The 72,089-nt window shown below is 35.1% G+C and overlaps 5 protein-coding genes and 3 pseudogenes across 6 annotated transcripts; 5 read left to right on the top strand and 3 right to left on the bottom strand.

Annotated features, from left to right (window-relative positions):
- Window positions 1–23,919: 23,919 nt before the first annotated feature.
- LOC120124593 (probable NAD(P)H dehydrogenase (quinone) FQR1-like 3) lies at window positions 23,920–25,811 on the bottom strand. Of its 2 annotated transcripts, none has more exons than XM_039143224.1 (5): window positions 25,609–25,683; window positions 25,219–25,343; window positions 25,051–25,144; window positions 24,696–24,961; window positions 23,920–24,566 (listed from the first exon to the last, which is right to left on the bottom strand). In XM_039143224.1, the coding sequence occupies exons 1-5, from the start codon at window positions 25,666–25,668 to the stop codon at window positions 24,332–24,334; spliced, it is 780 nt and encodes a 259-aa protein (XP_038999155.1). In that variant the 5' UTR covers window positions 25,669–25,683; the 3' UTR covers window positions 23,920–24,331. The 2 variants fall into 2 exon arrangements, with proteins under 2 accessions (XP_038999155.1, XP_038999156.1); XM_039143225.1 differs by lacking the exon at window positions 25,609–25,683 and adding an exon at window positions 25,721–25,811 and having other exon boundaries at window positions 23,922–24,566.
- Window positions 25,812–33,141: 7,330 nt separating this feature from the next.
- Window positions 33,142–37,536, top strand: LOC120124591 (60S acidic ribosomal protein P0-3-like). Its single transcript, XM_039143223.1, has 5 exons — window positions 33,142–33,449; window positions 33,534–33,602; window positions 33,907–34,001; window positions 34,124–34,223; window positions 37,020–37,536. The coding sequence occupies exons 1-5, from the start codon at window positions 33,312–33,314 to the stop codon at window positions 37,449–37,451; spliced, it is 834 nt and encodes a 277-aa protein (XP_038999154.1). The 5' UTR covers window positions 33,142–33,311; the 3' UTR covers window positions 37,452–37,536.
- Window positions 37,537–38,691: 1,155 nt separating this feature from the next.
- Window positions 38,692–42,587, bottom strand: LOC120124589 (annotated as a pseudogene).
- Window positions 42,588–46,176: 3,589 nt separating this feature from the next.
- Window positions 46,177–48,704, top strand: LOC120124590. Its single transcript, XM_039143222.1, has 2 exons — window positions 46,177–46,329; window positions 46,840–48,704. Exons 1-2 carry the CDS (start codon window positions 46,225–46,227, stop codon window positions 47,689–47,691), a joined length of 957 nt encoding a protein of 318 aa, XP_038999153.1. The 5' UTR covers window positions 46,177–46,224; the 3' UTR covers window positions 47,692–48,704.
- Window positions 47,695–49,768, top strand: LOC120124542. Its single transcript, XM_039143195.1, has 3 exons — window positions 47,695–49,374; window positions 49,483–49,608; window positions 49,686–49,768. Exons 1-3 carry the CDS (start codon window positions 47,695–47,697, stop codon window positions 49,701–49,703), a joined length of 1,824 nt encoding a protein of 607 aa, XP_038999126.1. The 3' UTR covers window positions 49,704–49,768.
- Window positions 49,732–51,579, top strand: LOC120124541 (increased DNA methylation 1-like). The gene is made up of 6 exons (XM_039143194.1): window positions 49,732–49,764; window positions 49,918–50,159; window positions 50,624–50,710; window positions 50,828–50,927; window positions 51,079–51,286; window positions 51,368–51,579. The coding sequence occupies exons 1-6, from the start codon at window positions 49,732–49,734 to the stop codon at window positions 51,484–51,486; spliced, it is 789 nt and encodes a 262-aa protein (XP_038999125.1). The 3' UTR covers window positions 51,487–51,579.
- A 3,538-nt stretch (window positions 51,580–55,117) lies between these two features.
- On the top strand, window positions 55,118–57,361 carry LOC120124540 (annotated as a pseudogene).
- Window positions 57,362–57,725: 364 nt separating this feature from the next.
- Window positions 57,726–60,805, bottom strand: LOC120124588 (annotated as a pseudogene).
- Window positions 60,806–72,089: the final 11,284 nt, after the last annotated feature.

Raw genomic sequence — 72,089 nt, 5'->3', positions numbered from 1 at the left:
TTTCAACTTCACGACGAAGGATTTCACGCTCAAAATTTTCCAGTTTCGACTTAACCTCACGAATAGAGTCATTCATACTTCAATTCAGATTGACAAATCTGTCTTAATATCGGATTTCAAATTTACAACAGAGGATATTCAATATGGCCAAAATTCGTGTCTTATAATCTTTGCTCTATTTTGTTACACGATAATGAGCATAGAGGGGCAGCTGAAGACACTAAATTTTGTCCTGAATTATTTACATATTTGCTTTATTTTATTACATAATATATACATATTTTACACTTCATGTTACATATTACAGGCCCATAACTATTACAAAGAATATGGCCCAATACAAATAAAAAACATGCCAACACACGTACCCAAATCAACAGAACACCTGAACTGGAAACCCTAGCTTTTGTGTCTTATCCAGCGCCGCAGGAGACTCCCAGCCGCTCGGTCCCCATGTCTCACACTCCATGAAACCAATTATCTCGGTTCAACAAACAAATCATGCGTCAATGGGACTTCTCATCTCCAACAACCCCGCATTCCCCGACACAAGATAACCACCAACAAGCAAGGAGTTAGAGTTCTACTAGGACTCAAAGTAGTCTAAAAATAGTGTGGTTTACTTATAAATAAATGTAAAATCAACTTGTAATGGACAAGATGGAGATCCAAAATAAAGAACAGAATTTTACGTGCAAACTATACGCATATTCGGGGCAAACCAAAGCATTCTCTTTGCAAATTTTTGAATGAAATAAAAGGTAAACGACTTACCATTGTTGATTCTCGGCTTGCATGCAGGGGTTGGGCTCATCTCCCCGTTGTTTTGATTCGAAGAGAAACACAAAAAATGTTTTTTAGCCGATGAACATTGGGGGATTTTTCGAACCTTCGTTCGTAGATCTACTCTCCCTAAGGCTTGATCTTAAGAAACAATTTTGATTTTTAGTTTGTGGTGAAAATAGCTTCAAAAAATGTATTTTTTTTGTGGGCCACCGCCGATGATCGTCGGCCGGTGAGGCAGTGGCCATCGATTTTCTAGGTTCGTACGACGACTGTTCTTCATCTTGAAGAACAAACATGAACAAGTGAGAGGATTTAAAGGTTTTGGTTGATCCATTCAGTTGGGGGATAAAATGGTTTGTGTTTATAACTATTGGCTTTTATAATACCCATTTAACCGACCTGTGGAGCTAACTGACCCGACCTATACAACCTTAGATCCACGCGTTTACTTTAAAAGAGGGAAAACTTTGACTTTGGTCTAGCTAGTTTAAAAACTTTTAATTTGATCCCAATTCCGATTATGAACCCAAATTTCTTTTAAATTGGCCCCCTAATTTCATTTTTCTTTCAATTTTAAACTATTATTATTATTATATTTTATTATTTATTAATGTTATATTATATTATATTTATTACTATTTTATTATATATATATTACTCATATTTTATTTTTTTTATTTATATATTTTTCTTACGCATTTTTTATTATACGTATATTTTTTATTATTATTTTTTTAATTTTACTTTCATCATTTTTATTACTCTTATCACCTAATGCATTTCTGATTTTTTAAGGGGATTTCTAAATCAATCTAAGGTAAGTGATCAGGATCAATTGTTACCCTTTTAATTCAAAATTGCAATTTTCTTACTAAAAGACAACTGGAAATTATAGTACCGAAAGGCAGTTCAAATGTGCTAACCCTTCCTTGACTGTAATCGACTCCCGAATCTGACACATCTTTGGTAAGACGCATATCAGGTAAGATATAAGGTATCCGATCAACCTATTTACTTTTAAATAAATGATCAGTGATGACTCCTAATCCATTTTCTTAAGTCGAAGCCCAATTTCGGGCCCACTAGAAAGACGGTTCCGACAGTAGCTTTTAAGGGTAGAGAGGAGAAAGCCAAATCGAGATCGGATAAGAGTAGAATTAGAAAATGTAGTTGTTGGATAATTAATTGGGGACGAGGCCATTTTTTATTGTACACATAGAATTCGTCGTCATGCCCATATGATAAATTTCGTAAGTTATATTAAAAAATTAAAACTTGTCGTGTATGGTAGACGAAAAATTGTATGAAACTCATTATATCTATGTGACGAATATCAATTATTATTACATTTTATGAAACTCATCATATCACACGAAAATTCCACATAAACTGTAGCAACTCCAACTTTCAAGTACAATGTAACAATTCTAAATACACTATAACAAATGACCTAAATCTCAAATTAATTTTTCAATGGTAAATTATGCATTTAGTACCTAAACTATCAGTTTGGTTCTTTTTAGTACCTAAACTTTCAATTTTTTTCAAATCATATTTAACTTTTACTTTTTTTCATTTTAGTACATTGTTGTTAAAAACTTAACGCGTTTAGTACCTAAATTATCAGTTTTACTTTATTTTAGTATCTAAACTTTTAATTTTTTATAAATCATACATAACGTTTAGTTTTCATTTCATTTTAGTACCCGTCATTAAAAACGTAACGAGTTTAGTACCTAAACTATTAGTTTTCTTCGTTTTAGTACCTAATTTTTTTTTCAAAACTTAATGTTAAATTTTGAACAAGGTACTAAAATGAAACAAGAAACAAAGTTTTAAATGACATGGTAATAAAATGAAAATAAATTGGTACTAAAATAAACTGGAACCAATAGTTTTGGTACTAAACACATTTTATCCATTTTTCAAAAAATAATGTAATGTCCCAAAACTCGGGTCAGTAGTTTTGATCAGCCCGAAACCCGTCAGTAGAGCCCATTAGACCTCATAGATAGTTTGGACCATTAGAGAGGGTATTGGACTTAAGGTTGGCCCAAAAGTCAAGGAAAGTGATGTTTTTAATCTAAGTTAAATGGAAAATGACTAAAAGTGTAGTTTACCCTAGCTGTTTTAAAGGTTAAAAAGCCTCTTATCTCCCTTATTTTTCACGTGAGTCATTCTTTCAAAAATATCTTCCCATTTTCTCCTTCTCCCAAACTCTTCTTCTTCCTTTATTCTACTTAGCCAAGATCAAGCTCTAAGGAAACCTAAGTCTAGATTGAAGCAATCAAGGTAAGAATCTATTCTTCATATTCTAAGCTTCTATTAAAGCCATAAATTTCAAGATTTGGCTTAGGTTTTCAAAAATGAGTTTTTATGGGTTTTTAGAAACCAAGTGTTTAAGTTATTTTTAGGACAATGTTTGAGTTTTAGGGAGTGTATCTAAGCTTTATCCCACACTAGTTAAGTAAGTAATCCATTTTAGGACAGTGTTTGAGTTGTAGGGAGTGTATCTAAGCTTTATCCAACACTTAGTTGTAAAGGGATTTTGGTTCCAGTTTAGCCAATTGAAAAACTAGGGAGTTTGTAAAGGTTACTCTTGATCCTTGAAGAAGAGTTTGGCTCTAGTTTACATCTTTTTCCTTGTAAAGGGTTTTGGTTCTAGTTTAGCCAATTGAAAAACTAGGGAGTTTGTAAAGGTTACTCTTGATCCTTGAAAAAAATAAAAAAATTAGTGAATTTGTTGGAGTGAGGAGCTAAGGTAGTGGAGGTAGACTTAGTTGAGAAGTCGAACCACTATAAATTGATGTTTCAATTTTTCTATCTTTATTCTTCTTACTCCCTAAACAAATTTTGAAAATTCACTCCCTTGTGCAATTTTCGGTTGATCAAATTGAGCTTCGAAAATGTCAACAATTGGTATCAAAGCTTGACTCATTAGAATGTTTTACCACCTTGATACGATCCTAGAAGAGCTCTATCAATTCCAACGCAACCGACAAGAAGATGGCTTCGACTTCAGGCTCTTACTACATTGAAGATTCACAACTGGTTAACAAGCCACCTTACTTCAGTGGAGCTAATTATGTCTATTGGAAGAATAAGATGATTCTCTTCATTCAAGCCAATGATCTAGGAGCTTGGAACTCAATCATGAAGGGATACTCCAATCCATACAGTGAGATGGATGATTGGTGTGATGGAGAGAAAAAGAAGTTTCAACTCAATGCTAAGGCTATGCAAATCCAATTTTGTGTATTAGGCCCGGATAAATATGGAATAGTCTCCTCTTGTTCCAATGCCAAGGAGATATGGGATAAACTCCAAGTTACTCATGAAGGAAACAATGAAGTAAGGGAAACCAAGATAAGTCTTCTCAACCATAGCTATGAGAATTTAAGATGGAACCAGATGAAGATATCAAAGCTATGATAGATTTTCCATGATTGTTAACGGTCTAAAGGGATTTGGAGAAGTGATCCCTAATGAGAAGCTTGTGAGGTAGATGTTATACTCTGTTGAGATTTTCGGAAGCTCGAATCGATAATTAGAATAATTTACAAAGAGGAATCGGAACGATTTTTGTGTTTAGGGAGTAAGGAGTTGAAAAATAGAGAATTGCACATCGATTTAGAGTGGTTTGACTTCTCAACCAAGTCTACATCCACTACCTTAGCTCCTCACCAAGGATTTCCAACAAATTCATTAATTTGTTCTTTCTTTTTAAGGACAAAAATAACCTTTACAACTCCCTAATTTTTCACAGGATAAACTAAAACCTTTCCCTAGCTTTTACACGAGCTTAGCTAAAACATTTCCCCTTTACAAAATGATAAAAGAAGTAAAAAAATAAACCTCTCAAAGGTAGGTGTTTACAAGAATTAAGCTCACTAGAACAATATTTACAAGAGAGATGGAAATAAAAAAAAAAAACTTCTTCTCTTGTGTTTGAATGCTTGGATAGTTGTTCTCTTACTTCTTAAAGTGTCCTCAGCTTGTATTTATAGCTTGAAATGAGTTTGAAGTCGTATCTAGCCATTGGGATGTTTTGGAGTTATTTGGGGATAATTTTTCTACAAAATAAGGCTGTCCATAACAGGGGGTATTGACAGGGGTATCAATACCCTTCATTAAATTCAAATCAAATAGTCGTTAGAGCCTTGGGTATCGTTACCTCTATAGGGGTATCGGTACCCATTTTGCATTATGTAATTTGAGCCTTCATGGGGTATTGATACCCATTCATAGGGGTATCGGTACCCGTTCATAAGAGGTATTGATATGGGTCTTGATACCTATTCATAGGGGTATCGGTACCTCTTAATATTTTTGGTCAAATCCGAATTTAATGGACTTTGAATTATTCTTGAAACCTTTTGAAAACTTTGAATAAATTTAATTCAAGTCTAAAAACATTTTGCCTTAAATTTGTTATATCGAAACATAATTCAACAATCTCCCCCTTTTGATATAACAAAACATTTAAAAATTTGTTTTTGGCAAAACTTCCCTTTAATAAAATGTTTAATGAAAAAGATACCAATTGATTACAAAAGGATACCAATTGTTAAAAAGATACCAACCGTTACCAATTGTTGGCAAATATATGAAAATGTTATGCTCCCCCTTTTTCATTAAGAAATTGAATTTTTCAAACCATACTTCTCCCCCTTTTTGTTATATCAAAAATAATTCAATCTTTGAAGTTCTAAAATAACATTGGAGGTAAGTAATAAATTTGACATTTAAAATTTATTTGAAAAATCAAAAGCTCCCCCTCAATAAATGTATTTCAAACAAAATTCAATCTTTATGTAATATCAATTTTTGAAATTAAGTGCATATGCATAAAGCTTTTCAAAAATGTTATGCATTTAAAAAAAAATTGATATCAATTGTTAGAGAGATATCTTATACAATTTTAAGTACATGCATAAACATTCAAATTTAGGTCAAAAATTTAAAATTTATAAAATCAAAGTATTTGAAAAGCTGATATCAATTTGTTAGAGAGATATCATTTGCTTTTAAAATCAATTTTGACCAAAATTCATTATGATGAACTAAAACATTACGAAAAATCATTAAAGATTTAAAATTGTTCATCATACCAATTGTTTTCAACATAAATGAGATTAAAACAAAATATAATCATTCAATATCAAAACTCATGCATGCTTAAAATCAAATGAACAACCAAATAACCAAAATTAAAACATTAAGCTTAGAGGTTACCCATTCCTTTTTCATGTGGCTAGAGCATTTTGAATATCATCATTTTCATCACCATTGCTCCCACACACCTACAAGAGACATTTAAGTGGATTTTGGTATCCAAATTGCTTTGGATCCTTGAACGTTAGTTTCAATGCCGCTTATTCCTTTCGGAACCCATACTTGTCTAATTTTAAAAGATTTTCTTTTCTTTATAGGACAAGAATGTTCCAAATGACCATGAAAATGGTAGTGTGAGCATTTTTTCCATTTTTAAACATAATAGGTTGTTTTTATAAATTAATTCTTTTTCTTTTTTTTAAGCATTCAAGCTTAACTTCTAACTCAAAATTTTTCTTTTCTAAATTATTTATTTTGATTTTGAAAGCTCTAAATCATTTTTCAAATTTCATTTTGATTTTCAAAATCAACTTTTGCTTTCAAAATCAAATTATCTTTAATTTTGAGTTTTGAAATTAATTTCGTATATTTGGAATTCATGGTCTCATATCCCAAATACAACCTATTATAAGAATCTTGTAACTCATCAAAAGTAAATGAATTAAATTCATTTGAGTTAGAAGATACCTCGAATTCTTCTTGAGTGGCAGTGAGGCATATGTTGACTACTTCATCTTCATCATTGGAATCATCTTCATCACTCCAAGATGCAACAAATGCCTTCTTATTACTTGACCCCTTTTTTTAGAAGAGGACATTCATACTTGACATACCATTTTCTTGACAATTAAAGCACATCGGGGACTCTTTTTCTTGGTTGATTCATGTTTACTTCCTTAGAAATCATGAATCTCTTGAGTTCCTTCAAGATCTTGACCATCTCTTCTTCTTGTTCATCGTCTTCTTCATCTACCTCATCACTTGATTCTTGATAGTTTTCATTGGTGGATTTGAAGGCAATGCCTACCTCATTCTTCTTCTTCTTATTTTTCTTCTCTTCATTTTCTTCCCCTTTCTTCACCATCATCATGAGTGAGAAGAGAACCAATCAATTCATCAAGAGTGAGAGACTTTAGGTCTCTAGCTTCGATAATAGCCATCTTTTTCGATCGCCATGAACTTGGAAGAGAGTAGATCATCTTCCTTACAAGTTTCTCATTAGGGATTACTTCTCTAAATCCCCTGAGACTGTTGACAATCACAAAAAATATATCCGTCATAGCTTTGATGTCTTCATCGAGTTTTCATCTTGAAGTTCTTGTAGCTATGGTTGAGAAGACTTTTCTTTGATTCCCTCACTTCGTCGGTTCCTTCATGAGTGACTTGAAGCTTATCCCAAATCTCTTTGGCAATAAAACAAGATGAGATTTTTCCATATTCATTTGGGCCTAAGGCACACAAAAGAATATGTATAGCCTTATAATTAAGCTGAAACTTTTTGCTCTTTTTACTCCAATCGTCATACTTGCCAGGTGGAGAGGAGTAACCGTTGCTCCTAGATCATAGGCTCGAATAAAGTACATCATCTTATTCTTCCAATGAGCATAATTTGCTCCATTGAAGAATGGTGGTTTTTTGACTGGTTATAAATCCATAATAAGAGAATCTTCAATGTAGTAAGTACCGGAGGTGGAAACCATTTCTTTGTCGGTTGCATCGCGAATCGATAGAGCTTCTTCTAGGATCGTCTCAAGGTGGTTAAACCTTCTAACGAGTTAAGCTCTGATTCCAATTGTTGAGATTTTCGGAAGCTCGAATCGACAACCGGGACGGTTTGTAAAGAGGGGTCGGAACGGTTTTTGTGTTTAGGGAGTAAGGAGATTGAAAGATAGAGAAATGCACAGCGATTTAGAGTGGTTTGAATTCTCAACAAAGTATACATCCACTACCTTAGCTCCTCACCAAGGATTTTCTAAAAAATTCACTAATTTGTTCTTTCTTTTTAAGGACAAAGAGATAACCTTTACAACTCCCTAGTTTTTCACGGGATAAACTAGAACCTTTCCCTAGCTTTTACATGGGTTTAGCTAGAACATTTCCCCTTTACAAAAAGATAAAAGAAGTAAACAAATAAGCCTCTCAAAGGTAGGTGTTTACAAAAATTAAGCTCACTAGAACAATATTTACAAGAGAGAATGAAAATAAGAATGAAAAAACTTCTTCTCTTGTGTTTGAATGCTTGGATAGTTGTTCTCTTACTTTTTCAAGTGTCCTCAGCTTGTATTTATAGCTTGAAATGATTTTGAAGTTGTATCTTGCCGTTGGGGATGTTTTAGAGCCGTTTGGGGATAATTTTTTTGTAAAACAAGGTTGTCCATAATAGGGGGTATTGATAGGGGTATCAATACCCCTTTATTAAATTCAATCAACTAGTCATTTACTAGCCGTTGGAGCCTTGGGGTATCGGTACCTCTATAGGGGTATCGGTACCCATTTTGCATTCTGTAATTTGAGCCTTCATAGGATATTGATACCCATTCATAGGGGTATCGGTACCCGTTCATAAGAGGTATTGATAGGGTATTGATACTCATTCATAGGGGTTATCGGTACAACTTAATATTTTTACTCAAATCCGAATTTAATGGACTTTGAATTATTTTTGAAACCTTTTGAAAACTTTGAATAAATTCAATTCAAGTCCAAAACATTTTGCCTTAAATTTGTTATATCGAAACATATTCAACATACTCTCTTCCAAAGTCTTGGCAATCGAAGAAGACGATGATCATTGAGGCTAAAAATCTAAAGTCTCTCACTTTCGATGAGTTGATTGTTTCTCTTCTCACTCATTAGTTGATGATGAAAGAAGAGGAAGAAGATGAAGAAAGCAAAACAAGAAAAAGAATGAGGTAGACATTGCCTTCAAATCCGCTAATGAGAGCAATCAAGATTCAAGTGAAGAGGTGGATTAAGACGATGATAAAGAAGAAGAGATGGCCAAGCTCTTCAAAAATTCAAGAGATTCATGACTTTTAAGGAAGTGAAACATGAATCGAGCAAGAAGAGTCCCCCAGTGTGCTTCAATTGTCAAAGAACAGGGCATTCAAGTATGATGTCCCCTCCTAAAAGAAGGGATCAAGTAAGGAAAAGGCATTTGTGGCAGCTTGGAGTGATGAACATGACTCCAATTATGAAGATGAAGTAGCCAACCTATGCCTAATGGTCATTGGAGAAGATTCAATGGTAACTTTAACTCAAATGAATTAGATTCTTATCTTTTGATGATTACAAGTTGCTTATAATTAGTTGTATTTGGAATTTGAGACCATGAATTCCAAATATAAGAAATTAATTTCAAAACTTAAAGTTGAAAATGATTTGGTTTTGAAAGCAAAAGTTGATTTTGAAAAACAAAATGAATCTTTGAAAAATGATTTAGAGCTTTCAAAAGTTAAAATCAATGATTTAAAAAAGAAAATTTTGATTTGAAAATTAAGCTTGAAAACTTAACAAAATAAAAAAGAATTAATTTCTAAAAACATCCCATTGTTTTAAAAATGGAAAAGTGCTCACATTGTCATTTTCATGGTCATTTGGAACATACTTGCCCTTTGAAGAAAGGAAAACGTTTTAAAATTAGACAAGTATAGGATCCTAAGGGAACAAAGGGAATTGAAACTAACGTCCAAGGATCCAAAGTAATTTGGATACCAAAATCCACTTAAATGTCTCTTGTAGGTGTGGAGCAATGGTGATGAAAATGAAGATATTCAAATGCTCTAGCCACACTTGAAAAGGGATAGGTAACCTCTAAGCTTAATGCTTTTGTTTTTTATTATTTGGTTGCTCATTTAGGTTTAAGCATGCATGAGTTTTGACTTTAAATGATTTTATGTTTTTCTATCTCATGTATGTTAAAAAGGTGTTATGAACATTTTAAAGTTTTAATGATTTTTTCATAATCTTTAGTTCATCATAATGAATTTTGGTCAAAATTGGTTTTAAATGCAAATGATATCTCTCTAACAATTGATATCAAATTTTCAAATGCTTTGATTTTACAAATTTTAATTTTTGACCTAAATTTAAATGTTTATGCGTGTAACTTATTTCAAATGATGTCTCTCTAACAATTGATATCAAATTTTCAAATGCATAACATTTTTGGATAACTTTATGCGCATGCAATTAATTTCAACAATTAGTATTGCATAAAGTATTTTAGACTTAGATATATTGAATTTCATGTACTACTAACATGTTTATTATTATATGTTGAAATTCAATTTTGTTTAAGTCAAGCTTGTAAAGTAAAATTATTTGTTTGGAATACTATTTTTGAGGTGGAGCTTTTGATTTTTCAAATGATTTTATGTCAAATTTAATACTTACTCTCCAAATTTATTTTTTAACTTTAAAGTTGAATTATTTTTTATATAACAAAAGGGGGGAGAAGTATGGGTTTAAAAAAAATCAATTTCTCAATGAAAAAGGAAGAGCTGAACATTTTCCAACAATTGACAACTTTTTCATTAAATATTTATTAAGTGGGAGTTTTGCCAAAAACAATTTTTCAAATGTTTTATTATATCAAAAAGGGGAGATTATTGAACATATTTTGATATAACAAATTAAGGAAAAATGTTTTTGGACTTGAATTTATTCAATGTTTTCAAACATAATTCAAAGTCCATTTAACTTGGATTGAGCACAAAATTCTTTTCTGGACAATAAGTACTGATATTGTTCTTACATTATCGATAACTCATGAATAATATCAATATTGTTCATATGGTACCGATGCCAAAGGTAAGGGAAGTATCGATACTAACAACATTGCTCAAATTCCAGAATGCAAAAATGATACCGATACCCATAAGGGGTACCAATACTACTTTACATAGTATCGATAACATAGACTTATTATCGATACCGTCAGGCCCAACGACTAGTAACGACTACTTTTATTTTAAAAATAACAAATGTAGTACCGATACTCCCTATAGAGTACTGATACCCTATGTACTGGGCATTTTTATTTTGCAGAGAAAACATCCCCAACGGCTCCAAATCACTCCCAACGGCTAGAAACTACCACAAACTCATTCCAACATATAAATACAAGATCAAGACACTTGAAGAAGAGTTAGAACACATATTCAAGCAATCAAACACAAGAGAAGAGCTTTTCACTCTTTATTCTTATTCTCTTATAATATTTTGTTCTTGTGAGCTTTAAATTTGTAAACACCTTCCTTTTTAAAGGTTTTCTTTGTTACATCATTTTCCTTGTAAAGGGGTTTTGGTTCTAGTTTAGCCAATTGAAAAACTAGGGAGTTTGTAAATGTTTACTCATGATCCTTGAAAAAGAAAGACAAATTAGTGAATTTGTTGGAAAATCCTTAGTGAGGAGCTAAGGTAGTGGAGGTATACTTAGTTGAGAAGTCGAACCACTATAAATTGCTGTGCCAATTTTTCTAGCTTTTATTCTCCTTATTCCCTAAACAAATTTTTGCCAATTCACTCCCTTGTGCAATTTTCGATTGATCAAATTGAGCTTCGAAAATCCCAACACAAACCAAGCAAATCCTTTTATATAGCATGCATCCAAATCGAAATGAAAGAAGAAGAGAGAGCATCAAGGAGACCCGAAAAAGAAGAAGAATAAGAAGAAGAAGAAGAAGAGAGAGAGAGAGAAGAAAAAGAATGCTCACCGGAGAAGATCAAGCACTGTCGGAGTAAAAGAAAACCCGAAGGGTTTTTCATAGATCTACGTCACTCCAGTTATTTTAGAGGCAATCATACACCAGATCCGGGGTAGGGGCGTTAAGAAAAGTCGAAAGGTGGTCCCATCTCATTTCATTGGCACCGACGAACGGCAGCCGACGAGGACTCTCTTGTCGAATTCTAGAATTAAGAAGAGAATGGAGAGAGTTTCTGGAGAGAGAGAGGAAAGAAAAAAAGAGTGAAAAAATGAAAAAAAAAGAAAGAAGAAAAGGGCATATATAAGCGGTATGAAACGATGCCATTTTGGTCTTCTTAGGCATGCGAGGATATCTACGTAAGGGGTCCTCGCAAGTTTGTAAGTTTTATCTTCACTAAATGAAATACTAATTTCTTTTATTACGAACCTTTAATTTATTTGCATTTTATTTTTGTCCCTATTTGTTAGTAGAATATTTTGCTTGTATTTGTGATATAGCCATTTCATTTTGTTTCATTTTGTTTCATTTATGCTTAGGTAGTAGGGGTCTTTATTTTAGTTTGTTTTAGTCCTTTACTTGATAACCACCATTTATATTTATTTTGTATTTAGCATCATGTTTTAAGTTCTTTTTATTTGGTTATATGGTGATGATTGGTTTTGATTTCTTCTACTTTGCATTTAGGATCTTCATGATTGAATGGGTGCATTTTAGTCCCTATAAATTGTGTGCTTGTATATTTTGCTATATTATAAATATATACATTATGGTTAAACCATATACACGTTAAGTGTATTTTCATATTCTTTTACCTTATGTAGGTATAGTGTGGGTGAATTCACGACGATAATGTGTTCTCGATTTTTTTTTCACGATATGGTGCACACGAGATTAATTGCTGGAATGGGGTGAATTATACAGTGATCATAGGACGCCATGCAATCCAGGCGATCTTGTAGGACGCCATGCAATCCAGGCGACATACATACGAGCCATACGAGCCAATGGTTCTCCCCATGCATACGAGCCATACGAGCGTTCTCCCCATGCGAGGTGGCCATACGGGGTGACATACGGGTTGACATACGGGGTGACATACGAGCCATACGAGCCAATAGTTCTCCCCATGCATACGAGCCATACGAGCCAATGGTTCTCCCCATGCATACGAGCTATACGAGCGTTCTCCCCATGCGAGCCATACGAGCGTTCTCCCCATGCGAGGTGGCCATGCAGTGGAATAGAGAGGTCGCCATGCAGCCTAGGCGACCTTGTAGGTCGCCATGTGGTCCCGGCGACCTTGTAGGTCGCCATGTAGTCCCGGCGACCTTGTAGGTCGCCATGTAGTCCCGGCGCCATTCCCATCATCCATTCCCATCATCCATTCACATGCAGCCATATAGATTCCTTCCTTCACGTGCTCCCCGCTGCATGCTGCATGCCTACAGCTCCCAATGAAACCATGTGAACCATTTGAGCCAATGCATGCATGTGAAATAATTGGTACAATAATTGAACCATTGCTGCGTGAAATATCATAGCTGCAATTGTACAATTATTGGTGAAATAATTGAGGCAGCCGGTTGGTGAAATAATTGAGGCAGCCGGTTATAAAAGAAAGAAAGAAAGGGAGAAGAGATTGCAGAAGAAAGGGAGAAGAGATTGCAGCCGAGAAAGAAAGAAAGAAAGAAAGAAAGGGAGAAAGGAAATAAAGAAAGGGAGAAAGGAAAGTAAGAAGAAGAAAGGGAGATAAGGTAAATTTTTTTATATTTAAATTAGTTTATTATATAAATGTTAATTTGTTAGTTTAGGGTTTAGGGTAAAACAAAAGCAGCTAATTAGTTTGTTAGTTTAGGGTTATATGATTGTTAGTTTAAGTATAGTATACATAAATTAAAAATTATTTAATTAGTATATGTTGATAGTTATATAGTTAAAAAATAATTAATTAGTTTGTTTGTTAATAGTTAGTTATATAAAAAATTATTTAATTAGTTTGTGTTAGTTAAATAGTTAAGTTATATTTGTTTGTTGAATTTATATATAAAAAATTAGTTAGTAAGTTTATTAGTAGTATATTATATGAAAAAATAGTTTATTAGTTAGTTTTAGTTATATAGAAGAATATTTTATTAGTTGTTTAAGGGTTTAGCGTTTACGTTTAACTTATTTTAAAAAGTTAGTTTGTTAGTTTATTATTTTATTATTTATAAGTTATTATATTAAAGTTTAGTGTTGTAAATTTAGTTAGTTTATATTAGATTATATTAAATGATTTTTTAAATATTGTTGTTTAATTTTTTTTACAGATTCATTACAATGGCTGACCAAATTCCACTGTTGAGGCTTGACAATGAACATATTTCAAGTCATTTGGGAATAATGGTGAATAAAATATTTGTTTAATGAATTATAATTAATAAATATTTGAATATTTTTATGATTGTGATAATTTTTTGAAATATTTAATTGTAGGAGGACGAGCAGCGAGTCCTTCGTCTTCGACTACATAAAGTGCCCAAGCCACACCCACTAATAGAAGAAAATTTGCAAGAGGCTGGATTTTGGTATATCACATTTGTGCGAGATTACAAGTTGGTCCCAGGTTTGATCAGTGCGTTGATTGAACGTTGGAGACCAGAAACGCACACGTTTCATTTGTCGTGTGGCGAATGCACGATAACTTTGGAGGATGTGGCATGCAACTCGGGTCCAAACTAATGGGATGCCGGTGGTAATGTCACATGAGTTTAATAAGGTGGAACAACTTTGCAACTTGTTTCTTGGGAAAGCGCCCGTACCACCAGAGTGTAAAGGGTGGCGGGTGAGGTTGTCATGGTTGAAGAATGAATTTCAACTTCAATCAAATAGTACGGAGCACGAAATTATATATGCAACACGAGCATATATTACAATTGATTGGGGGAATTTTGATGCCTGATAAATCCGGTAGTTATGTTCACACTCAGTATCTTCTTTTTTAACAAATTTTGAGAATTGTAGGCAATATAGCTGGGGTTCGGCGATATTGGCGTTCTTGTATCGTGAGATGTGCAAGGCGTCATTAGTCGTGAATGATAATAATACAGTAGAAATCGGTGGATGTCTATTGCTGCTACAATCATGGGCTTGGCATAGACTTCCGTTTTGACACCGATTAGTCGGACTGCGGTTGACTTTCCACTTGCCGGAAGGTAATATGAATCCTCTATTTTAATATAAAATATTAATTAAAAAATATTTATTTTGATTAAAATTATTGAACAAAATGTCTCTATTTTTGTTTTGATTGATATACAGATGGAGGCATAAAATTGAAGGCACAGGGTTGGTGCACAACAACATTAAAGAGTTCAGGTTGAAGATCGACATTAAGGCCAAAAAGGAGGTATGCATAATTTGTATTTTTTAATTATTATTTAAATTAACTATATTATCTGATTTAAATAAATTTTATTGTTTTTGTAATTTTACAGTTTAATTGGAGACCATACATGAATGAAGAATTATTTGCGTTGATACCGCACGATATTTTAGATGGGTTTCAATATTGGTGTGCTGTTACACCATTGATCAATTTTGCTTTTGTTGAGATCCAATTTGGGGATAGAGTGCTGAGGCAATTCCACTTCCACCAACCTATTCCGCGGAGTCCATGGGATCATGACCTCCTCCAAAACTTAGATGGTCGTCGTCCAGTGAATTGGGTTGAGACGCATGACGACCTGCACAGATTTGATGGTCGTCGTAAAGAAAGCGTTAATTGGGTTGAGAAGCATGCAACCTACATTAATGCTTGGAACAATAGGGCTTCATTCATGCCAACTCTTGATGCCATTCAAGACGACGACTTTAATTTTGAGACTTCGGCTTACCTTGCTTATTTTTTGGATAATGGAAAGCCGTTCCTCACAACAATAGTAGAGAGGCGACAATTTTTGAGGTTTAAGAAAAGATTTGGTAAAGCTGAATACTCTCTACCGAGTGGGAGTGGGAGTTCATCTCTACAAACTGAAGCGGAAATGACCGATGTGGATAATAGCGCACCACAATCGTTGCATCACGCAGTTGATGATTCTACTGGCCCGGCATACATACCAGAGTTTGTGCAGCCTGAGGCACCCATCTATTCTCCTACGTTTTCGTCGACGTATGACTTTGAACACATGACAGTTCAAATACCCCCAATGAATGAGGGGGATGGGTACAATACTCCTGAGCCACAACGGCCACAACGTATCAGACGTCCGCCCCGACATTATCATTCAACAACACCCCGACATCGACAACAATTGTAAACTCGTTTGCTATTTATTACAAATTATTTATTGAAATTAGACTACTTGTTTTAACCTTAACAATGATTTTTAGTATCAAATCATTACTAGTATCAAATAATTAAATATTTAGTAAATCAACTATTTTAAATCATTAGTATCAAATAATTAAATATTAACAATAAATCCTTATTAATAATAATTAGTAAATCATTAGTATCAAATCATTAAATATTTAAAAATCATACATAAATTCGACTATGTATAAATTTAAACTCAGTAATCCACACTTGTACACTCATTTGTTAGTATTCTAAATAATAACTAAATAATTATTATAAAATCATTATTATAATGATTGTTATCAAATCATTACTAAATCATCAAATCATTAAATATTAAATCATTATTAAATCATTTTTATAATGATTATTACTAAATCATTATTATAATGATTATTATCAAATCATTACTATAATGATTATTATCAAATCATTACTAAATCATCAAATCATTAAAAATTTAAATCATTATTAAATCATTTTTATAATGATTATTACTAAATCATTATTATAATGATTATTATCAAATCATTACTATAATGATTATTATCAAATCATTACTAAATCATCAAATCATTAAAATTTTAAATCATTATTAAATCATTTTATAATGATTACTAAATCATTATTAATGATTATTATCAAATCATTACTATAATGATTATTATCAAATCATTACTAAATCATCAAATCATTAAATATTTAAATCATTATTAAATCATTTTTATAATGATAATAAATACATAGAAATACATATATGATTACTAATGATGAGGCCTATATCTTGGTAAATTAGGACAATTGTTTTTTGAATGGCCTTCACCCCTACATAATCCGCATCTCTTTGCTTGACCTCTCTATAGCATGAAAATCCATACTGGTATGAATTCGAGTGGACTCAGGTTGACCCTTTGGACTTCTGCGAAGCATTGGATTTGGTAGCCATTCATCATGATCCTTTTGGGCCAATATGATTCATTCGGATCTGTCTGAACACATAGCTGTAGACATTTAATATCCTACGTAGGTGGAAGCATTCATCAACATAAGTGTATGCGCTTACACCAGCATACATACATGCAGCGACTGCATGAGCACATGGATATTTCCATGCCTGAAAACGACCACAATCACACCATTTGTGTCGTAAATCAACTCTAAATGTTTGGTCTTCTCCTCCGACGTTACGACGTATGCACGACACGACAAAAGTATGACCAACTCGGTCGAAATTATGAACAACCATTGATGTTGCCAATCGCTCATTTGCTTCCATTGATTCCACCACTGTAGGAGCCCAAGTTTACCTCTATTTATGAGACTCTCAATTTCCTTGCCTTTGTCCGACCAAACTTTACCCAGTCTAAAGTACGTCTCTTTCACCACACTCGCTATTGGGAGATGGCGTGTACCTTTTAGTACCGAATTAATGGCCTCAACAAGGTTTGTGGTCATATGTTCGTATCTCCGACCTTCATCGTATGCTTGCGACCATTTTTCCCGCGGTATTTTTGAAGCCCACTTCCAAACACGCTGATCATCGTAAAATACCTTCAAATTCTCCAATCTCTTGTCAAAATTTGGTCGACGTAGTTCGTATCCTGTTCCATAATATATTGTGTTAAACCGCAATTAAAAAAACCACGTAAAAAATACACAAATATTGAAAATAAAACTTACCCATGCTGACTATCTCGCTACGAATATGTGCGTTATGAAACTGGTCGATACTATTCTTGCCAATATGACGGATACAAAATGTTGGATATGCATACGGAGGTATCCAACGACTTCCTGGTCGTTCAATTGCCGCCAAAATACCCGTTCCTCTATCGGATATCAAGCAAACTCCATCTTCACGAACGACATATTGACGTAGATTGGTCAGAAAGAAATCCCAAGCCTCTGTTGTCTCTCCCTCAACAATGGCGAATGCAATTGGGAAGATATTTCGCTCACCATCTTGAGCAACTGCCATTAAAAGTACATGCCTATATTGACCATACAACCACGTACCATCTACTTGGATCATACGTTTGCAAAATGGAAATCCTTCAATACATGCCTTGAATGCCCAAAATAGTCTATGAAATATTTTCTTCCCTGGCAGAAGTTGACCTTCTTCGTCATATGCGGGCATGGTTTGAGACTTCACTATAGTTCCTGGGATAAATCGCTTCATTGCTTGTAGCAAATGTGGTAGCTCATTGTACGATGTATCCCAATCTCCATACGTCAACTTCATTGCCTTCATTTTCGCATTCCACACCTTGCCATATTTTACTTGATATCCAAATTGGCTTCGAATAGATGCAGCTAACACTGAACAAGATATCCTTGGATCCTTTTCAACCATCGCCTTCACGTATTCACATATTACATCAGAGTCCAATAGTCGGTGGTCTTGTTCGATGGAGTTTCGCAAACATGTGTGCGAACCATTGTACCTCGTGATGACCCAAACATCGTGCCTTTGATTTTTCGACACTCTGATCTTCCACTTGCACTCTGGGCCATATTTTACACACTTTGCGTATAGGGTTTTCTGGTTGGACTCTGCAACATGGACATCAACATGGCATTTGATGCAGTACTCTTTAATAGCCAGCGTAGCTTCATTTTTTCCTCTGAATTGCACCCCAACTGAAAATTCACCAGAATTATCGAATGATTCAGTCATTTGGTACGGAGGTAAATGTGGCATGTCTGAGAATTCAGGTGCCCTCATTGCATCATAATCTATCTCGTACATGTGAGGAGTAGCTTCATACGGTGTCGGAACTTCATCAATTGCACCTCCACCAAAAATATTTTCGTCGCCGCCCAAAACGGGTTCTTCAGTTTCTTCATCTTCGCTTGAATCATCATGAATTTCTCCCCATCGATTTCCAGCGTCAATATCAACAACCAATTCCGGTATGTTTCTCGTCTCATACTCTGCTGCTGTAGATGTCCCCCCGACTTCATTTACACTTTCCAATAGTGCCATAAAACTGTTCGGGAACCTGTATGTCGGCTCCTCAAACTGACTATATAAAGCCATTTCAGATGGATTTTGAGCCACACCTCTTGATGACCCAGGAACATCACATATGTTACGCACATCAACAAATAATTCAATAAAGGCTATATTGGTTGACTCATGTAATCCAACCATGGTTCCAATATCATCATCTTCTTCAAGTGGAACTGCAGCATATCTGACTGGGTTAGAGCATATCATAAACCTATACCTCAAACCATCAACTGCAGCTCGAATTTTTCTTTCTATCTTATGCTTCATTTCTATAAATGTGATGTCTTTTTCGAACATCATATTTATTGGTTTTTCAGACTGAAAAACTACTCTGACCTCATTTTCCATAATCTGTCCATTATAATGGACAATCGTGAAAAAGTTGTTGCTCATTTTCTCTACAAATAAAAAAATAAATTAATTTAGATTAAAAAATTAGATAAGATAATTTCATAAATTATTAAATATAATATAATATACTATTATATTAATGATCAAATAAAAGTTATTATTTAACTTGATTGATTGCTTACTAATAAACCTAATAATGATTTGATAATTACTATTAATCTAATGATTTGATATTTAATGATTTAATAATAACATGATTTAGTCATAATCACTAATAATTATTTATTATAAATATTTAATGATTTAGATTTGATACTAATCATTTAGTAATTATTACTAATAATAATGATTAGTTTGATAATATTTTTTATTTTTTAAAATATCAAATAAATTTGTTAGGCAAAACTGTCGAGATAATGTTCTCGAAATAATTATTTCGCGAGATAATGCGTTGTCCGGATTATTTCATTCAATTAATTTTTACTTCTTACTAATATACACATACAATGTAAATTAAACAAAATATTTTTAAAACAACACTAAATATTTTTAAACACAATATTTTTTAAAACGGAAATTATCTCGCACAAATTAGTTATATAATCTAATATAAACTTACTAACTAACTAATTTACACATACACAACAACAAAAAATGGACAACAAAAAATAATAAATTACTCACGTCTTTATGCCTTCTTCCTTTACTTTCTTTTCCTGCCTTGTTTCTTTCTTCGAATCAATCTGTACGTGGGCAAATATTGTAAAATAATGTCATGTATGTGTAAACAAAATATTTATTTAAACAACAATAGCTCCCACAAATTAATTTTATATAATCTAATATATTATAATATACCTTAAACTAATAAACTATTTCTTTATTATAATATAACTTAGTTAAAATAACAAACTAATTAAGCACTAATTAATTTTTTTATAATATAACTTCAACTTCAACGAACAACCTAATATACGTTTAAAGACACTAACAAATTAATTAATATTTTTTATATTTAATAACTTAAACTAAGAAACTAATTAACTAATTTTTTATATAATATAATATATAACTTAAACTAATAAACTAATATAATATAACTTAAACTAACAAACTAATAATTTATACTAACAAACTAATTAACTAGATTTTAGTTTTACCCTAAACCCGAAACTAACAAACTAATAATTTCATATAATAAACTAAATTAAACAATAAAAAAATTACCTCAACTATGTTTGAGCCTTTATCTTCTTTTCTTCTTCTTCCTTTTATTTCTCTCGACAAAGTTTATATGTGCTGGTTCTGCTTGTGCTTCTACCCTATACCCCATATCCTTTATATAAAGCAACTGAGCGTTAACTATTGAGCATTGAAAGGCTCACAGCTAAATTAACGCTGCAATAACGTAACTATAGATGCAACACATACAACTACGGGTGCAGGAATCTCTGAGCTATGAGCTATGATGCAACGCATGCATGCAGCTACAGCTACAGGACCTTGGTCGCCGAGACTCCATGGCGACCTACCTAATATTTGATGGAAGAACGGGGAACCCTTTTGAGCAACCTGTTATAATAGGAAAACCTTATATCTTGAAATTAATTCATCAAGTTGATGATAAAATACATGGGCGTTCCAGTGGACATTATGCACTTGTTACACAACAACCACTTAGAGGAAGGTTTTCCCACGTCCAATGCACCATCCCCTCCCCCATGCATTCCCACCCCATGCATTCCCACCCCATGCATTCCCACGTCCCATGCATCCCCTCCCCATGCATTCCCACGTCCCATGTTGATTGCATGGCGACCTATTCCTTTGTAAAATACACACAGGTCGCCCGGATGCCATGGTGACCTCCAAGGTCGCCCGGATGCCATGGCGACCTCCAAGGTCGCCCGGATGCCATGGCGACCTCCAAGGTCGCCCGGATGCCATGGCGACCTCCAAGACCACTGTATAATTCACCCCATTCCAGCAATTAATCTGGGATGTGCACCATATCGTGAAAAAAAAAATCGAGAACATTATCTCGTGAATTCACCCGGTATAGTGTACATATTTATAATTTATTTTTAAACACCTTTAATCCTTATATCAACGTTTTTAGTGCACATTTTAGCTTTTGATATATTCTACGTATTATTTATATGTACATACCCACATACCCTTTTTTATGTTTGTAGTAAATACTTATTTATACGGTATAAAAGTGTTTAATATCAATATATATTATAGTATCATATAGTTAAAATATTTTTATGTATTTTAACCTTTTTAATAATTATAGAGGTTTTTTTATGTTCGATTAACTTATGGAATACCTACAAAAAATGGAGGTGCCCTTATGAGGGTTATTCGAATAGAAAACAAAAAACTAATATTATTTAATATTTATTTATACTTTATGATATATTAAGTTGATTATATATCTCTTATTCGCTTTAAATAAATGTGTCTTTTTTAAACATTTACGTGTTCTTACATGTCTGTTTTAACAAATAAATATTTCTTGTGTGTTTTATTATTTATTTATTGCATCATGCGAACATTTCACTCATATTTTGTATATATCTTTTATTGTTGTTGCATTTATAAATCGTGTATTTATTTTTTTGTTTTTAATTATTTAAAGGCAATGTTGTCTTGTATCATGGGTTAACGAAATTACGTCTAACGTAACTGGATTTCAATTTATGTTAATTCACATAGTAGAGGGAACATCATTCTTAAATAAATTCGAGTGATTTAAATCATTTTCCTTGAGTCAATTATTTTAAAAAGAGATTCACTCATTTTTAATTCGTTGAAATAAAATGATCGTAATTTAAATTTAGAATTCAAATTTATAAAATTCCACCATCTTAGACAACATATAATCGAATGTACCAATTTTTGGCGTTGTGGGGGTGATTATCCTTCCCCACGCGTAACCGACTCTCGAACCCTTAAAACGAATTTCTAGTAATACGCAGACCATTTTATATCTTTAAAATAATTTTTCTTAAAATTGTTTAAATGACATTTTAGGTATTCGACCTACCTTACCCAAAGGTTGATGACGACTCAAAATTTCAAATTTATCGAAAATACAAATTTTCCCAAAATAAAGTCATAATTATTTTTAATTTGATTTTTCGTTAAAAATGGTTATGACAGTTTGGTGACTCCACTAGGGATATTTTTTAGAGTCAGGCCTTACACGATTATATGTTTTCCTAGTGGTTAGAATTTTATAAAATTGAACATTTACTTGAATTACGATCCTTTTATTTTCAATTTTCAATTTTTCATAATTCATGCATAATTTTTTTACTCTTGTAAATAGTTGTACTGCTATTTTATTTCATTGTTTTCAGGCTTGTTCAGATTTTTGAAAATGAATCATTGTTTTTCTTTTGTCAAAAAGTGCATTTACATGTCATAAGCTCTACCCGAGTTCTATCCCATTAAGTGGGAGTGAATCGCTAGTGCCCTTCGTGAGCAGCCCTCCGTGTTAGACATAAAGAATGTACTCCCTCGAATTGAACTCGATCCGATTAAGTCTATAATGGATGAGAATTTGATGGTTTGGCAGCCCAATGGAGCACCAACAACAAAGACAATTCAAATACATCTTCACCGTATAGCCGAAACTATGCATATAGTGAATCATAGCATGTTTACCCTAGACAGAGCCATGTTGAGTCTCTGTCCGTCAACAAGTATCGAAATAGGTATACACAAAGAAGGAATGACTCTAAACCTTTACCTTTGCTTTAAATTCATAGAATAAATTTATTTTCGATTAGTGAAGAAATAAATTGGGAGAGAAAATAGAGATTTGTGATGGATGATTCTATACGTACAAGTAAATATATTTCTCTTTTATTATTGATTCAATTTTTTTTTCATTTTTAGTACATTTTAGTATTTGAATAGTAATAATAATCTGACCTAGCAAGAATTTTGAGTACTATGCATCATAGATTGCTTCTCAATTTGGGTTCGTATGGAAAACCTACGTGTGTGTATAAAAATGCTATTCCAAGTAACATGTGTTCAAAATTTCAAGTAATTTTTCAATTGTAAATGGTTTTAGTTAAAAACTCGATTGGGAAGAAAAACAATGGAGTAAGAGAAAGAAGATTGTTTTGGTGGAGAAGAAAAGGGAATTAATGAAGATTCTAACAATGAATCCTAAATTTAAGTTTAATTTGATTTTAATATGCATTAATGAATAAGTTGATATGGAAAATAAATTCATATGTATAAATGACATGGAGAAATATATTGACGTGGCTATTTTCAATTATTTGAGACTATTGATGACGTGATGGAAAGGGTCTATGAAATAATTTCTTTAGTTTAATGTTATGATAAAATCGATAAGAAATAATCACATTAATCATTAATCAGTACATATGAATCAGTCTACTAGTTTATTTGTCACTATCATTTTATATATAACTACTTGTGAGAAAATTTTAATGGATTGTATGATCGTTCTAGTGATTAAAAATAATACTTTAGCCTCATCTATATAACAGGTCGAGTTTAGGACGTTACAAGCATAACAATTATAACATGGTCTATGTATGTCGAACAACAGCTTAATGCATTCATTATGGCTTGTAAAGATTATAACATGGTCTACGTATGTCGAACAACAGCTTAATGCATTCATGACGGCGAACGAACAAGGGCTAGTGATCCCGATGAGAATGGACAATAGGAATGATAGTGATGAACTTGTGATGGCCGATGGCATCAAGAAAACTGTTGGAAAGGTAGTGGATGGTGAAAGTGAAGTGAGAGTGAGACTTGAGGAAATGACAGACGAAAAGGAAGAGTATAAATGGAAGGTGGATCTTCATTCAATTCACTTGCTTGTTTTTCGTTCCTTTTTATTTCATTTTCTTTTCAATCCAAGCATACGGTAAGAATAGAATAGTGCAGGGATACGTGAGCATCAGAGTTAATGTTGTCCTTTTGTTGGTCTCTGGACTCTGTCGAAATTGATATCCATCAGGTTGTCTTGTTCTTGAGTTTCTTGGTGATTTCAGCAACATATTTACCTTGGTGAAAGGCCTGTTGGAGCTCTAGCTCTGTGGGTTCACGGGATCCATCGGCTGCGTAAGTGCCGGCACCATAAGCGGATCCACCCTTTACCTCGCTCATCTCGAACATGCCACTCCCAAAAGTGTATCCAAGAGGCACATATATCATACCATGATGTGCTAACTGTGTTATAGCAGTTAATCTGCATATCAGTAGAAGAAAGATGCAATATTAAACACAAACATTGAGTATGGTAAAAAAAAACATAATCAACCCATTTGCCAAATTTTAGGTCGGAGGAACTACAAGTCCGAATCCGGAAGGAACTTACGCAGTGAGTTCTTGACCTCCTCCGTGGAAACCAGTACTCCAGAAGATACCAGCAGGCTTGCCGGCAAGTGCTTGGCGTTTCCACAGCTCACTAGTAGCATCAAAGAAAGCCTTGGACTGAGCTGCCATCACACCAAAACGAGAAGGGAACCCAAAGAGAAAACCATCAGCATCCAGAAGCTGTTCTGGCCTAATCTCCGGTACATCAGCCGCTTTAGCCGGCACCTTCATCTTTTGCAGTATTACATCGGATAGTGTCTCAGGTACCTGTCGAATCAGACCAATTGTCTAACTTAATAAGATCAGAATGACATATTTATCCCAGGCATCCTACTTCTCTTCTGGTTATAATTTACCTGCCAAATTGTAGCCTCAACACCTTGAACCGAATTAGCCCCCCTTTGCACTTCCCTCGCCATGATCTCGACATGACGGTATAACGAGTAATACCTATCCGGCAAAACATAGGAGAGAATTATAGCAAATATGAAGAAATCCACCTGGGTCGAGGGATCAACACTTACACTACATACACCTTGGTTGTTGCCATAGCTGCAATTGTGATGAATGTTGGGGTGAATCCAATATTGCAATCAATCGAGAGGATCTGATGAAAACTAAACGATTCCCCTTTGAAAGCTGTGAAAATCTGTCAAACGTTATGAAATTGAAAATTATCATCAAGACTTGTGATTATTACAAATTACTTGAGAATTTATAAAACATTTTTCCCCACAATTAACACACTAATTAAAAGTTCAAACCCAGAATTTGAATCCATAAACAAACCCAGAAAACAAAGCATCTTTATGATTATCAGGCAAAACACACAAGCATACTACCAAGATGAAACTACCCATCTCCAGAAATATATATATATATATATACAATATGTATGTATGTATGAAAGGTACATCATCAGCATCATTATCTTCATAATAAATTCCCCAAGATATTCCAAAGTCATTAAGCATTAAAACAGAGAACCAAGAATTAGAAAAGAAGAACAAGTTGAGAACACTTCACCTTTGTTTTGTTGAAGAAAGAAACAACAGTGTCGTGAGCCTTCACGGTACCATAGGAGAGAGAAATATGATTTTTGGCGTAGACGACAATAAATGAATGGTTTGGATTCCTAACTCACGTGGCAATGACGGTGTTAGCGGTTGAACAAACAAAAACGTTTTTGATTAAAAAAATTGTGGTAATGAATTTATGATTTAAAAGTGTGGAATTCATATCAGGGTGGAAAAACACAAGAGATAAGTGCATGTATGTATAGGTCAATGAGTTGGTGTTAATTGCGAAAGGGAAGTACATATTTTTATACTTAAATTTATTTTTATTGTTGAATTTAATTTAATATATATTTTTTATAACCATTTCAATTTATTGATTAAGTAATTAAGATCGAGCATTGTATAAATCTATTATCTTGTTTCATAATATCAGGATTTGAATCTCTAATTCTATTTAAAAAATTTAATACAACATAATTAACTTTTATTAGGTAACAATTGCCGGATGTCAATAGTTACCTAATATACTCCCTTCACTGTCCCTCGTGATATTAAACCACATTCACATTTCTTCTGCTATCTTTAGTTTTCAAGTGTCTTGACTTTATGTGTTGATAATGCTCTTAATCTCTGTCCTGATAAATGACAGGTACATAATTAACCTAAACAGAGCCATCCATTCATGGCCTTTCTCCCAACAAAACACAAGTCCAGTTCAACATGTTCCATTTTTGCGTGGTGAACTGGATTAGCTGCAACTTCTACGAGTCGATCTCCGGTCAACGACATTTGACTCCCAGTCTAAATCTGAATACCCAACTAAGATGGGTGAGTCAACCGAGACTTTGAAGAACAAACCATGATTCAAAGTTCCCTAATGATATCTTAAATTCCAAAGCTATATGCTTGAACTGGCTCACCTTGCTAACAGATCCTGAAACAGTAGGGCTTGCATTGTTGAACCCGAGTCCAAAAGGAGCAGTAGAGCTTTGCTGACATATTGGTTACAACTCTGCCCACCCGATCAAGTTTATGTGGCTGCTATAACTGCCACAACAGGTTCATAATCTGCAGGTCGAGTTTATATGCAAGGGCACCGTCTTGCTGCTTGTAACATTTTTTTTTCATTAAGAATCCTTACTCCCCCCCCCCCCTCTATATCAAAGAGAACCTGCTGTCTCCATAGTAGATAGATAGAATCATCTAACCGTATTGTGATAATCTTGTCGGTAAATGGCTTTGCTAAAGCTGTTGGCAACCTAATACTCTGGTTTCTAGTGCATGATTCTTGAACAAACGTGTATTTCTTGAAATCTACTTGGCTTTAGTCTTCTCGGATGCTATTGGAGATAATTTCCGACCGATCGTGCCGACTCTGATACCATGACAGATTCCGTTGATATGTGTAAACAAACTTTAGAAGTGAACCACGAAAAAATATTTTGTCTAAGGATGAAATATCGATGTATATCGACAACGGTACAAAAACAAATCTGCTTCTAAATGCCAATCCCTTCACCCTTTATACAGAATGATTTAAATTCGATGAGCTCAGATTTCTTTCATCAAAAAATGAATAGGAAATTAAGATGGCATGAACCAAGTGAAATTAGATGGAAGATAGCACCAGCTGTGGATGCCAACAAACAAATAGAAATAGTAGTTGTCCACTTGAAGTGTTATAAATAATACTATAATCATAATAAGATCTGGACCGACCAGGTTGGTTTGCTGAGGTTTCCAGGTCCTTGTCTTGGTGAGTTAATTAGCAGCATATGATGTGATAACGCAATTTCTAGGAAGGGTCCTATACTTTCTCTGAATTGGTTTCCAAATGCTTCCATGGATGCACACATCGAATCTCTTGCAGCTTCGCAACCTGATTAGATCCTACGAAATCGGCTTTCGTTTTCAATGAAATCGAGCTCGGATGAAACCCGAGTTGCAGGAATAGTTCTTGATATTACAACTGATTTTGATCTTCCTTATATAATATGTGTGTGTTTAGTTATGTTGCTCAAAACCTTAAAACAGCATCCTTAAAGTGATTCAAGGTAGAGTGTGTTAGATTGTGTAACAAACTCTGAAAAGTTTAAGAATGCTTATCTATTCTTTATTGATAAGGATATGACTTATATACATGATAACCAGTCACCTTAGCTGGAAAACTGATGAAACAGAACGTCTAACAGAATGATAACAAACTAACTGCCTTATACTTCTACACACACATACATCAGATTGCATCAGCATTTTAGATTCATTCTAGAACATCATTCTAGAATACTTACTCCAACGTTTACTCAATATTCCCCCTACTCTTTCTCTTCTCGACTTCTGCAAACGAATGCACACCAAGCCTCTGTCTAAACTGAACAAAGCTATCTTTCGTTAGCGCCTTAGTAAGTCCGTCTGCCACTTGATGTTCAGAAGGAACAAAATTCACTTGAAGCTTTCCTGCAGCAACTCGTTCCCTCACAAAGTGAACATCTAGCTCCACGTGCTTTGTTCTAGAATGGTAAACTGGATTTGCACTCATTGCAATTGCACTGGTGTTGTCATTCCACACTACTGATGCAGCCTGAATTTGAACCTCCATATCACACAACAAAGCTTCAAGCCAAATGATATCAGAAGTGGCATCGGCTAGACTCCTGTACTCAGCCTCTGTAGTGGATCTTGAAACAATCTTCTGTTTCTTTGAACTCCATTGAACCATGCTACCACCAAGGAAGACACAAGTACCTGATATGGACCTTCTATCATCGACACTGCTTCCCCAATCAGCATCAGCAAAGGCCACTAGCTGGAACGGATCTGTCCTTGGAAGAAAAACCAAACCATAATCAAGTGTCCCCTTAAGGTATCTCAGCACACGTTTGACTGCCACAAGGTGTTGTTCGCACGGTGCGTGCATGAATTGTGCTAGCTTATTCACACAATAAGCTATGTCTGGCCTTGTATGACAGGCATATAACAAGGACCCAACCAAACTGCGATATTCCTTTGCGTTTTCTAATAAACCGCCTGCACCGTTGCTCGACAGTTTAATCGATGCAACCATAGGAGTTGAAGTTGCTGTGGCCTTGCTCATTCCTAACTTATCTAATAATTCCATTATATACTTCTTTTGGCTGAGAAAGATTGCACCATCTATGCTCTTAACTTCAACTCCAAGAAAGAAATTAAGTATGCCCAAGTCTTTGAGTGAGAACTTTTCTCCTAGCAACTTCACAACCCGTTCAACGTCTTCATTGTTTTTTCCTGTAATAATGATATCATCAACATAGGCTAAGACATACGTGCTAACACTATTGTTATGTTTGATGAACAAGGAATTGTCTGCACGAGAACTTTGAAAACCCAAATCAACCAGAAAATTTTTCAGCTTGGAGAACCAACTTCTTGGTGCTTGTCTTAACCCATACAACGCTTTCTGTAATTTGCAGACCAGCCTCGTTCCATCAACAGCCTGTTGTTCAAAGCCTTGAGGTTGTTCCATGAACACCTCTTCATGTAGCTCACCATTTAAAAAGGCGTTATTAACATCTACTTGCCTCAAAACCCAGCCATTACGAGCAGCAATTGTCAACACAACATTTACGGTTGTCATCTTTACAACCGGGCTAAATGTTTCTTGGAAATCCTGGCCAGGTACCTGCGAGAACCCTTTGGCCACGAGTCTAGCTTTATACTTTTGTACTGAACCATCAGCATTGTGCTTGACTCGAAACAGCCACCTGCAGCCTACAACAGACTTCCCTTCTGGATGAGGTACAAGCAACCATGTATCGTTCTTCTGAAGTGCTTCATATTCAGCAAGAACAGCAGCCTTCCACAACGGATTCTTGAAGGCTTCATGAACATTTCGAGGTTCAACCTCATCCAGGCCATTGCTATTCTGAAAATCAGATTCACCATTGAGGGTTGAGGAGTACAACTTAGGTTTGTACACTCCACTTTTGCTGCGAGTTATCATGTGATGGCCTGTCACTGGTGGTGGCGTATCATGCTGATCGCTATTGCTTGGATCACTGTTGCTTGACCCTTCATCAAACCTATTCGAGGAGGAACCAACTGCCACCCTTGGACTTTGCTGTATAGTCACATTTTCATCTTGGTGCTCGACTTCATTCACAGCACCATCTCCTGAGCCCATAGACTACTCAGCATCTTCAGGTTGGCTCATATTATCTGATGAATTTGACCCTGACTTATCAGAACTGACAACAGGGTTAACATCGTGTGGTTCTCTTCCCATGCGAGCACGTTGAGTACCACCTACTATAGGAAGTTTTGTACTACTCCTACGCAATGCACACTTGCATCCAGCCTTGGTGCCTGTCACAGCAAAAGGGAAAAACTCTTCATCAAAAACAACATGACGTGAAACAAATAGTCGACCATTTGAGTCCATGCATTGATAGCCTTTGTGTTGAGTGATGTATCCTAAGAACACGCACTGTGAGGATCGATAGCTGAGTTTGTGAGCATTGTATGGTCGTAAATGAGGAAAGCAACGACACCCAAAGACTCTAAGATAACTATAATCTGGTTTCTTAGAATACAACACCTCGTATGGAGATTTTTCTTGAAGGACACTTGTAGGCAGCCGATTGATAAGATGCACAGCAGCACATACAGCATAAGACCAGAACTTAAACGGTAAGGATGCTTGAGCCATGAGAACTAAGGCTGACTCGATTATGTGTCTGTGTCTTCGTTCAACTAAACCGTTCTGTTCGGACGTATGTGGACATGCTAGGCGATGTACTACACCTAACATCTTGAGCCAATTCGAGACTGACCTGTACTCGCCTCCCCAATCACTTTGGACTTCTTTTACTGTTGTGTTGAACTGATTTTGTATCAGACTGAAGAACAATTGAAAGGTTGGCAGAACTTGGTCCTTGGTTTTGAGCAGGTAAACCCAATTGTGTCTCGTACACGCATCAACGAATGAGACATAATACCTATATCCATTGGAGGCTATGTGTGCTGGACCCCATACATCACTGAAAACTAGTTGAAACGGCGTAGCATACACAGTTTGGGATCGATTGAATGGTAGTTTATGACTCTTACCCAACCGACATGCCACACATAATGAATTGCCAACCATATTATTTCTAGAAGGAAGCCTTACACCAATTTGTTTACAAGCTTGCACAAGAACGCAATGAGCAGGATGCCCAAGCCTCTTGTGCCACAAACTATATTTTTTATTACTACTATTGGAGTCGTCTACCATCGTGACTTGACAAGCTTCAAAGCATTCTTTACTTGTTGCAAACTGATAGAGGCCTGCACGTTCTTGTCCCTCTAGCAACACTGCTTTGGTCACCTCATCCTTAACCAAACACGTCCGCGCATGAAATTCAAAGAACACCTTGTTATCTCTAGCAAACTTTGACACAGAAAGAAGATTTTTAGTAACTGAGGGAACATGCAATAAGTCAGTAAGAACCAGAACACGAGAATCGGTGGCCATAGCCGAGGAACCAGTCCGAGCTATATTCAAACTATGCCCATTACCAACAACTACCTTACCTGGTCCAGTGTAATCTGAGCTAGTAGTGAGGTTTGAGGCGTCAGGAGTAATGTGGTGAGTAGCCCCTGAGTCCACAATCCATCGACCAGAATTCGTGGAAGCAGTATGTGCTTGAGCATGTACACCACTGCTGCATGACTTGCACTCATCTAGAACAACATGATTCACCTCAGTATCTTCAATTTTGTCAGCCAATACACCTGGAAACGTCTGATCGAAGCGATGCCAGCAGCGATCAACCGAGTGTCCATTCTTCCCACACAACTGACACTGCAACCGAGGGCGACCACGACCACGTCCTGCAGGTCTGTTATTCCTATTGTAATTGCCAGCTCCATTGCCACTGTAGGCTGAAGCTATAGGCTTTCCACTTTCATGAGTATTTGTTCTTATAGTAGCCACATTTGCACTCATAGGCATGGATTGTTGTAATTGAAAACCACTTAATTGCGATTCAGCATCCATCAGGACTGTTTTCACACTATCAACTGAGAACACATCTTTGCTTGCAGTGATTACAGCAACAAATGGTTGATATTCAACCGAGAGACCATTGAGAATGGTAGCAATCTGTTCAAGTTCCGAGATCGCACTCCCACACGTTGCAAGTGCGTCGCATACTTCTTTAATCTTTGTAAGATAGCATCTCATGCTATCATCACCCTTCTTTATGGATCTGAGTTTACAGTGCAGACTCATCACACTCGTAGTCGAACGATTGGCGAAAAATTTCTGAACCGTTCGCCACACATCGGCTGCTGTTTCAGCACCTACAAATTGAGGCAGCAAGGGATCACTGATCGTTGACAGTAACCAGGACGCAAGAGCACTGTCCTGAGCAACAAAACTTTCATAATCTTCATTCACAATGCGAGCACCTGATTCATTAACAATATGAGCTGGTGGTGGTAGGACTTCTCCGTTAAGCAGCCTCTCCAACCTGTGACTGCGAACGGTGAGCAATACTTGTTGTTTCCACAGTAAGAAGTTCACTTCATCAAGCAGAATGTTAATCTTCTTGTGTGTGAAGATCTTGCTGCTACGAGCAGCTTCCCTGAAGTCGAACGCAACACTGCTACAATCACCCATGAGGAGAGCAATATCCAGGATCAAAAGGCGAATGATACCATGTTAGATTGTGTAACAAACTCTGAAAAGTTTAAGAATGCTTCTCTATTCTTTATTGATAAGGATATGACTTATATACATGATAACCAGTCACCTTAGCTGGAAAACTGATGAAACAGAACGTCTAACAGAATGATAACAAACTAACTGCCTTATACTTCTACACACACATACATCAGATTGCATCAGCATTTTAGATTCATTCTAGAACATCATTCTAGAATACTTACTCCAACGTTTACTCAATAGAGTGTTATCCAGTTATATATTAAAGTTGCATCATCAGCATTACAATCTTCATAATAATTTGCCCAAGAAATTTGGGGTCATTCAATAATCAAAGCAGAAAACCAAGAAGATGGAAACCAATCATTGAGAAAAGTTAACCTTTGGTTATGTTTAAGACTAAACAAAATGGCTTTTCGAGGCTTCTCTGTGACACCAGAAAATAGATAAAGGAGTTATAGATAAGGGTAGTACAATTACGAATCGGTGAGTTTGCAATGTTTTAAGAACCGGATTCTTTGTTGAACTAGTTAGATTATTGATTTTTACTTAATTAATAATAGTTAGGGTAAATTACACATTTGGCATCTCAACTATTACTTATGTTCCATTTTGGTCACCAAGCTATTTTTTAAAAAAAAATCATATCAATCGTTTTAGTTTTATTTTGGTGACCAAGCTATTTTTTTAAGAAAAGGAAAAAGAAATCATATCTATCATGCATGCTCCTCCTGCTACAAGGGTTTTCATTTTCTGTTTTGGTTGATTTTGTTGTTGTTGAAAGCAAGCGAAAATGGTGTTGAATCCAATGTAGAGGGAAAAGAAAGCGTAATACGATCAGAAACTCTGTCGTCTCCTCGATGAGTACTCCCAGGTACTGGTGGTGGCCGCCGATAACGTGGGATCCAAACAAATGCAGAACATCAGGAAAGGATTTAGGGGTGATTCCGTTATTCTCATGGGCAAGAATACTATGATGAAAAGGTCCATTAGGATTCACGCTGAGAACACCTGCAACGATGCTATCAAGAACCTCATTCCTTTGCTCGCTGTAATCCTTTCTTTTTTCCTTTTTTAGAAACTTTTTTGATCCCTGGCCTTTTTTTTGTGCTTTGCTGAAGTTGGTTTCGATCAGGGTAATGTGGGGTTCATCTTTACCAAGGGTGATTTGAATGAAGTTCGTGAAGAACTTGGGAAATACAAGGTATATGCATACATAGAGTTGTTTTAATTAATTAATTAATTAATCTCATGATTATAAGTTGTTTTAATTTGGTAACCGATCATTGATTACCATGTTGTTATCACTTTTAGATTAGGGTTTGTTCGGTTTCCCCCTCCATGATGCATGATTATGTTCTTTCTATTTTTGTTTTTTAAAAATTTTATGCTTATTTATAATCAGAATCATAGTATTAAATTACGATCATAATATGTACGATAAATATGGATAGTTTACATTAGCCCCTGTTTTTGCTTACATGATGTGCTTTTAAATTGATCTTCAGGTTGGAGCTCCAGTACGTGTGGGTCTCGTTGCTCCAATTGATGTTGTTGTTCCCCCTGGCAACACTGGTCTTGATCCTTCTCAAACATCATTCTTTCGTATATATATATATATATATATATATATATATATATATATATATAAGCACTTGATTTATGTTTTGTTTTTCACAAGTTCTCATGTATGCTATAATCTCACATATATGTGACATCCTCTCATCAGGTGCTCAACATTCCGACCAAGATCAACAAGGGTACGGTCGAAATCGTGAAGGCAGTGGAGCTGGTTAAGAAGGTTGAGAAGGTTGGTTCATCCGAGGTGTTGGGAAATAAACCGAGTACGAGTAATTTCCCTATAACCAGATTAGTGAGAATGCGAAATAAAAGCGGAAAAATAATACCCGAAATTGATAACGCAGTTCAACCAATTTTGCTTACGTCTCCGGACTGCTGCAGATCTTTTACTAAGAGATAAAATTTACAGGTGTTTACAAAACACTCACTACTCACTAGAAAACTCTCTAGTATTGGGAGAAAGAAATGATTTGGGATTTTGGGATGATTTTGAAGCTAAATGAGCTAGTGTATTTATAGTTGAAGCTTAGGGACTAATTCTATAATTACCCTAAAATACAATTGCAGAATTTTGTAATTATCCCTTGCCAATTTCAACTAAAACATCAACCCTATTTTGAATTCAAAGCAGCCCCTTAATTTGAAAATCAACCATCCCCTTAGTTTGAAAATCAACCGGCCTTCTAGAATTTCAATAATCTCCCACTTGAAGATTGATTTTAATATGTCTTCACACCTTGATCAATGCAACAGTATTTTTGGTCTTGTTACTCTAGCATGCAAACTGAAGCTGAACACAACTTCAGTTTGTCCATAGTCTCCGCCCTGTAAACCCACTTGTTATTGGGCAGTTCCTCTGTGGTTGCCTTGTCTCTCAACGTCTTAGCTCCCTTCGAATCTTGTCCACTAGTCTTTGAAGGATTGTTCCTCACTTGAACATCCTCGGCAAGCCCTTGCTTCGACCCTTCTCTTAAGATGGTCTCTGAAGCCATGTTCTCTACACGAACATGCTCGGCAAATTCCTTGGACATGGACAACTCCTCCTGCACTTGGCTTCTACTCGTCTTGGCAGAAATGAGCCTTATTGAGCCAACTCTCAACGCCCCATTGATCTTGGGTTCATCCTCTTCTCTGGAGAACTCGATCCTGGGATCATTCATCATCTTGGATGACTCGGCTCCCCTCGGGTAATTTTGCAACACTTCTGGCATCTTAAGTCTGTGCCCCCTCGTTTGCTCGACTTTTACCCTCGGTTTAACATCTTTGACACTCAAACTTGTGCCAAGACTGCACACATTTTCACCAGATCCACCATTTGGTTCATCTTTGAGTGGACTTTCTTTGCCACTCGAGGAACAACCTTCCTCATCCTCTGACTGACCTTCATCGCGGAATCTCTTGTCGCTACCCTCGGATTTTGGCTTTGCTTTGGAAGTCTTGTTCTTCTTGACTCCAAATTCTTTGATGGACTCTACGGTTGTCAAGGCTTCAAACAGCCCCTGGACTTCCCTTCGCTCCAACACTTTCTTTGCCCATGGATTCAATCCGAACATGAAAGTGAAGAATCCATCTTCTTCAGTCAAACTTACATCTTCTTCAGTCAAACTTGGGACTTTAAGCATGAGTTTTCTGAATCGACTCACATACTCCTTAAGTGTCTCTTTATGCCTGAGACACCTCAACTTGGACCACGCTTCCTTCCTGGCATACTGTGAGCGGACTTGCTCACATTGCACCCTCGGCTTGAAAGTTTTATCTCTTGCTATCGCACCGGGTCCCTTCTTGTGTTCGACTGCTTTGACACCCACAGTCTCGTCACGTTTTCTTCCGAGTTCGGCTGTTTCAACATCAACAGCCTTGCCTAGTCTCGATCCTTGCTTGGCCGCATTGATCCCATTAATCGGGCCAAGTCTTTTTCCTGGCTTGGTAGCTTTAACATTTGCAACTGCGCCAATTCCCGCTACTTCTCCTTCTTCCATCCTCTTCATGATGGCTGTAAGGTGACGCTTCTTGGTACATCCTCTAATCAAATGAGGACCATCACAGAAGTAGCATTTCAATTTTTCCTTGCTCTCCTTCTTCTTTACACCTGACTTAGCCTTGCCATTATTTCCCGATGGCTTTCTTTGGCTACAAACAGTCGATGGCTCACATTGGCCATTCGAAGAGCTTTCTCTACTATTTCCCTGCTGCACCTTTTCCCTGTCTCCACCACTGTTGCCACTATCTCTTGGCATGGGCATAGACGACACATCGCTACTTGGCTTGTCACCTGCAAGCTCAGTCAGCTTTCCGGCTACAGCTATGGCCTCCGAAAGTCTCTAGGCATTTCCTTTCTCTTCCCCGAGCATCTCCCCTGGTCTAAGTCCTTCCAAGAAGGTCTTGAGCGCATCCCATTCACTCATTGTTCCCTTTCATCTGAGCAGCTCCCTCTTGAGCTCATCAACTTCATTTTTCAAAGTCATCGCTCCCACTCGAATCTGGCTTCTTTGGATCGTTTCTGAAAATTCTTGCAAACCACCGTGTATTAGAACACCTTCGTAAATATTGACAAAATTCACAACCAAAAGCTTTGATTACCAATTGATGGGAAATAAACCGAGTACGAGTAATTTCCCTATAACCAGATTAGTGAGAATGCGAAATAAAAGCGAAAAAATAATACTCGAAATTGATAACGGAGTTCAGCCAATTTTGCTTACGTCTCCGGACTGCTGCAAATCTTTTACTAAGAGATAAAATTTACAGGTGTTTACAAAACACTCACTACTCACTAGAAAACTCTCTAGTATTGGGATAAAGAAATGATTTGGGATTTTGGGATGATTTTGAAGCTAAATGAGCTAGGGTATTTATAGTTGAAGCTTAGAGACTAATTCTATAATTACCCTAAAATACAATGGCTAAATTTTGTAATTATCCCTTGTCAATTTCAATTAAAACAACAACCTTATTTTGAATTCAAAGCAGTCCCTTAATTTGAAAATCAACCAGCCCCTTAGTTTGAAAATCAACCGGCCTTCTAGAATTTCAACACGAGGTAGCCCTGCCTTCGAAGCTCGGGGTAAAGCCATTCTCTTATGGACTGTCTGTGGTATCTGTATACAACAATGGGACGGTGATCAGCCCTGAGGTGTTGGACCTAACTGAAGATGATCTTATGGAGAAGTTTACGGGTTGGCTCTCCAATGTCGCTTTCCTTTCGCTGGCAGTTACGTTCCCGACTCTTGCTGTCGCGCCTCATATGTTTATTCATGCCTACAAGAATGCTCTGGCTCTTGCAGTGGCTACTGAGTATACCTTCCCTCAGGCTGAGAAAGTCAAAGAATACCTCAAGGATCCGAGCAAGTTTGTTGGAGGGGGTGCAGCTGCTCCGGCAGATTCGGGTGCAGCCAAGGAAGAGAAGGTAGAAGAGGCAAAGGAGGAGTCCGAGGAATCCGATGAGGATCTTGTTACTGGTCTTTTTGACTAAGAAATGGTGAATGAGTTTGGAATTGGAGGGGAGATACTACTAGTATTATCTGAGCTTAGAGGTAAATAATGGATTTTGCATCCAATGCTCCTCTGTTGTGCCTTTTGAATATTATAGTAAGTTTTAGCATTAGCATTCGAGTCCATTTGGTACGTGCTCTATATTTAATATCATCTACCATTTACGTCGATTCTTTCTTTTCAGTTACTTTTGGCACATTCATAATCGATGGTCAAGATTGAATGTGTTTGAAAAGGTAAAGGAATATGTACAGTTTTTGGGATTAAAGAAAATGGTATAGATCAAGGGACCAAAGAATATTTTACCAACTAAAATACAATAAAATTGTTTTGTACTCGCATTTTATATGTTTAAGAACCTTTTCACTTGTTTTATGACGGCTCCCCGTCAAAAAAAAAAAACCTTACCAAGGACAGAGCCACCAATGGCCCACTCCCTCCAAAAAAAACCATTTTTTATTAAAAAAATATATGAGAAAATATGAAATTAGGGCTCTAAATTTCAGTTTATTTTGATTTTACCTCTCTAATTTTCTATAGTTAATTGTACTCGTTCATACCCATTATATAGCACTATTTAGATCATGGGGATGCTTCTGGTTGGCGGTTGCCTTACAACGGTTTACAAAACTGTCATGCCACGTAATCATCACTTCCCATGTTCTCACAAAGCAAATCAGTTGCATCCAACAGACATTAGAGAAAAACTTTCTAAAAGTTGATATTCAATATTTTTTATATATAAAATAAAGAGTTAGGATCACTTTTGCCCTTACAATATATTAAATTTATCATTTTTATCCCTATTGTATTTTCGAATCAATTTAATCCTCAAAATTATTTAATTACATCATTTTGTGGCATACCCCTAACTTAAAAACCTAGATTATAATCTTTAAGTTAATGTTTGAGGTTTAGAGATAATGAGTTTATGGTTTCGTGTTTGTAATTTAGGGTTTTAAGTTAGGAGTAGGATTTAGAATGATGCAATTGAGCAAATTCGAGGATTAAATTGATGCGAAAATACGATAAGGACGAAAGTGATAAATTGGGTCTAGTATAGTAGGAAAAGTTACCCTTTTACCTAAACTAAACAAATAAAAGAACCAATACTACACATGAATCCCATCAATTTAAAAAGAAGAAAAAAATACACATTATATATGATTTACAATTTGTATCAAATAGCCAAAGTTGTGCTTGAATCAGTGGCCAAATGGCCAATAGTAACTTGTCATTCCCCTTGCTTGTGTGCTTAAAATAAACCTTAAGTCATGAATTGAGCAGGCGTGCCGAAGACTGAAGACAGCTACCATATCAGTATATCACAAGTCGTATGATACATTTGTGCAAAATTACTGAAGACAATTCCTAAATAAACGAACTCCCTGTTCAAGATAAATGGTTAATGTTAAGAAACAGGTCAATTACTCGACAAGATAGAATCTTGTCTGTGGCTGTTCTCAAGTAAATGAATCTACCTGCAAAGCAAAGGAGATGTCAGCTTCATCTACTTTTAGCGTTACTCTTTTGGACTTATCATCACGAGACTGACCCAGTTTGAAGAGCCCCCGTATAATGAACCATGTCAACCCCCCTTTCAATATCTGGTCTAGCTAGATAGTTTATGCCTCTTGTGAAAACAGCTAATGCAGTCATTTAAAGCTAGCTTATGAGTTTAAGTTCAAACCCAAGAATAGGTATACTTCTGTTACCTGGTCATTTGGCACTCTGCACATACTTGAAAATTCCGGAATTCCTACTGGTGGGATCAGTGCTGATTTACAGATGCCAATATATGATTTATTTAGCTGCAGAAAATAATACAAACTATGTCAATTAAGCAACTACTAGGTGATTCAGCACATCATTGTCCAACATTAAGAAAAACAAACCTCCCCAATAGTTGTATCCTTCTTCCCACCACGGAAATACTTCACGGCAGAGCAAAGTATAATCTGCAGTTACTCAACAACATTAGGTAAGTTGAAGCAGCAGAAACATGACTATAAGATGAACTATTGGACGGCTGTATTCCTTATAGGCTCCAAGCTTACTTGTTGATGCTGCGGAAGAGACTGTATGGTGTCAACTATACGTGATCTGAATGTCTTTGCCAATGCAAGTGCCATATGATCAATCCTCACCTGAAACATATCACCTCGTGTAAGCAGCAGTAGGAGCAGTGGCAGGGTAAGTATGATGTGTAAGATCGATATAACAAGCTCATGCATGGAAACAGTAATATTAAGCTGTTGGACACTTACAGTACTATTTTCTTGTGATGGGTAGATTTCAAGAGCAGGTAGAGCCTGTGGACCGACGAAATCACCCTCCACCGATGTCAAAATCAAATTACTTGCAGCTTCCCTTAATTCTGCTTCAAGAATTTCAACCACGCTCCTGGAACAACTTAAGAACATTAGCTAGTAGTTTAAAACACCTACTCTATTCAAACCAAGGAAGGTGATATGCATAAGTAAAATATACATATGTGAAACATTGATTCTCCAAGAGACCAATCACGCTTTTCTGTGCTTAACAGAAAAAGAAGAAAAATAAATGCCTTGACAGCAAATTATTTCAAGTATATAATCAAATATCGAGCTCACAAGACATTAAATTCCTGCATCAGCAGTCAATTTAATATCCCTTGGCCTAATTGGTTAAAACTGAACTCTATGTAATACTTCAGATTATTATTAAGTTTCGATAAAACACTAACCTACAAACAGAAAGAGCTTTCCGCATATCTCCAGATGCAGCTGCAACTTTCTGTTAATTTCAAGCAATTAGTATCTATTGAAAATAGATTGATTGAAGGTGTGAACAGGTTTTCAAAAGAAGCAGTATAACTCACTCTGGCACGAAGTTCTAATGCCTGCTGGTGGAAGACAATGTATGGAAGTGCCTGTTAGTAGAAGCCATTAAAACTCGATAACATTGAGTTAGCGTCACAAACCAAATTCCAAGTAATTGAAAACAAAAGTGAAAGTGGAACTAGTAATTACCAAGAGCCTCTCCTGAAGTATTGAAAGGATTTGATCTTTAGAGTAAGCACGGTAGGTTACAACCATAGGCTTGCCTATCATAGAGAAGTGGTAGTTTAATACGTTTGAATTACTTCGAATTATCAAAAAAAATTACTTCCAGAATAGCAAAGCATCCATATTGCATAATTGCAAGTAGCTATTTCTACAAAAAGGGACTACAAAGCATTCGTTGAAGTTAATATCAGCAATGTGATAAAATAACAGCAAAATTTTAGAGAATATTAGACTAGAAATTACTAAGGAGTAAATCCATAACCTCAAACCAGTAAATATAAGACTATACTCTAGATGCTTTCATTCTTAACTTTGGTGCTTAGGTGGGCAAACTAGGAAGATGCCAGATGACAATTCACTATTTATAGTTGAGCTATTATCAGGACAAGCTAAAGTTATAGCTACTTCAGATGCAAGGATAACTCCAAGAAAAGAAAAATTCTCTTATATAATCAAGCTTAATATCAGTGTTAACCAATGTAATTATAGTAAAGAACTCACAGTTCAATGACTGGAGTCTTGGAAGAAACCTATCAGCTAGATCAATGGAATTTGCTATTCCTGCAGGAAATAAAAAAAAAAATCATGAGTGAATGTCGGAATGAATCAAAACAAGCAACACGGAAATAAGCATAGTGAATGATACCTATCAGTATACATCTTGAGAACGGAAAAGTTGTAAGCATGAAAAAATCATGAAGTACTGCCCTGTCCCTTGTAATCAAATAATCCAACTCATCAGCAATAATTAACCTGCAAAAAATCATGGTTTTATTTATCCCAAAGGAGGAGGGAATAAAGATGATTCATTCCAGAGAGTACTTTTCTCACATCATCTTTGAGCCCGATGGCGCCTGCTTGTTAGAATAAAGGTTTTGTAGATGTTGTAAAGGTAATGTTGAGCCCGTAATTTTCTTCTTTGATTGGTGCATCCCAAGAATCTGTCAAGACAATTATCAGGCAAGAACTTACAACATACAAAGCTTTAAATATTGTTAAGGTCTTGAAACAATACCTTACTAAAAATCACAGATGTATTTGCTAAAGAAGTGCAACTCAATGCTAATATTTCAAGTGGCTGCAAACCTTCCTGTTACAAAAAGGAATAATTGAAAATGATAATTCGCTTCAATAATATTTCAAGGTAGAAGGGGCTATATACAATGAGCTTACCATTGTTGCCTAATCATTAACTTCTTGTTTTACTTTCTCCATCGATAACGACTTCCCAGTCCCCGGACATCCACATACATACAAGCTCTCAGCTTTCTCTTGTTTGACACATGTCTTGCAAAAATCCAACACTTTTTCCTGCTCATCTTCTCGGCACACAACAGTTGATGGAGCTGTTGAAACATGTAGAGACTCCTTCACAACCCTTATTTGTTCAACATCTTTAAATAAAGTAAACAAGAACTAATTGAATATTATTCATTGATTGCTCAAACTTAAAAAGAACATTGGGGGAAAAAGTAGCTACAAAATTACCTCTCTGATTCCAGCATTTCTTCACTGGTTTTCCGCCCAGATCTTCCTTAATTTGCTGTTAATATATAAAGCTAAAGAACATTAGCAATCTTTTAAACCTTATGCAGTGCCTTTGTAGAACATGAATTTAATCAAACACTCAAAAGGAACTAAGCCATAAATAACTAGTTCTTATTTTAGTTTGTCAAAAAATTCAAATAAATATATTAATTCATTTTGCATACCCCGTGCATTATAACAAATTAAATAATCAATTGATTCAAAAAAAAACTACCGTACATTTAAAAAAAGAAGTAAACAATTAACAGCTCACATTTGCAGGGCTGCTTGGACTTGAAATTAAGTGACAGCGAGGCAATATGAGTTTCATCGATGTTGAAAACGGACTCTCATTGAACGCAGTCGTGCTGGACCTTAACCTTCGTTTCTGAGGAGTACAGGAACCGTTGGATACAGCCACCTCGCAGCTCTTGGCGGCCGACACCCTCTTGAATGGAGACGAATTGCGATCAATTGCAGGCATTATTAAACATTATCACCGATTTAGACAAATAGGAACAAAAATTAAAAAAAGGAGCTCCGATTCGATTGACAAGTGAGGAAATATTGCAGCTATACACAAAAGAAAAACACTATTTAAGGAAGAAGATGGAAAATGAGAAGCGGGTAAATGTTTATTACGCGGGAAACTTAACGTCTCCGACCTTTTATCGGATTAATCATAATTCCATAAAACGGGTTTAAGACGATAAATCCAATGGGCTAAGTTTTTGTAAAATCCAACAGGAACTCAACCACAAAAATAAAGTAATCAAATAAATAATTATGTGAATGTAGATCTAATCCCAACTTATTAACAGAGTTATGATCCTCCGTCATCAGAATGCCAAATCCTATTAACAAATCTATCCCCAAAAAAAAAACGATTGCCAAATGCTATTGTAAAGAAGCAACGGATTCACCATTGTCGCCGTCAAAATTTTCACACAAATTTCATATTAATGCCTAAATTAAGTGCTTAATTTCATTTTTTAACACAGATTAGCTCAAATTTTGGGATTTAGTATAGGAAGTCATATTTAAAGCGATTATTATCCGATGACAAAATCAAGAATAAAATATCAAATTGTGATTTTTTTATTGATAGATTTATTTTATTTTTCGTTTCTGGAGCATAATAACATTGGAAAGTTTGGAGACCAACATGAGTCAAGGCCTTTATCTATCACTTTTAGATTTTTTTGCTTACTTGCCTAACAAGTTATTTGTCTTCAACCGTGTTTCCATTTGGGTTTTGTTGGAAGGATATGGAAGACACCTTTTAAAGAATTGCAACCTTGTTTCAATCAATGGCCAAGAATCTCGATCTGGACCCCGAACTATCCGAGTCTATGCTCGAAGAATCGAGTGGATTCATTCGAGTTTATCGATATCCGTCGTGCCGCTCCGTGGGCGGTGACGCTTGGGGCATGATCCCACACACGATAGCTCGGTTCCTTCGGTAGTGAACCAAGACCATGTTTGGTGACTAGAAACTTTAAAGGACAATAAATGGCTCCTGGTTAACCCAATTCCAAACACTCTCATCGTTCATATTGGTGACATGACGTAGCTCTATACAATGACGGAATTTGATGATAGAGTTTGTGGGGTCAACTTAAATTTTAAAAAAGTTAGAGGTTCAAATTAAAATTTTCCAAAATTTTGAAGGGTTCGATTTACATTTTTTTTAAAAATCGGGGTATAACTAAAATCTTTGATATTTTGAGAGGCTTAATGAGAATTTTTAAAAATGATGGGAGAGGATTAAAAATATTAAAAAAATAAAATTAGTATGAATTTATAAAAAATATATAGGGACTAAATTAATATTTTAAAATTTTAATGGTCTAAATTATAATTTTTCAAATTTTGGGGGAAGTTTATGTTCGTTAGTCTCCATTATCATCTACTAGGCTTGTAAACGAACCAACAGTTCATTGAACCGTTCAGTAGGAAGTTTGTTTATGTTTATTTATTTATTAAACGAACGAGCATTAACAAGATTTTATGTTTGTTTAATTAAATGAACGGACATGAACAAAGAGCTCATTCGTTCATTTACGTTTGTGAACGTTGTGTAATCCGTTCATTTATGTTCGTTCATTTATATCCATTTATGTTTGTTCATTTATGTTTGTTCATTTATTTTCGTTCGTTTATGTTCTTTCAACCCAATCTCCAGACCCGTTTGAAATACTAAGACCTAATAAATTTGAACTTTTAACCCATTAATATTTTAAAACACAAATACTCAAATCAATTAAAGAATATATAAATCCTAAAATTATTTAGAAAGAAATCTTCTCAACTATAAACCCAATTAATTTTATGATCATTAGTTTACGTTCATTTATGATCGTCCGTTTGTGTTCGTTTACGTTCGTTCATTTGTGTTCATTTTTATTTTTCAAAATTTTATAAAATGCTATTCATGTGCAAGGTGCCTCAATACTTTGGGACATGTTGGTGTAGTATTCAGGGTCACATACCCAAAAAAACATTGCAATGCTGAAGGAAAGTCTTGCTTTCGGTAGCGTTTCGTTTATTAAAAAAAACATTGCAATGCTAAAGAGGATTGAGTTTGTTTATTTATTTATTTATTTATTTTGATTAAGCTAAGATGATTATAAAGTAGTATCTATTATAAATACTTTCAACCATTTGACAATGAACGTTCAACCAACCTGTTATAGTCACTGGTGCTCGAACCCGTAACATCTAGGAACAACAACGATTTCTTTATTTGTAATGTGACACTGTTTTTTTATATATAAAATATTGTATAAAAAATACAAATAGTTGTTGAAAGTCAAATATGATGGCAGCAAAATTTGTCAAATAAGGCTGCAAATTTCGATGGCTTTCGGTGCACACCTAAATTAGTTGATTTTGTTGATTTTTTATATGGACAAATTACAAATTATAGTCACTAAACTTTATGGTATTTATAAGATTAATCTTTAAGCTTCAAAACCATTATAAATAATTCTAGTTTTTTACTTATACCATAGAATTTAGAGAGTTTTCTTAAGAGTTGTTTTCTCATTTTTATCAAGAGAGAATTGTCATTGTTTTCTCCTTGGTGATCGAGAGAAGTTGTAATTCTTATTTTCTCATAGTAAAATTCTTCTACCGTTGCCCGTGGTTTTTACCCTATATAATTTAAGGTTTTTCTCGTAAAATTTGTGTCTCTTTTATCTTCATTTTTATTTTCTCAAATTATCAGTTTCGCTTTTGCTCTATCCGATAACCGTATTCCGCAACAATAGTTTCCGAAAAATCCATATAACGTTTTTTATTTAAAATCTAACAACGAATTACTACTCATTTACATGTTAAATTCAAGCTTTTACACTTTTTTATAGAAGTAATTTGACATTTTCAAAATTTGAAATCATAAACACACACACCATAAGTGTGTGGTAATGTATAAAACATTTATCTTTTATTTCAATTTTTAATTGAAAACCCCACAAGGATTGCTGCAATTATTCTTCATCGGGAATAAGCTTTTTGTACTCGCACAATTTCCCATCTTATTTATTTTTTAGCTCCTCCGGATGATGTTTTCTAGGGTTAGATTTTTTAACTTGGTCTTTAGAGGATGTTATCCAAAAAAATTCTCATCTTATTTTGTGTGACATGAAATGTGATAAAAGTATTCGGTCGAATTAATCGATTGAATTTTTTTAATCTAAATCAGTTATATATTTAATCTACGTAAATAATTTATATTAACAAAATAAAAAAAACAAAATTTGTATGTAATATGATAGAGATTACTTTGTTATTAAATTTGTTTAATGTAATGATATTAATTGACAAATAATAAATTTTAATGAATAAGATTTCTTGATCATCAAGCAATATATTATAAATATATATTTTTTGAATTTGATTAAGTATTGTCATGAATAAGATTAATGGATCTCGACCGTTCCTTGACGGCTCCTAATTGATGAACAGCTGATATTACATGCAAATTTAGAAAATAAAAACTAGTGAGAGAAGAGTAGAAAACTCGTTAAAGCATAAAGGGTAAAAAGGGATAAAATTTATTGTTCCCTATCTGGATATTATAAATAAGCTGTTATTTTTCTTCCCCTTTTTTCAGTTACTACTCAATAACGTACTTCAGTTGCAAGGGTATCATTTTTCACACTTTTGGGGTCTCCGATGGCAGCGATCGGTGTTTTAGAAGACAGAGGCTCCGTTTGGAGGAAAAGGAAACGTATGAGAATTTTTGAAAGAAAGAAATTTGATGTTAACGAAAAAGTTGAGGTAAAGTGGCTATTCCCATTATCTTTCTTTTTTTCAGATTCTGGGTTGTAATTTTCTTGGGCCTCTTAGAGTTTTCTTATTGTGGGTGCTTTTTTTTTAAAAAAAAAAAATTAGTATGGTAGAATTGGGTTGTATTTGGTTTTCTCTATTGATGAAAGTTTCGGATTCTTTTAATCAGTGTTATTAGAGCTGCAGTCCGCTGTTTAATTGTTAATCTCGTTGATAATGAGCGCATAAGCGTGGCTTAGTGTCTGTTTGGTTGCAATGCAATGTTCATTAGTATATCGTTTCAGATTTCAGAATTCTCGAGTCCTTGTTTTGATCATTTAAATCTTGAATATGAATATCTAATTGTTTCAGAATATGAATATTGTTTGGTTGCAATGCAATGTTCATTAGTATATCGTTTCAGATTTCAGAATTCTCGAGTCCTTGTTTTGATCATTTAAATCTTGAATATGAATATTGTTTTGATCATTTAAATTTTGAATATGAATATGAATTTTATAGGTGAGGAGAGTTGAAGAAGGGTTTCAGGGTTCATGGCATCAAGGAACTGTTATTTCGTGGGATAAGCAAGGGTGTCACGTAAAGCATGATCATCTTCTTCTTGATGATGGTTCTGATAGGCTTGTCGACATCGTGGGTGTTTCTCTTGTAATGAATGGATTTTCTTGTCCGTGTGAGACTCACCATAACTCCCGGGAGACTACAAGGAAATTGCCACCTAAACTAGAGTTCTGCAAATGGAACCTTTCCTACGGGCTCTGCATCGATGTATGGTATAACGATGCTTGGTGGGAAGGTGTGATTTTGGACCATGAATATGATTCAGAGAAGAGGAGAGTTTTCTTCCCTGATTTGGGTGATGAAATGACTGCTGAAATCAATAAGTTACGGATTACTCAAGATTGGAACAACTTCAAAGAGGAGTGGCAGCAACGTGGAACCTGGTTGTTTCTTGAGTTGATTGCACAGTATGGGCAAGAGTGGTTTCTTTCTGTTTCTGTGCAACAATTTTGGTATGATTTACGGGAGAAAGAGGATTTTCACAACGTTAGAGAGTGGACATTTTCTTGTGAGTCTTTGTGGAAAGAATTGGTGCTGGAAATAATAAAAGATAACCATAAAATCACTGTGGATCATTTGGTCAAGGTATTAGGCCTTCCTGGTTCCTCCCAACCAGAATCCAAATTGCAAGAGGAGCTTGCTATACCAGATGCAGATGTTTGTATGGGTACTGATGCAAATTTAGGTGACACTTTCGCTCTTGTACCCGTTAAGAATCAAGTGAACATTACTTTGTTGAGTCCAGACACAGCTATAATTCCACCGAGTCAAGAGAAACCTAGTTCTGGTTAGTCGATGCACGTTTTCAAGGATGATAACATTGTTTTGGCTGAAGCTAACAAACCCTGTGTTGATAACACTGCCTGTAGTTTACCTGAGGCTTTGATGGCCTCACCCTCTGTTGCAGATGGAATTTCCTGCATCTGTTCTGTAACTAGCAATGAAGAATTTTTTGGAACTGATACAGATATGGCTGAAAGGAGGGATAAACATTCAGGGCTCAGTGTAACTGCAACATGGATGCCTGCAGACACTGAGCTTGTTTCGAAAGCCGGGTCATGTCCTGATGCCATTGCCAAATACATTTATGCTGGTAAGAAACCCGATAATTTTCTGTTAACTGATGTTAGGAAGCATCTTCTATATCAGGGATGGAAAATGGAGTCTAAGCAAGATGGAAAACTTATCAGAAGGCGATACGTCTCACCTACTGGGCACCTTTATTACTCTCTTTATCAGATCTGTTTAGATCTAACCAATCACTCAAGAAAGCATATTTGTTTAAACATCAAAGATGTACATGTTGAACCAAACGTCAACCATCTAGGTGTTGTTGAACCAAACATCAGGGGACTTTTTGTTGAACAAGAATATTTCCCTGAAGCTGTTTTGGACTGGTCTATGGCTGAATTGGATATGATTCGCAGATGCAAGAGAAGTTATATGACACTAAAGGCAAAAAAGCATCTCTCATGGCTGGGTTGGGCGTTTCACTATGCTTCCAGTAATGGAAGGCGCTATTTGTACTACACTTCACCAAGAGGAAGGATGTACCAGTCACTTCGGGAAGCCTGCAAAAACTGTATAAAAGGTGGAGTTTCTCAAACTGATGCTACTCCTAGAACAGTGGAAAAGATTAATGCTGTTGAGGAGATTGAATGTCAGTCAGCAAGTGAAAAGCTTTCTTCTGCACTTGCAATTGTGGATATACAGAGAAGCTCGATGCCATCAAATACCGAATCTGGAAACTGGTCCAAGAAGTGTTATTCAAGATGTGAGAGAAGAAATGGTGTTGAGCAAAGTAGAGTCAATCAGAGAAATCAAAAGCCTAAAAGGAAGAGAAGGGATAGTTCATCATATCTTGCGTTTGACTTAAAAAAAGGCCGAGCTGACTTACCCGTTAAATACACTAACATCTCAAGATTGAAAGGTGAAAAGTCACCTGCGACATTGGTCAAACTAAGAGAGAATCTTAAAGGTAGTCAACATAACCATGTTCTACGATCAACCAAAAGAGTGCAGCAGATTGTAACTCCTAGTTCACTGCGTCAAAGTCCACGAACTGCGATGTATTGGTTAATAGATAAAAATATTATTTTGCCAAAGTCAAAAGTACATTACTGGAGGAAGGGACAGAGGTTGAAAGCAGAAGGGAGGATAACTCGTAATGGAATTATGTGCAAATGTTGTGGCAAGGTATACAGTCTTGGTGGTTTTGTAGCACATGGTGGCGGTGACAACCACAGACCAGCTGCCAAGATATTCTTGGAAGATGGAAGGTCTCTGTTGGACTGCCAGATGCAAGTAATACAAAACAGTAGAGTGAAGTTTGGAAAAAAGAAGAATTCCCAGTTGACACGCAATTGCCGAATGGACAAGAACGATGACATTTGTTCTGTTTGTCAATATGGGGGTGAACTGATTTTATGTGATCAATGTCCATCCTCATTCCATAAAAACTGCCTTGGTTTAAAGGTATCACTTTTGTTTTTATTATCACTTCATTCCCATTGTAATATGCTTTTATTCCGTTCTCTTAAATCTTACATATCTTTGATTTCGTGTTTTGAAATTGTCTGTCAGACTGTTCCAGATGATAATTGGTTCTGTCCTTCATGTTGCTGTGGGATTTGTGGTCAACACAAACTTAAAGATGGTGCAAATATGGTGGATAACAGACTTTTATCTTGTGCTCAGTGTTTGCATAATGTAGGTTCATTTTCTGTATTTGTTGAAAACTAAAAGTCCATTGGTTATTTATAGTTTTTTGTGTGTATTTGATGCAGATCATGTTGGCTGCATAAGCAGTGCACGGGCAGATAGGTTGGAAATATGTGCAAAAGAAAATTGGTTTTGCCGCAAAAAGTGTGAAGAGGTACTTCCAATCAGCTTTATTTTTGTAATTTGTGTTGTCCATCCACGAGTAATAGCTACTGCTATTTCTTTCTTCCTTGGGGCACAAGTTATTTGGCGTCTTCAGTAACTTTTTGAGTTCTTACAATTGCTTTTTTGTTGCAGATATCTTTGGGCCTTAGTGAGCTTTTAGGGAGACCAATTCCTGTTGGATCAGACAATCTAACTTGGACATTAATTAAACCCATGCAGCCAGAGAGTCATGATCTTGATGCTTCAGATAATGAAACCATGGTTGAGAATTATTGCAAACTTAGCAATTCGCTTGAAGTGATGCATGAGTGTTTTGACACTGTCAAAGACTCTCACACTGGCAGAGATCTTGTTGCCGATATATTCAGTAGAAGGTATCTTATTCTTCTGTAAGTCATTGCTTCAACTTTGCATTCATTTGCAAGTCACATTTTTATGTGGCTTAACTTGAGTGTTTTAAATTTATGGCTGGAGTGACTCGTAATAACAAACAGTATGATGTCTATGTCGGCACCAAGGGGAGGAGAATTATCTCCTCTGTGTGATTTATCTCTTTTAATCTCGCAAACCCTTATCTTGGATTGAATGTTTGATGGTCTGAATTAGCTAATTTTAAAGATTTCTATTAAAATAACTGCATTTAATCTTTCTTACAGCTAATCTGGTAGCAATTCAGTTTCTATGCCAGTAGGCCATAATAACCTACTGCTGATACTTGAGCTTCTTAATGTTTTTGTTGCTTCTATACTGTAATTACTTATGATTTATTCGAATTTTGTTTGTTTAATGCAAGCAAGTGGCTTAAATGTCTGATCCATTTGGTTTCTGAATTTTACAGCTCAGAACTTAACCGCTTGAACTTCCGAGGCTTCTACACAATACTTCTGGAAAGACACGATGAACTCATTACTGTTGCCAATATTAGGTAAGCTTCTCTGAGTAACAGTAGTTTGTTGTATAGGAAGGAAGGCCTTGGTTAGGATTTTTTTTTACATTTGCCTTGTTAATAATGGTAATTTTTATTTCTATTTTCCCATTCAAGGGTTCATGGAGAAAAGGTGGCCGAAATGCCTTTGATTGGTACCAGGTTTCAATACCGGCGACTTGGAATGTGCAGAATTTTGATAAACAAACTTGAGAAGGTTAGCTATGTCATGTTTGGATGGTTTCTTTTACTAGTGCTTAATATCCACTATTGTTCAAATTTATGGGATTAGATATCATCCATCCTTCCCATGCTGAAGACATGAATCTGAAAACTTCTAACCATTGCTTCTTGCATGATTTCTTCAGATGCTCATGGAATTAGGAGTAGAGAAGCTGATATTACCTTCCGTCCCCGATGTGCTACGCGCATGGACCGGTTCATTCGGATTTTCAGATATGACACCATCCGAGAGATTAGAGTTTTTAGATTATACGTTTTTAGATTTCCAGGGTGCTACCATGTGCCAGAAGCTTTTGCTCAAGAACCCTTCACCGGAATCAAGCATAACATTTGGTATTTCCAATTCCCTAGCCACTTAGTTCAAGTATCAATTACTGCAGAGAGTCACATTTTAGTTTTCGCTATTTTTTTCAGGATCCCAGGTTGAACTTCATAGCAATAATGCCAATGATGATCGGTCTGATTCAGCCTATGAACTAAGACACATCAAGGAAAACGAAATCATGGATCAAGCACTTCTGCAGTACGTCTAGCCAGTTTTGCACTCTATTTAGAAGAGAAACTGAAATTGGAAAACTTCACTTTTCCTGGGACGCAAAACTCGAGATAACTACTTGCTTAGCATCCTAACCAGATTGTAACTATGTAAATATCATCTGCTTAAAAATTTTAAATCTAAACTCAAGTCCTTACGACTTATGACATTTGCAAGATAACAATCCTTGTAGAAATGCTCTGCAGTAAAACTGCTTTTAGTATTTGGAAGAAGAAAAAACCATGTATTTGGTGCATATGCTTTGCCATAATTCTCTGTATATCCTCTTATACATTGGATTGTGGGGTTTAATTGCAATGTTGATGACTGTTGTTCCTGACCCTGTTTTCCAATTGCAGGTAAACCAACAGAGTGCTTAGTGGAGGGGTAAAAAAGAAAAGAAAAGGGGTTCATGGCAATTTTAGCAGGCTATGGAGTTTCGGATTCATGGATACTCTAAGTGTCATAAGGTTCCTGGGAAATATGTAGAGAGCTGGTTACCTTTAAAGATGAATAATGTTGTGGTCATTTTGAGTATCCTGTGTCCATATTAATGGCTGTGCAAGTTGAGGGATCACTAGTCAACCAATATTTTCCATCTATTTATGGTGGTGCCATTAATGGTTGTCGACACTTTACGAAACCCAGTCTACTCTGGACCCTCCCTAACAGCTTCGTTTAGTAGATAATCGCCCCCCAACTTGCAATACGATAAGCTTATATGTCTGTACGAACCAAGCGAACTTTAAAGGGTCGACTGTTATTTCTATATTTCGGGTTTGAACATATCATTTACAGAGGTGTTTGAGCGGTCACTATTAAATAATTAAGAGTCTTTCGAACTAATATTATCTTGTAATTACCGTACTAATAAAAAAAACCTTAAGAAGTTTCTTCTTCACCGCATGCTGCACTCCCAACTGATTTTGATTTTCCAACTTGCTTTGCACCAATAAATTAATGTGAAAATCGAAGAGGCAGATAGGGGTTTTATACCATTCTTTTTAGTCGTTTTATTAAATGGGAAAAAAATCTATTTCTATACCTCATACAAATTAATAATTTAATGTGTAAACTACATTGATGGTCACTAAAATTCATGGAATCACTATGAAAGTCTGTTTTTAAGGAGCAAGACTTTTGATAATTCCAAGCTGGTGCAAACGTTAGTTGGAGTATTAGTAGAATTTTGAAATTGCGGACTGAAGCATTACCAATTGTTTCAGCCGAACCCTTGCAATTAAGGGATATATGGGACTTGATCTGATTCAAAGGGAAGAAGGTCACTTAGCACAAACTAATTTGGTTCCCAATGCATATTCCAAAGTTTAGTTTGATTGCTTGGATGATTTTTCTCAACAGATTGCCTACTAGAGATCGACTCATTAAAATGGGAATTTGCACAGAAGTTCTCTGTGTCAACTACAGCATTAATCAAGAGACAAGGGATCACCTATTCTCACAATGTTCTCTGGCAGCAGCACTTTGGAATTCTATTTAGAACCTTAATGGGATGAAGTCATCATTCATGACATGGGACGAAATAGTTTCAAGGGCAACTTCTTCATGGAAAGGGAGGTCTCTCCTTACCACCACATTGAAACTTTCTTGGACTGCATTTATTTACTTTCTGTGGTAGGAAAGAAATCATAGAGTCTTCCTAGGACGTCATAGAACGGTTGAATGTTTGCTCAAAGAAGTTAAAGAATTTGTTGGGATCCAATTTAGGGGTACTAATATTAATAGACTTGATAGTACTAATATAAAGCTTTGTAATGCTTGGGGTATAGTTTAACCAATCTTTTTTGTATAGGCTGTTATTTTGTTTTTTGTAACGATTGATTGGTTGATTGGTTGTATCTAATATTGACTTTGGGTAATAAAATCTAAATTATCCAAAAACAATTCATGTTATTTGAAAAAGTCCCCAAAAGAATGAAGTATGCATGTGGATGAAGCAAAATAAATGATATTTAGCATTTCTAAGAGATTAACCCTATTTTTTTATTAAGTAGAGATATTTATATTTTTTCAAGGTAAATGCTAAGATTTGAACCCACACAAAATAAAACAATATGAACATCCTTGAACGACTCGATGATTTAGCCCTTCTTTGATAAAAAATTGAAACAAAGAACACATACACATGCTTTGGTAAATGGTATTGATAATAGTATCTTCTCATTTTACAAATCATCAAACAACATTCAAATTTGTTTCAATTTAATCAAGGTCTAAAAACATAAAATTTTAAAAACATAACAACTTTAAACATTAAATGAAAATTTTTGTTAAAAATTATAGTAATAGTTTCTAAAAAAATTAACTGATAGAAAAAATTTCCTTTTTTGATACAGGAACTAAAATGCAATTTTTGCTATAATATAGATATTCATATATTACTTTTACCAATTCTTTTATGTGAATTTTCTAAAGAGTAAACTACAAAGGTGACCACTCAACTATGGTCAAAAGTCATTTTGACCACCGATGTTTCGATTTGATCATTCAGACCACCGAATTATCTAAATACTTCAATCAAGTCACTGGTCGTTAACTTTTAACAATAGAGGTGACGTGACAGTTAAAATTTAACCGAGAGAATGATCTCTCAGTTAATTTTTTTTTGATGTAATTACATATTTGGTGCCAAACAAGTGAACAACCATGAAGGCTAGAATATTGAATGCTTTATGTTTTACAACATATATTATATATATTGTATACATATTTTTAAAACTTGATTTAAATTCATAACATTTTATGTATCTTAATTTAAAATTTATATCCTAAGTTTAAAATATATATTTTATTTTCTATCTAACTTATTAAATATATTTTATTTTGGCACGAACCAACTTACCTCAGTGCTCAATGGAATCGTTGTTGTTCCTAAAGGTCAAATGGTTGAAAGTGACAAAGTGTATAAAACAGATATTACTTTGTAATTACCTTAGCTTATATATATATATATATATATATATATATATATATATATATAATTTTAATTTTAAGATATACTTTGTTCTTATCTTAATTTTAAAATATATATTATTTTTATTAATTAAGTTAATAATAAATTATTTTTTAAGTTAATAAAGAATAAAAATATATATTTGAGGTTAAGGTATATATAGATATTTGAAGTTAAGATATAACAAATATATTTTTAAAGTTAATAAAAGTATATATTTTTTAAGTTAAGATAAAAAATATTTTTAAAATTAAAATCAAAATAAAAATATATTTAATAAGTTGGATAGAAAATGAATTATATATTTTAAACTTCGGATATGAATTTAAATTAAGATATATAAAGTGTTATAAATTTAAATTAAATTATAAATAAACTTAACTTCCAATTAGATACTGACACATGTCACAATTTAATTAAAGAATTAAATTTATTAAATTTAATTAAAATTGTGATCAAATTGACATCTTATGTAAATAACAAGCACCAATTATGTAGTTAAATCAAAAAAAATTAATTGAGACGTCATTTTTTCGGTTAAATTTTAACTGTCACGTCATATGATGTGACCGTTAATTTTTTTCACGATTGAATTATCAAAGAACCCAAAAAAAAAACCATATAGAAAACACAGAAATTAGGGGACTCCGTGGAAATGGAACAAGATAAACTTGCAGAAAAGGGTCTACGATAAGAAGCAAAGAAGGACCAGATATGGTTAAAAAGGGTCTAAATCAAGCAATATTGACTTTGACCGCAAAGTTAAGCTCACCGCAACCCTTTTCACCTTCCCCTTCACATGCACACCCTTTTCTTCTTTTATAAAAAAAAAAAAAAACTCCCACTTTCTTTTTGTACATTGTCTTCTTTTGGCTTTTCTCTTACAGGACTCTGAAAAGTGACCCTTCTTTCACGTCTGTTACCCTTTGTTTTACTAGCCTTGTTTCAGTTCCCGACAGGTTGGAGCTTGAAGAAGCACCATGGAAAGCCAATGTTCCAAACGAACCAAACCACCTGTGCATTGTTCTCCGGCTCTTGGGTCCGTGATGATACTTATCCGTTGTACAAGTATTCCGACTGTCCACTCATTGATGCTGAATTCAACTGCCAAATGTACGGGAGACCCGATTCTGATTACCTCAAATACCGATGGCAGCCTCACGATTGTGTGCTCCCGAGGTTCAACGGACTCGTGTTTCTGTCGAAGATGAGAGGGAAACACTTGATGTTTGTTGGTGATTCTCTGGGAAGGAATCAATGGGAGTCTTTGATCTGTATGATCTCAGCTTCAGCTCCCAAAATGCAGACTCGGATGAGCAGAGGAGATCCTCTCTCCACCTTCAAGTTCATTGTAAGTGACCATATTATTTTGCATGCAAATTGGACCAGTGTTTTTAATGGTAAAAAATGCAGGACTATGGTCTATCGGTATGCTTCTATAGAGCTCCATATTTAGTTGACATAGATATGGTTGGAGGGAGCAGAATTCTCAAGCTAGAGGACATACATACACATGGAAACGCCTGGGGAAACGCAGACGTGCTGTTGTTCAACACAGGCCATTGGTGGAGTCATAAAGGATCCCTCCAAGGGTAGGCAAAAACAGATCATTTATTATTACAACGCACATACGTACTAGTGACTCAGCCCCTTGAACAACATTCTCTTTTACTGTCCGGTTCTACTGCATTTTCCATGTTTGGGTTAATTTTATCGTATATGTTACAGGTGGGATTTGATCGAAACAGGGGTAAATATTACAAGGACATTGATCGTTTGGTTGCATTGGAGAAAGGGTTGAGAACATGGGCTAATTGGGTCGACAACAATGTCGACACAACTAAAACCAGAGTCTTTTTCCAATCAATTTCCCCCACACACTATGAGTAAGTCTCTCTCTCTCTCTCTCTCTCTCTCTCCTAGAATTATTGTATAGAGTGAACCATTGGCAACTTGCAGGCATTGCTATAATTACATCATAAATGTAACCAGACAACTTGGAGGAGCTAGAAACCAAACTCCTGTCTCAAAAACTAACTTTATCAGTTACTTGTTCATCAGTTGTTCCTTGCTATAATAAACAATGTCTTCATTACCAAAATGTTTGAAACTGGCAACAACTGAGAGAAAAAATCATTGCCCAACTGTGGATCCTTCATGTTTTTCAATATTATCCTCCACGTGTTCTCACCTTATTTCCCCATGTTTCATGAGATAGTTAAATTTACTTTAATCGATTAAAGTGTTCAGTTGATTTTAACTGTTTTTGTTTCTTTTACAATCCGTGAAACAGTGAGGAAAGAATCTTTCTTACCCACTCTGTGTCGGTGGGAGTTTACCCTTTATTTTACATGTTGAGAAATAACGCAACCAAGTACAACAAATTTTGGTGGACCACTGTCCCTCTAGTATAGTCTCTCACAAAATGCACATGATGGATGAATGACAAAAATTTTGTATGTATGATTTGTTACGTAAGTTATATGATTTTTGATGAATTGCTTTTGACAGTCCGAGTGAATGGAGCACGAGAGCAACCATGGCAGCGACGAAGAATTGTTACGGAAAAACAGCGCCGATGACCGGAACTGCCAACCCCGGCACGTACCCTGACCAGAAGAGAGTGGTGGATGAAGTCATCAGAAAAATGCACGTCCCTACATATTTGTTGGACATAACCATGCTCTCCGAGCTCAGGAAAGATGGGCACCCTTCGATTTACAGTGGTGATTTAAGCCCTGCTCAGAGGGCTAAACCGGACGGCTCAGCCGATTGTAGCCATTGGTGGCTCCCTGGATTGCCTGATACTTGGAATGAACTATTTTATGCTGCCTTGTTCCATTAAGTTGCTTGTGGTTTACGTAATTGTATAATTAATAACTAGTACTAATTGTGATTATAGGTTTGCGGCGGGTGCAAAACTGCACTCGACCCTGTATTTATAGTGTTTATGAAAGAAATAAGATAAGCTTATTTCGTGCTTATTAATTCTGATGGTGATATTTATTAGTTATTTCAAGTCAAATCTGATGTTATCTTCAAGATTTCACAGGCTAAATGGTGCTCCATTAAACTATTAGGGACACCATTTTTCTTGTTGAATTATTTTTTGGTTCCAATTAATCTGATATTACAGTCCTTTGGGTTGGGAGCAATACTTTCGTAAGGGATAAGAAAGCTGAAGATCTTTCACATTACCAACAAAAGGGAAGATTCTTATACATGATCAACTTCCGCCACAGAATATCGATTACACACGAAGAAAACATAGGAAACAACAGTCTTGATGATAACAAAGATGATCAGACGATTTCGGAATCTTTTAGTACTGGTATACATTGCCTATATTATACAGCTACGCGTTCCGAAGTTAGGTGGATACGCCACAGAGATCCTACTCCCTTATTATAAGTCGACACTATTTGATTCCTTTAAGTAGGTGCTAGCTTTGTATGGCGACACCAGGAATTTCCATCATACTATCGATAACCTTGGATGGCTTGTAGCTGAGAGGAGTCTCGGCTTCATAAGCCGAGAGATGAACACCCAAGGCAGCCCGGCCTGAGGGTCGAGGTTGTTTTTCCAGGCAGCATCCCACTCAACAGCTTTAGCAGTGCTGCATGCCACACTAGCTCCTCCGGGGACAGTCAATCTAGCAGAGTTCTGTTAGTCCAAGAAAAGAAGATGTTCAGTGATGACTTCAGTAAATCATTGTGCAAACGTATTTGAAACTGCAGAATTCGGAAAATCACCTGAGGGAAGAACCTCTCGAAAATCATCCGGTAGTAATACCCTTCTTTGTAGTCGGTGTGTTGTGAGGGAAGATGTTCGAAGCATTGAACATCATCTTATCAGTCACCTGGAAGATTGTAATTGTTAAATTATAAACAATATACTCAGCAAAAGCATATAATAGAAAAACACATTAAAATGACATTTACATGTCGTGCAGCATGGGCCTTGAGACCATCGATCCAACTATAACCGACGCCGTCACTGAACTGTTCCTTTTGTCTGTAGAGGATATGCTGCAGGACAACATATAGGACATGTTAGTTTGGCTTTATAGTTGACAAATATCAAAGAAAAGAGGTGTTAGAATTTTTAAGACCTTTGGCAGATAGGGATGTTTATCGTCATCGAAGGCTCTTCTTATAACCCATTTCTCAATGCGTCCTTCATCTTTTCTGATCTGATTTAAATAAAGTATCAGTAAAGTATCAGTATTTTTCATAAGTCTGTAAATCTCAACCGAGAATAAGGGAAAAATGCTTGCATACATACCATCTTTGCTTCAGGGTCGATAGACATGGCAACATTAATAAATTCTTTGTCTAAGAAGGGGACTCGAGCCTCTAATCCCCATGCAGATGTTGCTTTATTAGCTCTCAGGCAATCATATTGGTGAAGGGCCTTGATCTGCACAAAGATGTATCAAACCAGACCAGATTACGCTATATGTGTTACGGCTCCCCTACTTGTAAAGTGCCGGATAAGACGATGGATTACCTTGCGGCATGTTTCGCGGTGGAATTCTTCCTTGTTCGGTGCCTTGTGGAAGTACAGATATCCTCCAAAGATCTCATCAGATCCTTCACCAGAAATAACCATCTTCACTCCTAGTGACTTGATCTTTCTTGACATCAGAAACATAGGAGTGCTTGCCCTGATTGTGGTCACATCATAAGTTTCGATGTGATAGATGACATCCTCGATCGCATCGATTCCATCCTGCCACATTAAAGAGTAAATTAGCTTGATATAGAACTATAAGAACGAAATTCTTCAGCAGAAAATACATATGTTGAGTCAATACTTGAACAGTGAAATGAAACTCATGATGGACAGTGCCCAGATAGTCTGCAACCTCCTTTGCAGCCTTCAAATCCGGCGAACCCTGCAGAGAAGTTGACAAAGAAGTTTCAAGAACCATTTAATACTCTAAATCTATACTTTAAGGTTTCATCGTATACTTTTCGACTTACCTCTAGGCCAACACAGAAAGAATGGAGCTGAGCTCCCCACTGTTTGGCAGCCTTGGTGCCAGCCAAATACCGAGCAGTGATCGAAGCAACCAGTGATGAATCAAGGCCTCCAGATAGCAAAACACCGAAAGGCACATCAGTCATCAGTCTTTTGGTCACAGCCTGTAAAACATATCCGATACTATCCGTAAGCCAAAATAACAGGATTAAAATAAGTGTCAAGTGTTCCTTGGGTAGCAAGTCATCGATCTTACATTCTCAAATGCGCGTCGAAGAACAAGGGGATCATATGGAACAGATGGAATGGCCTCGGAGAACCAAGGTTGTACCACCTCCTAAATCCTCCTGATTTGCTAGAGTATATGTGACCTGGGGGAAAGCTTTCAAAATGTTCACAGTCATCGTTCAACCCTTTCAATTCCGACGATATCCAAACCGAACTGATTACACAAAGTCGAAAAGGTTTTTCAAATTTCTAGCAACTGAGCAAAAGCAAGATTTAATATACCAAAGTCTTCCCCATACTCCTCATACTATCATATAAATGGAGTTTAATGAACAATTTTTACACTTACTAGAACAATAATTCCAGTTTTGGCATGGAAACTTACCAGATGGGCAATAACATCACAGTCACTGCCAGTCCTGAACTCGTGGTTCACCAACTTCTCCCTCAGCTCTTCATGGTTGTAAATCTCTCCATTCACCTTGTTTTACCACATAAATTGACCAATTTCAACACATAATTTAGCCCTTACATGTTTGAAAAGTTAATAGAGATGATATGGGGTAAAAAACGGAGCATGGAGACACTTACAGTGACAGCAACAGTCTGGTCTTCATTAAAGAGAGGTGGTCACCGGAAGCAGGATCGATGATGGCAAGGCGTTGATGTGCCAAATAGTCTCCGTGCTGGTAAAGGCCACTCCAGTCAGGTCCACGGTGCTTCAGCCTGTTCGTTCATAAACATCATCAATAAACATTACTTTTTCAGCTCCCCTGTTTCTCATTTCTTATGTAATTGTTGAATTATAACCCTAAATCCCACGTGGATGATCACCAGCTAATTTAAGTATAAATATCCATCCGATGAATGATCATCTTATAACATGCACTCTGCTTCGAAACTCCCGACTTAGCTTAAAAATGGTCAAGAATTCAAGACCAAGTTCAAGGTTAAATTTCATCATAACCATGTCTTTTAGCAAAAAGAAAACACTCCCAAAGCTTAAAAAAGAAAATATTGAAGAAGAAGAAGAGAGAGGAAAGATTAGATGCCTGCGGGAAAGTTCCAACACTCGAACTCTTTTAGCCTGAGAATCATCAGAACAACCCAAAACTGCTAAAATCCCACACATTTTTATTACAGTAATCAACACTCAAAAAGACTCTCTTTTCTGAAGAAGAAGAAGAAAAGCCGCTAAGAAAGCGGTAACTATTACAGGGAAACTAAAACAGAGGGAAAACAGGGGAAGGTAACACGTTTGCTGTGTTTTGAATCCCACACATTTTTATTACAGTAATCAACACTCAAAAGACTCTCTTTTCTGAAGAAGAAGAAGAAAAGCCGCTAAGAAAGCGGTAACTATTACAGGGAAACTAAAACAGAGGGAAAACAGGGGAAGGTAACACGTTTGCTGTGTTTTGAAATACCGTCGAAGCCCCAACGCAACTTACTTATAGACGCAAAACTTCGGGGCTTTCAAGCGGCGAGGATTCGTCGCTTCTCCGGCCCTACCTCTCACGTCCCTCCACGTGTACTAACGTGGTTGGATGTTACTGTTGCTGTTTGACCGTCCTACCCTGTTTTCACTCTGTGGGGCTTTATCCACTCCCATTCATGACTCAGCAACGATTGATTAATTGTCAAAGGTTGAAATATATTTAAATTTATTTTAACTTCATACATAAATTTGTATTCAAATATACGAATTATTAATTTTAATATTAAAATAAAAATATATTTATTTGAATTTTAGGAAAGCCAACAGTCAGGGTACATAGCAGCTTCAGGTCCACTGCCCCAAAAAAATTTATCATTAAAAAATATTAGGATAATTATTTATTTAAATATTAAATACTAATTCGCAAACGTCATAAATTGAACTCATATTTTTACTTAAAGAACTTAGTGTCTCGTCTACTAAACCAACTGGGTGTGAGTAGATATTGTTATTAAAAAATAGAAAACCGGATGAATAATGGGAGGGTTGGAAAAGTATGAGTTTGATCATCCAAAGCAAATTATTGAGGAAGAGGTTAACGAATCATCGCGTATTAATAAAATACAAACAAAACAACATGACAATAATCGATGGTCCAAAAACTCAGAAAGATATTGTCGTTTTGGTAGATTTGTTTGATTGATGGTCCGTTTATTTTTGGTCCAATGGATGTACAATAGGTTACAATTAATTTCCCATTTCTAATAACTTTTTATTAAACTAAGGTGATTACAAAGTAATATATGTTCTAAATACTCTTAACCATTTGACATTAAATATTCTATCACCCTACTGCAATCGTTGGTACTCGAACTCGTGACCTCAATGAACAATAATGATTCCTTGATCACTTAGATGAGTTGGTTCGTGCCCTATTTTTAATAAAATAAATAAATCAGAATAAATATGGATTAATAATTAAATTCTTCCTAAATGTTAAAAATTCTCCATAGTTTAACTTTATGATATGAATAAAAAAAAATTGGCATCATCATATTTTTTTTCAAATTAGTAACCTTGAACTTATCTAAGATAACCAAGTTATGGACTAAACTGAGCTGATTTGCTTTGGCTTTGTAAGTGGACCTTTCTCCTCTATTGTTAAATCTATCCAACAATATTTCATCCTCTAGAATCAAAACAATATTTATACCATAATCAGTATGATGAAAATGAACGCTTTCATGAAGATGCAATGCTCGTGAATTTATAAAAGGTGTTGTCATGGAAGATCAATATACATATAACGTCTTCTTAATCAATTTTGATGATGTAAAATCTAGTCTTTAAAAGGAATATGAACGAAAACAATAGTCAACAAATAAAAACGTGTTAAAAAATAGAGAAAATGTCATAAAACAGAGTTATTTAAAACTCAAAAACCAAGGAAAATCAAAGATGTATAAAAAAAAAAATATCAACGACACCAACACCAAAACAGGTATCGGCGTCTATCAATCAAAGATAAGAAAAGTTAAACTCGTTTAAGATTTGAAAAGGAAAAAGTTAAGCGACCCTAATGTATTCTTTTTAACTACAAAACATCATTTTACTATAATACTTATAAAATTTTAATAAACATGTAATAATCGCTTTGTAATTTTTTGACAATTTAACAATTATTTAATAGTTTGATAAATTTAAAAAGGTATGATGTCAAAAAAGATTCATACATTTACTTAAATAGTTATTTTTGGTTCCTATTTTTTTAGCTTTTTGGTCCCAACATTTCATTTCAGTACAAAAGATCCTTATGTGGATGAAAATCGTAAATTAACAAATGATTAACGCTCTAAAATTAAGTAAAAAGCGAGAGTCAAAATACTCTAAAAAGGGAATAAGGGTCAAAATGATTATTTATGTTAGGGACCTTTTTGTTCTAAAATGAAATGTCATAGGCTAAAATACTTTTTTTTAAAAGAATAAAAATTAAAATGACTATTTTAATTTTAGTAAACGTTGAAGGCTAATTTTAACATTATATCATTTAAAATTTCAATGATTAAAAGTCATTTGAAGATGATTTAATGACATCTAATATATTCTACTCTATAATTAAATAATAAATGGGTTCTAACTGGCTTTTCGAATTAAATGACTTTTCCTACAAAATTTTCCCTTCAAATTAAATGAATTTTGGTAGCTCAATACGCCACTCCACATAACTTAAACAAACGAACACTAGAATATCCTTCAAGGGGTTCTGATAGTTTAAAATAGTAATAATGATAATATTAAGGAATAAGTGATGCTATTGGCATTATAAAATATTAGGTTTCTTTTGAATTCTGTGTTAATAATTTAAAAAGAACAACGTCATGTTTCACGTTCGCTAAAGTTTAATTAAAAGTCAGCGTCGATGATTTTTTTTAATTGAAGAGAGCATGCGTCTATCTAATTACAAATAGACTTGACGTGACCATACTTTCCACATTTGAAACAAACTGTAGGCAAGGCTTCGTATTCAACGACTTGGAGCCGACTGTTGATTAGAATCTTCGACACCAGCAGCTTTTTGGGATCCAGAGTGATGCCATTCTAGCAAATCGGCCGTGTTGGCCACATTCAGTCGGATATTCCAGCTTTAGGACAGGACCAACACATTCACCAAATTCGGTGATGAGGCTACACTTGTAAGGGTAGGCGAGAGACCACGAAGTCGAACCCAAGCAGCAATCTTTTTCGTGGATTACGATGGCAAGAAGTCTTCAGACCAAGGCTCGACGATCAGGTAATGAAAAAAATTATCCACGGTCCATCCGCAAGCGCCGTCAAATTATATGAATGGGTTCGAAAGGTAATCAGGAAGTAGTCGTTCTTTATGTCCATGACTCAGATTGGTTGAGACAACTTCCATAGTTTATAGATTTTGTTGCGTAAAGTAGTGTAGTCGATTCTCCTCCCAAAGAGCTTGACGACCTCAGTTTGGTCGAAAATCCGAACAGCCAAGTCTTGAATACGTTGAGAAAATTCAATTGAGATCACGCCATCCACTACTCTTCGGGATACATCACTTCCTCATCGATGATGGATTCGGTTGCATTCGGGTCAGAGGGATTGTCCCCCATTAAAGTATCCTTGTAAGATAGATTCAGGACTCCTGCAGGTGCAGTTGGGGAAGGAGTTGTCGCAACAACAACTGGGGGATTGGGATTAGGGTTACCTGGACTATTGTATGGTGCAAGCGGGGTTGAAGGCACATGGTCGAGGTGCTCATGCTGCGAAGATTCTGCTTCCATTGGAGCGGCTGCATCATCCGGCGGATCATCATCAGTCCAATAAGGCTTTTTGGAGGACAGACCATCATCAGAGGACGATGGAATGGGGTTGCTGGAGGCGAACGTGTCTTCCGAAAGAATAAGAGCGTCCATTAGGGTTTATTTATGTAGATATATCTAAACCAAGACTTTAGGTTGGATATTAGTAAGCGTTGATGATTAATTATTCGCTAATTGCTTTTTTCCCCGAATAATGACTCAGATATGTCTATGGAAATTGGTTATGTATTAGTTTAAGCACGCATAATACTCTACCACCAACATCCATGATTCAACGATTAACAACATATTCGTTTCACAAACCTTGGATCATGGCATGAGATTCTGATTTTTCTTTTAATTTTTAAAACACAATTAGCCAGCTATTTTAAAATTTTCTTTTTAATTGATAAATGAACACGGTGCTACTTAGACGTACGTTATTTTATATTTAGGCTAAACTAATTCAATAGTCACTATATTGTGGCCGTGTTATATTCTTTCTATTGAACTAGTAATTTTGTCAATTAGATCATTTAATTATTTAAATGATATCAATCAAATTAATAATCACTAAATGTTAACAAAATATGACGTGATAATAGAAATATTGGTGTATTATTATGATGACATGTGTCACCATCTTATTGGAAATTAAAACATCTAATTTTATATAGGTAACAAACCCAATAACTCAACTCAAGAAACCCAAGACAAACCAATTCAAACACTAAACTCAATCAATTTGAATCTAATAATCTCAACCCTTAACCAAAATTCCTCCAACTAAGAGCCCTTCTCCATCTCTAACACCACTATCTTTCACCATTATCCCAACTATATCCCATCCGATCAACCTTATCATAACATCCCCTTCCTATCCAAATATGAAAATATATTCATATCTTTTGTAATATCGACTGACACGACCCGAATCATAAACCATGCCGCGCCTGACCCGGAACTGCAGTTAGATTGGCCCCCTTTTGTGTTTTTTGGGATAATTATAATTTTAGCCCTTCCTTTTTTTATTTGATGTAATTTAGCATTTTTGCACATTAATTAATTGTTTCTAACCCATTTAACTGGGCAAATGACTGAGATAATGTGTTGAAAAAAAAATCCTCAAATAGTTCACTCAAGTAATTATTTCCTATACTATGGTGTTTTGAACAATAACTTGGAGAAGACCTCAAGATTACCCCGCGTCTTCACTCAATTACCTTCTTTTTTTTCTCTACAAAGTTGAAGTCTTCCATAAAAAAAATAAAATTACATGGATTACTATGCGTCTTACCTTGAGACTGTAGAAAACACTCTAGTTCAGAAAATAATTTGATGAGAGCTCTATACCAAGAAAAAAAATTTCCAACGCCCTATTTGGGCGAGAAGCCCATTTAACTTCTGTTTTTGTAATTAAATCTACCATTATGTTTATTTGTATTTTAGCTCTTAAACTTTCTAATTTCTTACAATTTAATCATACCGAGTTATTTTTATGTTTTTTATTTGTATTTTGGTTATCTCTAATATTTTATTATTAATTTAAATTATTATTTATTATTAGTACTAATATTTTTCTTTTGTGCTCTATTATCGTAACTTCTTAACATAAGTCAATATATAATTTTTTATGGTACTATTTCTTGGAAGCGGTAGAGATGCTTTAACCTTCACAACAGGTAACCAACTCGGGAATTTCTACATTGCAGCACCTTGAATATACGGCTAAGGAAATACGCTACAGGTTTTGTTATTTTTTTTTTGACAAAATTGGTAAAAAATACCTAAAATATTATTTTTACCTAAAACATTAATATTTTTTAACAATTCCGGTAAAGTGCCTAATAATAACAAAACCGGTAAAAAAAATAAAAAAATCGGTAGCGCTTTACCGGATTTATTAATAAAACCGTTAAAGCGCCCAATAATAACAAAATCGGTAGAAATAATAATGTTTCCGGTAATTTTTACCAATTTTGTTAAAAATAATAACAAAACCGGTAACACCTTTTTTTAACCGTATAATAAGGTTGTCGTACCTAATCATTTCCCAACCAACTCCCAAACCTGTCTTTGATTTTTTAAACGTATACTAAATTAATGACAACTATTTTTTAAACAAATGTTAAAATAGTTTTGATAATTTAGCGACTCTAATAGAGACAATTATATAGCGGAGCCTCAATTTCAAGGAATGATTATCACACCTTAATCTAGGGCTAAAATTTTCTTAATTTAATTTTGGTGACTAAATTGGTATTTAATTAAATTTCAAATAAATTTATAATTTGAGAAGATTCAAGGACTCGCAGTGTGAGTTTACCATTCTTGGTAAAGTTGAGTTTAAAAACCTCTCGTACTTACCTGGGACCTTCCCAAAGTAGAAATCCCATAGTTTTCTCTCTCTATTTTTAGATTTTTCTCTCATTTTTCCTCAAAAAAAAAATTCAACCCTTGTTTCATCAACGATCAGACCTCTATTTGTTACATCCCTCATACCATCGTGTTCTTGGTGTTCTTTGAGTCAAAAAGTGTCCTCAGATTTACAATCGTTGCTAGCATGAAGGAAGGTGAAGCGAGGGAAGTTTCAGCTCGTGTGGATAAACTCTTTGTCATTCACCGTCATGAATTGAACTTGATAAGAGTTTAAAATCTCATTCTTGTCACTTCTAGAATTTTTATAATTTTACATCTCATGCAACCGTACGAGCCCCCAAGTGTTGCGCGTGGGTTGTTACATCATTTGAGGTTTTTAGAACTAGTTCAAACTAGATTAGACCGAATCGGTCTAGTCTAAACTAGACCTGACTAAGTTGGTCCAATCCCAAGTTGAATCGAATCGAGTCAATCCGAGCCTAACCAAACTGAGTTGAGATGAGTCAATAGTTTACTGACATTAATTGTCATCGACCGATGTTGACTTTGACTATTGACCAGTGTTGAGTTATTTTTGAAAAAACTTTTATCATGATGCTTTTCAACATCCTGAACCTAATTTTGTTATTTATTTTGTCAAATTCTAACTCAAAATCATGAAATAAGCTTGTTAATCCAAAAATACATTAAGCTTTAGCATTTTTTAATATGATTATTGGATTTTGAATATAGAATTGATTTAAGAATATATCTCTTAAAGGTGTTTGTGTTTCCCCGTCCAAAGATCAACTAGATCTGGTGCTTCTCGTACAGTAGATCATCCCAATTCTCGTACTCAGAGGATTACTCATATGTATTCATAAATTATTTAAATAAATTTTATAATTAATTATATTAAGATAGTAATATAATTTATTCTGATACGTATGATCTAGCACTATCATAGTTAGTGATAGGCAAACCCGTCAATAGACTACTTTGTCAAACTTGTCAAACTAATGCAGGTGTGTTCCTGATGTTGTTACATTATTATTTTGATTTATTTATCTGAATTGTTTTGGACTTCAATGATACTGAATATTTTAATGGCATGATCTTTGATTTATTGTATATCGTTGATTTCTTTTCTAATTTATCGTATTTCTGGATATGATTTTAAATTATGAAATGCTTTTAGGTTTTAATAAATTTAAATATTATTTTCACTTAAATGCATTAATATTTATTATTTTTAATGGGGTATTATTAGATGAAGTATCTCAGGCTTAGTATATAACTTGTGAGATATTACCACATGTTCCTTTCCTTTGTGCACATGGTAAGTCCTTACCGCATGTCCTTATGTTATAAGTATAAGGTCTTTATCGCGTGCACATAAGAGCAGGGACGGATGCATGATTTTAAGTTAGGGGAGAACTTAAACTTATAAAAATTTCAGGGGCGAACTTGAACTTATAAAATTTTAGGGGACGAAAACATATTTTCAATAGAAATACATAGAAAAAATCTAAAATATATGGTAATTTTATATTTTTAATATTTTAGATTTTTAGAGGGCGACCGCCCCCACCTACTCCCCTTAGGTTCATCTCTGCATGCGGGTGTATTGCTTAGGGGAACCTATACATTTTAATGTTCGAATAGGGGGTAGTTGTCATATTTTCTTTTAAGCGTGTTTTCTAAATAAATTTCTATCGAAATGTTTAAATGTATCTTCTCATACACCTTAAGGGTACACTAGACTTTTTAGCTCACTATTTAATTTTACCCTTTTCAGATATTACCATACAATTAGTTATTAGACTTGACATTAGGAGGATCATCTGTTTTTCTTTTTTGTACAACAATATATCTCCATATGTCCTATTTTATTATTTTTTATGACATGAGTTTTACTATCGTCTTTGTATATGTATTATCGATATTTTGTTATGGGAATGTTTTTATATAATTTCTAATTACATTTATATGTTTATTATATGAACTTTACTAGTTAGATATTTTTATAATATACTTTTATATGCATACTTATTTATTATTATTGATTTTAACTTTGTTTAAGACATGAATTTTTTTTGGGATTTAATATAATCGACTAGATCTTGCTATAACGTCTGGATCGGATCTAAGAGATTATATTTAGTGGTATCAGAGTTTTTAGTTTTTAAACACTCAGACTAAGACCTAAATACTATATTTAAAAAAAGATATTTTTTACTATAAAATAAGTTGGGAAATGGGGAACTGTTTTAATAAATATTGTGTTAAATTACTTTAAATTTTTTATATAAGTTCGTATTTTGATGTCAGTTCTAGCTTCAATTTAAATCTTTTATGTGGAGTTTTGTAGATTTATCAAATGAGCGCTAATCTATGTTGTAGGCCAAGACGTGATCATGGTCGTGGGTAAGCGACTCGACCTTCTATTTCTATAGAAGATCCTATGTTAGCTCGAGATCATTCTACTCTATGTGCGGATTTGTTTACTTCTCGAGACAATCTAGTAACATATATGAGACTTTCTCAACTTTGAGGTTGGGGATTATTGAGGATCAGAGTTTAAAGTAAGGTGGCATGTCTATTATTGATTACGAGATTGAGTTGATTAAATTGAATCGATATGCTACTGGGCTTGTTGACACCAAGTTTAATCAATGCCTAAAATTTGAGAAGGGACTCAAATATGAAATTAAAAGATAATTTGCTATCCACTGGGAGAGGAATTTTGATGCCCTAACTGAAATTGCCAAGACGTTGAGGAATTGAGCGAGTGGGTATAGAGCATAGGAGAGATAGAGTCTGAGATCGATTTAGAAGACCTTTTGGTTCTATTGATTCCTTCATGCATCCAAGTAAGAAAAGTAAGGTCGAGTCTTCTCAGAGGGGTAGTATAAGTACTAAGCCTATAGCGTCAATTTCTTCGACTGTTTCAGCTTCTAATTAAGGTGGTTCTTCTGGGTTACTATCATTGCTACTTGTGAGCACACTGGATATGTCACTTTGGAGAGTGTAGAAAGAAGTTGTGTATTGTTTTAGATTTGGTTCCGGTGAACATTATTTAAGAGAGTGTATGTAGCTAACCCCTACCACTTAGACATGAGTTCAAACACCTGCTCGGACTCAAAGTTCAATTTAAACTCCCGTTAGAGGTCGTAGTCAAGAGAGAACATCTCGGTCTTCTAGTAGAGGTTAATCATCTCAGAGTAAGGGTTTAACTAGGTTTAAGGCTAGACATCCTGTTTTTGTTTATGTTGCTAGACGTCGGTAAATTGTGATAAACATGATGTGATTGCAGGTAATGTTACTATTTATTCAGTTTCATACTTTGCATTATTTGATAATGGTTCTACTCATTTCTATATATTGCATTCTGTATCTGAAGGTCTTAATATCCCATTTAAGAATACCAATAGTACTATGACAATTCAAAGTTCTGTGAGTCAGTCCATAATTTTGGATTGAATTTATAGGAAGTGTCCTATAGAGATTTAAAGGAGAATATTGGATGATTTAATAGAGTTACCTTTAGAAGAGTTTGATTTAACTCTTGGCATGAATTGGTTGAATAAGCATCGAATTAATCTAGATTATGAACCAAAAGAGTTGTTCTAAAGACTCTTGATGATAGGAAATAATAATGATCAGGGAACATCGTGGATTTCTAACAAACAAATATTGTGTCTGCCTTAGTAGCTAAAAATATGATCATTAAGGGTTTTGATGCATTCCTCACTTATATTATAGATGGTAGAGGTTCCAGAATTGATATAAGGGGAATTCAAATTGTTAGAGAATTCTCTAATATCTTTCCTAAAGAGTTACCCAGATTATCATCAGATAGAGATGTTGAGTTTGATATTGAAGTCTATTTCGGTTCTATACCAATTTCTATTGCTTCTTATAACATGGTCCCTAAAGAACTTAAAAACTAAAGGTTTAACTTCAAGAGTTGTTGGATAATGGTTTCATTTGACCTAGTGTGTCATAATGGAGAGCCCCAGTTCTCTTTGTCAAGAAGAAATATTGGACATTAAGGTTCTGTATTGACTAATATAAGCTAAAAAAACTCATGGTTAAAAACAAATATCCTCTGCCTAGGATTAATGATTTGTTTGACTAGTTTCAATGAGTTACTATCTTTTCAAAGATAGATTTGAGATCTAGTTACTATCAACTCAAGGTGAAAGCTTATGATGTCTCAAAAACTACTTTTCATACTCGATATGGGTATTATGAGTTTTTAATGATGCCATTTGGGTTAACTAATAACCATGTTACCTCCATGGATCTGATGAATCGAGTTTTTCGACCCTATCTAGACCTATTTATGGTCGTGTTCATTAATGATATATTGGTGTATTCTCAAATTGAATTAGAACATGATGAGCATTTGAGTATTGTTTTACAAACTATGAAGCAGTGTAAGTTGAACGCTAAGTTGAGAAAGTATGAGTTCTGGCTTAATGAGGTAACCTTTATGTGACATATTGTATTATTTAAGGGTACTTGGATGGATTCAAGTAAGGTGGAGGATATTCTGAATTAGAAGCCACCCAAGAATGTCTTAGAGATATAAAGCTTCTTAGATTTAGGTTGTTACTATTATCGTTCCATTAAAGGTTTCTCTATCATTGCAACTCCTTTGACAAAGTTATTGACGAAAGATGTTCTATTTGTTTAGACCAAAGCATAGTAATCTAGTTTTGAGAAACTGAAGACCGTTTTGACTCAAGCCCCAATGTTGATTCAGCCTAAGTTTAGGAAAGATTTTCCAGTATGCAATAATGTTTCTCACTATGGATTGAGATATATTATGTTGTAGGATGGAAAGGTTGTAGCTTATGTGTCATGCCAGTTAAAGTTGTCATCGATCAGACCTTTGTTTGTTACACTACTCATATTATCATGTTTCTAACGTTATTCTGAGTCGATCAGTACTATCGGATTTGTCATCATCACCGACATAAAAGGTGTGAAGCAAGGAAAATTTCGGCCAATGTGGGAATCAACTCTAAATCGGTCACCGTCGTGAATCAAACTTGGTAAGAGGCTTAAAATCTCATTCTTGTTAATTTTGTAAAATTTTATTAATTTTTTGATATCTCATATCGTCGCACACGTCGCCCTTATGTGGTCATTTGGGGTTTTTAGAATCAGTCCAAACCAGATTGGATCGAAAAACTGAGCCAATCTAATCCCAAGCCAAACTAAATTGAGTTGAGTCGAGCTGAACTAATCCGAGCATAGCTAAGTTAACTGTTGGTCGATCGTTGATCGTTGAT

This window comes from Hibiscus syriacus, unplaced genomic scaffold (genome assembly GCF_006381635.1).
Source record: "Hibiscus syriacus cultivar Baekdansim isolate YM2019G1 unplaced genomic scaffold, ASM638163v2 tig00110419_pilon, whole genome shotgun sequence".
NCBI classification, from domain to species: domain Eukaryota; kingdom Viridiplantae; phylum Streptophyta; class Magnoliopsida; order Malvales; family Malvaceae; genus Hibiscus; species Hibiscus syriacus.
The sequence above is the reverse complement of the archived record's forward strand: the minus strand, read 5'-3'. Positions and strand labels throughout refer to the sequence as shown.

Excerpts from the sequence above, each read along its gene's own strand:
- LOC120124593 (XM_039143224.1), bottom strand. The coding sequence starts at position 25,668 with ATGCTTAATGACTTTGGAATATCTTGGGGAATTTATTATGAAGATAAT. Across the intron at positions 25,145-25,218 it reads ACAACCAAGGTGTATGTAGT|GTATTACTCGTTATACCGTC; the intron begins GTAAGTGTTGAT and ends TTTGCCGGATAG. Across the intron at positions 24,567-24,695 it reads GGAGGTCAAGAACTCACTGC|ATTAACTGCTATAACACAGT; the intron begins GTAAGTTCCTTC and ends ACTGATATGCAG.
- LOC120124591 (XM_039143223.1), top strand. The coding sequence starts at position 33,312 with ATGCAGAACATCAGGAAAGGATTTAGGGGTGATTCCGTTATTCTCATG. Across the intron at positions 33,450-33,533 it reads ACCTCATTCCTTTGCTCGCT|GGTAATGTGGGGTTCATCTT; the intron begins GTAATCCTTTCT and ends GGTTTCGATCAG. Across the intron at positions 34,224-37,019 it reads AGAAGGTTGGTTCATCCGAG|GTAGCCCTGCCTTCGAAGCT; the intron begins GTGTTGGGAAAT and ends TTTCAACACGAG.
- LOC120124590 (XM_039143222.1), top strand. The coding sequence starts at position 46,225 with ATGGCAGCGATCGGTGTTTTAGAAGACAGAGGCTCCGTTTGGAGGAAA. Across the intron at positions 46,330-46,839 it reads ATGTTAACGAAAAAGTTGAG|GTGAGGAGAGTTGAAGAAGG; the intron begins GTAAAGTGGCTA and ends TGAATTTTATAG.
- LOC120124542 (XM_039143195.1), top strand. The coding sequence starts at position 47,695 with ATGCACGTTTTCAAGGATGATAACATTGTTTTGGCTGAAGCTAACAAA. Across the intron at positions 49,375-49,482 it reads AAAACTGCCTTGGTTTAAAG|ACTGTTCCAGATGATAATTG; the intron begins GTATCACTTTTG and ends ATTGTCTGTCAG.
- LOC120124541 (XM_039143194.1), top strand. The coding sequence starts at position 49,732 with ATGTGCAAAAGAAAATTGGTTTTGCCGCAAAAA. Across the intron at positions 50,160-50,623 it reads GCCGATATATTCAGTAGAAG|CTCAGAACTTAACCGCTTGA; the intron begins GTATCTTATTCT and ends TGAATTTTACAG. Across the intron at positions 50,711-50,827 it reads ATTACTGTTGCCAATATTAG|GGTTCATGGAGAAAAGGTGG; the intron begins GTAAGCTTCTCT and ends TTCCCATTCAAG.